General features: G+C 40.0%; 1 protein-coding gene across 1 annotated transcript; it reads left to right on the top strand.

Annotated features, from left to right (window-relative positions):
• The first annotated feature begins 17,355 nt into the window (after positions 1 to 17,355).
• On the top strand, positions 17,356 to 40,455 carry Has2 (hyaluronan synthase 2). Its single transcript, XM_090338727.1, has 4 exons — positions 17,356 to 17,586; positions 28,093 to 28,719; positions 37,999 to 38,100; positions 39,526 to 40,455. The coding sequence occupies exons 2-4, from the start codon at positions 28,093 to 28,095 to the stop codon at positions 40,453 to 40,455; spliced, it is 1,659 nt and encodes a 552-aa protein (XP_090194853.1). The 5' UTR covers positions 17,356 to 17,586.
• The last annotated feature ends 31,634 nt before the right edge of the window (positions 40,456 to 72,089 follow it).

Genomic DNA, 72,089 nt, shown 5'->3' with positions numbered 1-72,089 from the left:
TTTGTTCTTTATAGTTGTTTCTTTTTTGATGGTACTAGATTTGAGCTCAGGAGCTCACGTTGGGTAATCTGGTACTCTACTATTTGAGCCAAATCACCTACCCTTTTTGCTCTAATTCTTTTTATGGGTAGGGTCTTATTTTTGCCCAGGTCAGCCTGGGATGTGACCCTCCTATTTATATTTCCCACATAGCCATGAATGGAGTCATGTGATTGGTTACTATAGCATGTGGTGAACTTTTTGCCTTAAATTAGTCTTCAACCATGATTCTCTAATCACAGCCTCCTAAGTAGCTAGGATTGTAGGCATATGCCATCAAACTGGCCTTAGTTTAACAACAATATATCTTGAGGTGCTTGTATCTTGTGGTGTTTGTTGCCTATTTGGTTCTTGAAAGCATCCTGAATTTGGATGGACATAGCTTTCTCAAGACTGGAGAAGTTTTCAGCTATTATTTTATTGAATATGTTTGTTATATTATACTGTTAATATTATGTTTATTGAATATGAAAGTTGTAGGGCTGATGTCGCCATGATCTTGGATTTTCTGTTTCTGTTTTCTGAAGTATTTTTATTGTGTTTTTTGTTGCTGTTTTCATTGCCACTCTTGTTTGTCTCCATCTGACTGATCTAATACCTATACTTTTTCTTCAGTCCCTGATACGTAATTTTCAAATTGTTTCCTACTGTTAGTAAGCTTTTCAACTAAGGTTTCAGTTAAGTTACTGAGCTTTTCCATTCCAAGGCTTCAATTTGAAACCTTGTATTGTCTTCCTTATTTCATTCAACTATTCCTGTAAATTCTCTGAGTTCATGTAGCTCTTACCTTTTGTACTACTGGAATTTTTTAAGTGTTTATACATGTTCACTTCAACTGTGATTATTCTTATCATTGTTCTTTTGAGTACCTAGGAATTTGTTCTGCTTCCTTATTTACCAATCCTTTGTTGTGGAACGACTGACTGTGAGGATTCATGCCTGGTATTTTCATATTACTTGAGTTTCTTTGCCTTGGATTTAACCATTTGACGCAAGCCATTAGTTATAACCCTTAATTGCCTTTCAGTGGATCTTGTCTCCAGGTTGGGGCTGTTTCTCACCACTAAACTGTGGTCTGATTTAGAAATGTTGCTTTTACCCAAAGTACTGACACCCAGCCGTGAGGCAAGTGCTAGAGTATTAATGTAGCGAAAGCCTTAATGCCATTTCTTCTTTAGCCTCAGGTTATGGAATTCCCTCCAGATCAAAGAAGGTCAGGCTGCTGATGGCCACCCTGATGATCGGGACAGCTAGTTGAGTTTCCAATGCCTTGAACTTCTCCACAGGACCATGTCATGTCCTACCTTCTCCCTCTCCTGGTGACCATTTCTTACCTGCCCTCAACTCAGCACAGAATGAGTGCTCTACAGAACCTCAGTGTCAAAACAATAGATGTCTCAAGACATATCCTGCCATCTTGCTACTGCCCTTCACCTTTTGTGAAGAGAGAGTAATACTAGAATATCTTTTCCCCCCCAAAGTAAGCCTTCTACAGTTACTTTCTCATAAACACCAGCATTGGGCTCAATGCTTACTTCTAGATCTTACACCAAAAATTGACAATCTTTTGTTTTCTTGTGTTTTGCCTTCAGATTTCCTTTTTTCTTTTTTGCCAGTCCTATCTTGAGCTCAGGGCTTGAGCACTGTCCGTGGGCTTCCTTAAGATTAGAGCTCTACCACTTGAGCCACAGCACCATTTCTGGCTTTTTATATGTATGTGGTACTGAGGAATGGAACCCTGGTCTTTGTGCATGCTAGGCAAGCACCTACCACTAGGCCAAACTCTGGGCTGCATTTTCAGCTTTCTCTTCCCTACTTGTGATGCTGGTATGAAACTGACTGGTTATTTTCTCTGACTCTTTCACTCTTCTGTGCTTTTCTGCCATGCTACTGCCTCTCTTGTGGTTCCAGGACTCATCTTCTTTTTGTTTTTTTTTCAGAGTACATTCTCTTCTGTGTGATCTTAGTCTTGTCATTCATGGAGTCAAAAGTGGAGTTGGTTATTTTCTGTACTTTCTTTTTCTACTTGAGTTTCTAAATTATGCTTGATAAAGGAAGCAAGTTCTCATATGCAATCTGGTTCTAAATATATGGAGAAAGAAATTATATGGCTGTTGTAAAAAGTTAAAGTGAAAGGAAACTGCATTTACTTCAAGCAATAGATTGTCTCAGCATCAGTTTTGCTATGCTATAAATTAGGTACTTACAATATGAGAATGTATGATCAACTGGAAAGACATCAATGAAACAGAACGGAATTTTACAATCTTTTTGACAACTCAGAGGAAGGAAGGTGCTACGGGTTGAATGCTTCCTTTAAAAATCATGTTGAAATTTCAGTGAAGAGTTTTAGTCCTTTTTCCTCTCTTATACAATCTCTTGCCATGTATTCCCTTCACCATGTTTTGATACTGCCACAGGTTCTCACTGATGCGGCCCTGTGAGACTAAATTTCTGGTCCTCTAAAATTCATTTTTAAAATTTTTTGTATTTATAGTGAGAGAGATTTCATCTCTGGCCATATTTGTATATAGAAAAAGTTACCAAATTTGTGTTCTTCTGGGAAAGTACTACAAAAAAGATTAAGCAATTGACAAAATAGGGAGGAGGAAAGTTGGGGAGAATGGGAGAAAATGAAGGAAGGGGTAATGTTATCCAAGAAGAAATATACTCATTCCCGTACTTATGTAACTGAAACCTCTTCCATCACTTTTCCAATAAAATTTCAAAATAAATAAATAAATATAAATTAAACAAAGAAATTAAAAGAGGGGCCGGGAGTTTGGCCTAGTGGTAGAGTGCTTGCCTAGCATGCATGAAGACCTGGGTTCGATTCCTCAGTACCACATACATAGAAAAAAAAGCTGGAAGTGGTGCTGAGGTTTAAGTGGTAGAGCTCTAGCCTTGAGAAAGTCCAAGGACAGTGCTCAGGCCCTGAGCTCAAGCCCAGGACTAGCAAAAAAAAAAAGAAAAAGAAAAAGAAATTAAAAGAGAAAGTGAAAAATATTGAAGTGAAAATCCAGGGGCCGGGAGTTTGGCCTAGTGGTAGAGGTAGAGTGCTTGATTAGCATACACCAAGACCTGGGTTTGTTTCCTTGGTACTACATACATAGAAAAAAGCCAGAAGTGGTGCTGTGGCTCAAGTAGTAGAGCGCTAACCTTGAGAAAACCCAATGACAGTGTTCAGGCCCTGAGCTCAAGGCCCAGGACTGGCAATAAATAAATAAATAAATAAAATTAAAAAAATAAAAAGAAGTGAAAATCCAAGAGATTATGCATAAAATGAAATCTAAAATGTAGTACTGATGCATTACACAATAATGATATTAAAATGTAAATGATCAAAACATATCAGCTGAAAGACAGGTATTTTACACAGGTAAATTAGTTTCTTCCAGAAACTGATTGGATTAAATGAGAACAATGTTGAAAGCACAAAGTTGTAGAAAGAATTTTCATGGAAACATGAAAAGAATGAAAGAGTGATTTTGTTATCAACCTATATACATAATGACTCTTACCAATCCTTGAGAGGTAGAACACATAATAATTAGGTATCAGTGTATGGAGAAAATAATCATAAATGCATAGGTAGCAAACCACAGAACTATGAACTCTATGAAGGCAGGCTTATAAAACTGAAAGGAGAAAGGCAAATTCACACTGATGCTTGGAATTTTAACATTTTTTCCTCAACTAATTGAGAGAACAACTAGACAAAATATTAGTGAAATAGGAGAATTTAGCCACACAATTTCACAGTAATAGCTACAAATATGTATAGAACCTTGCATTCCATTCATAAGAACATAATAGGTCATACAGACAATATCATAAAAGGCCATAAAGCAAATCACAAAAAAGAAAAATCTTACAGGGTATGTTTTATGACAGTAGAATCAACCTAGAAATTGATAACAGAGAAGAAAGACTGTCACACATCTGGAAACTGAACAACACACTCTTAAATAACTCACAGTTAAGAGAAAATTTTAAAGGAAAATCAAAATACACATTGAACAGACTTGAAAACAAATTGAACAAATTTGAAAACAAGCATATGTACACAGCATGTCAAGATAGCTAGTATATGGCTCAAGCAGTGCTGAGAAAGAAATGAATAAGACAACGTGCTTCTATTAAAAGAGCGAGATGCTCAAAAGAAACTAAGACATTTATTAAAAAATAACCAGATATTAATTTAGATGTATCTAAAACACACACAATCTTACTATAAGAAGGACAAAAAGAAGTTTTGGGGGGGCAGGGAGTTTGGTCTAGTGGTAGAGTGCTTGCTTAGCATGCACAAAGACTCAGGTTCAATTCCTCGGTATCACATACAGAAAAAGCCAGAAATGGTGCTGTGGCTCAAGTGGCAGAGTGCTAGTCTTGAGGAAAAATCCCAAGTACAGTGTCCAGGCCCTGAGTTCAAGCCCCAGGACTGGCAAGCAAGAAAAAAAAAGATCAGGGGGCGGGGGAGAAGATTTTGGGCCTCACTTGGGCCTGCTGGTGTCTCCCTACCTTTAACTTTGTGTCAGATTCCTGATCAACTACATGCAAAAACATGATACATCATTGAATCTCTGTACAGTCAGGTCAGATGGGTTCTAAATTTCCTAACTTCCCGTGTTCCCCAAAGGCTGAAAATACCAAGATAAGATCACCTCCAGTATTTTTATTTATTTATTTATTTATTTATTTATTTATTTATTTATTTATTTATTTATTTATTTATTGCCAGTCCTGGGCTTGAGCTCAGGGCTTGAGCACTGTCCTTGGGTTTTCTCAAGGCCTGAGCTCTACCACTTGAGCCCTAGCACCACTTCTGGCTTTTTTCTATGTATGTGTACCGAGGAATTGAACCGGGACCTTCATGCATGCTAGGCAAGCAATCTACCACTAGGCCAAACTCCTGGACCCTACTTCCAGTATTTTTAAGGTTGCAGAAGCAGTGTGTGCTGTGGGGAGATCACTTCACAATGGGAACCAAGGCTGCTGCCCAAGGGAGAACATTCAGCTCAGCCTGCTGATGGCCTGGACAGAATTATTGCATGGCAAGCATCAAATTGCCCCTCAAGCCAGGATGTGTCAGAAGAGCCTTGTAGAAACAGATGCATGATAAAGACCGGTCAGACCACAGTTGCATCAGGATCAATTTGACAACATCCTTATTGTGATTTTTTTCCCTTACATAATCCTGAAGGACTCAGCTGCCACAGGAGATAGGGCTCAGGACATTGTTCACCATTTTTCTTCCTTGTGTAGCCATTGTGAATAAATCAACTACCAGTACTCAGATTTCTGACTGGACAGACAAGGCAGTAAATACAGGCAGTCATGTCAGCTGGGTCCCAATGTAGAGATGCTGGCCTAGAACTCTGCTAATACTATCTAGTTATTCTATTTGAGAGACATTTAAAAACTGTCTGTTGCTGCTTTATCTTACAACCACTGATTTGCATATTTAAATGACCATGAAACAAAAGGATATTGCTAACTGACAAACAAGTCCAAGGATTAAACCAACATGAAAGCATCCACAATGCATCAGCCGTAGAATAACAATGACTGTAGGTTACGCTACCGAATTTTATTGAGGATACGCTTCTCATCATTTTCAAATTCCATTGGCATTTTTTTCTCAACATGTATTTTTGTGGTTTAGCTCTTTACTTCCTGAAAAAAAATTGAAGATTGATTTAATCTTAATCAGGTTAGTTATTGTGAAGGTTTTGAGATTACTAAAATTTCCATCAGTCACATTGAAATAAACCAGTTATGGTGGCTCTCACCTCTGATTCCAACTATTTGGGGGGGGGGGGAAGGTAAGAAAGATCATGGTTTGAAGTCAACCTGAGCAAACATATTAAGTAAGACCATCTCAACAATGACAGTGACAAAAAACCCTGGGGTTGGTAAAGCAAGTCTGTCATCCCAATTACAGGGAAGGAGCAGGCTGGGAATTTGGCCTAGTGGTAGAATGCTTGCCTAGCATACATCAAGACCCAGATTTGATTCCTCGGTCCCACATACATAGAAAAAGCCAGAAGTGTTGTGGTGGCTCAAGTGGTAGAGCTCTAGCCTTGAGAAAGCCCAAGGACAGTTCTCTGGCCCTGAGTTCAAGCCCCAGGATTGGCAAAAAGAAAAAAAAATAATAAAATAAAATAAAGCAAAAAGTTGGGCATGAGCCTAGGAAATGTAAGGCCTAAATTTAAATTGTTGTACTGTAAACATGAAGTAAATAATCCAAAAAAATCAAAATTAAGCAATGACAGATTGATAAAAGATCTGTATATAAAGATATGCTAAGAAGCCAATACCTGCATCTTGATTCTAATTTTCAGTGAAAAAGGGAAAACCATTATTTAGTTAAAGTGCTTCCTATGGTTTAGGTTGACTTTGTGGAGATGAATATAGCAAACTCCTTGTGTATTACAAACTTACTGCTGGTGTTTCCTCACATACCCACTGTGTCTTTCAGCTAAGCAAATTCTTAAAAATGAGGATTTCTTTTCCTATTGTGAAAGGGGCAATAAGTGGAGGAATGTCCAACACAGGCCATATAAATCTAGAGCCTCCAGATAATTAACTCATTGATTAATCCATTCATCATTGGGTTAATGTATCAGGGACTAACCCATTGATTACATGAATCCCATAATTTCAGAGTGGAACATAAAGTCATTACAGAAATGCTTTAGAATTTATGGTGGCATTTTGCAAACAAACATGCAAGTGTTATTACTCTTTTTTTTTTTTTTTTTTTTGCCAGCCCTGGGGCTTGAACTCAGGGTCTGGGCATTGTCCTCGATCTTTCTCAAGGCTAGCACTCTATCAATCACTTGAGCAATAGTACCACTCCCAACTTTTTCTGTATATGTGGTACCAGGGATTCGAACCCAGGGCATCGTGCTTGCTAGGCAAACTATCTACCACTAGGTCACAATCCCAGCCCCAGCATTATAACTATTTAGATGTTCCGGTAGTGACCAGTACAGAACTACGATTATATAGAGCTGTATGTGAAAAAAAAAAATCACAGGAAACTTCTATATCACTTGGAAAGACTAAGAGGGCTTTAGAACCACCCAGGGATGCTTCCCAAATAAAGGACCCACCACCATAAATTCTGAAGAATTAGACCTGGGTTTAAACACATCTGTATTTTCCAAAGCAGGCAGGGAGGCCACCCTTTCACCACCATGATTTCTTTTCACCTTTGATTCTACAAAGCCACCTGGCTTTTCAGAACAATGATGCTACTTCCTAAATTGCTTAATTAGAAGTCTGACAGATTTACTGTGGACAAACAACAGGTGCGCTTTCAGAAGATGGGTCAGAAACAAATCCAAATAGGTCTCAGTGTTTCCTTTCAGGATATGATGACCAGGCTGGGTTTTTTTTTTTTAATTGTCACATTGATCTGGTTTGATTTTAAAACACTGGGGGGAAAAAAAAAGATTTCTTTGACACAGTGACCACTTCTATAATGCGGGAAAATATAATTCCTTTGAGAAGCATCCCAGTGACTTGCTTTCATCTTCTAGCTTAGGTTAACATACTAATCAGGAAATGACTAATGCCTGCAGTCCCACTTCTTAATGGTGTTTGCTGAAGGGATAGAGGCATTGCTAGCCCTCTGATCCGTATGAATGGTAATTCCACTAATTGGATCTTGATCTAACACCTCTCTAGAAGAAAGGTTAGGAAGTTCCCTTTCACAGAATTGATGCGAGGTTTTCTTCCCAAGAATCTCCACCCCCAGCATTTGAAGGTAGGTTTCTTAACCTGAAAACTTGTAATAGAATCTGGATTTACTTGTTCTTCTAAAGATACAAAATCAAGTAGGTTAATATATGGGTCAAGGGAAAAGTAATGGATTCTTGGGAAATTTTACATTCCTAGTTTCTTCTAAAATCACTGAGATTCCTTTCATTTGATATTCCTGATGGGTACTTGATGGTTTTTTTGGGAGGGAGGGGGAGGGGGTGTGGTTTGCATATTGCTACTCTAAGAAAAATGAGCATAAATCATGACAGAAAGATTTGCTTATATTTTCCTCTCGTACCTACTTTTTAGACATTTAAACAGATACTGTGGTTTCTAACTGGTTAGGAAAATTCACCAATTGTGTTCTTCTGAAAAGGTGTGTTGGAGGCAATTTTTAATCTTTTCATGAGCAGACTGAGACAAGTACCCCAGGCCTATGAAAGCACAAGGAACATGTTTTGAGTAATTGCTGTGGGGATACAGTCTCATGTTTCCCATGTTATCAAAAGGAAAGTTTAATAACTATATCCTTTAACAAGAAATATTAGATATTGAAGATGTCTTTTTAGGGCTCTAAAGAGAGGGAAAATTCATTAAACTTTTTATCAGGAAGATGATTATCATGTTAGTTTAAGTGAAGGTTCATGCTTCTTTTCTTTTTTTCTTTTTCTGCTTGTCCTGGGGCTTGAACTCAGGGCCTAGGTACTGTCCTTGAGCTTTCTGAAAGCTAGTGCTCTATCACTTGAGCCACAGCACCACTTCTGACTTTTTCCCTGTATGTGGTACCAGGGCTTTGTGCTTGCTAGGAGAACACTTTACCACTAGGCCAAACTCCCAGCCCCCGTGTTTCCTTTTAGTTTATAATTTTTATCACATACTGACAATCATTTAAACATTTGTATCTGTGGTCAAAACAAACAAACACTTAAAATCCCATCTTCTAGTAAAATGTGTGGCATGAAACTGTAACTTCTATCAATAAAATTTATTTAAAGTACTTATCTCATTTCAACAATCAAGATTATTTTATCTTTTTTTTTTTTTTGCTGCGAGACTGTGTGCTGACACTTTGCTTAAGGCTGTTTTGGGTGATGAATTGAAAAAAAGCATTTCATGGATTTTTCAGGCGGGCTTTGAACTTTGATCTTTAGATCTCAGCCTCTTGAGTAGCTAGGATTACAGACATAAGCCATCAGCACTAAGCTAAGATTATTCTTAATTAAATCTAGAAAAAATTTCAAAATCTTCTTTCCAATCATTACATTTAAGTCCATAAAAATGTCCAGTGATTTTTTTTTTGATTGCATGGCTTCCCCTTTTCCCACCACAGATTAATACTTTTAACTTTTTTTTTTTTGTCTTGGGGCTTGAACTCTGGGCCTGGACATTGTCCCTGAGCTCTTCAACTCAAGGCTACCACTTTACCCTTTGAGCCACAGTGCCACTTCCATTTTTCTGATGATTAGTTGGAGATAAGTGTTTCATAGACTTTAGTGCCTTGGCTGGCTTTGACCTGGGATCCTCAAATCTCAGCCTCCTTAGTAGCTAGGATTTCAGGTAAGAGCCACCACACCCGGCTACTTTTGACTTTTGATGACTTGTCTTGTAAAGTACAAACTCTGTGACAGAAGTTGTTGGCATTTAAACTGCAGGTAGAAAGTTGATCCTGTTATCTGAGTCTGAGGATTATTCATGATAAAAGATATCTTTGAGGATAGGTAAAATAACTTCTGAAATGGGCATGAATCTGGAGAAAATTCTGAAACTTTAGTCAATAATATGAGAGAAAAGTTCTCATGGAATTAACTGTCAAAGGGAAAGCTCCAAAATACCTGGCTTCTCTTTGTTTGAAAATGAACGGCTGTTCATAGAACAAATGATGTCACCTGATGTGAACCACGCTCACAAACTCAGAGAGTGAACATTTTTCTCTCCTATGCAGTGAGACCAGAGGAGGATATTCTTAGAGAGGAACACAAAGGCCAAATGCCTATGCACATGTGATCATGTAAAGTAATATTGATCAAAATGAATTCCAGGAAATGGAAACAAGGTTTGTTTTTTCTTTTTCTGGTTTTGTGGCTGTTTTGTTTTGTTTTCTTTTTGTCTTGCTTACTTATCTGTCTTTGGGAATAAGGGTGGAACAGAAACGGAGGGACAAAGGGTAAACAAATGCAGCAGTGACACTCGATAGACCATGCTGAAAATGAACTGCACAACTTGTGAGTAGGGACAGGAGAGAAAAACTGGGAGAAAGTGAGGGAAAGGGTGACCTTGTTCAAAAAGAAAGGTACTCATTACCTGACTTGTGTAACTGTAACCCATCATCTTCATAATAACAATAATAGATTGTAGAAAATGGTGGTGCATGATGAGGCACATCCATTATCCCAACACTTGAAAGGCTGAGATGGGATGGCAAGTTCAAGACCGGATTGAGATACTTTCTGTAGTTCAAGAGATACTTTCTGAGGGCAGGGTGGCAATCCTAGTTACTGCCTGTAATCCTAGCTATTCAGGAGGCTGCGATTTCAGTTCAAAGCCAGCCTGGGCACAAAAGACCAAGAGACTCTTATCTCCAATTAGCCATTAGAAAACCGGAAGTGGTGTTGTGGTTCAAGGGGTAGGGCGGTAGCCTCAAGATAAAGAGCTCAAGGGCAGTGCCCAGGCCCAAAGGTCAAGCCCCATTACCCCCTTCCCCCCCCACACACAAAAGATACTTTCTGAATTATTTCTAGAGCCATCAGAGGTCAGCCTTTACATTAACATGAGAAGTTTAGTAATCTAGTTTTATATGTGATGCTGAAAATCTTGCTTTCTTTTTCTTTCTTCCTCCCTCCCTCCCTCCCTCCCTCCCTCCCCCCCCCCCTCTCTCTCTCTCTTTCTTTCTTTCCAGTCCTGAGGCTTGAACTCAGGGCCTGAGCATTGTCCTTGGGCTTTCTCAAGGCTTGAGCCACAGCATCACTTCTGCCTTTTTCTATATATGTGGTACTGAAGGAATTGAATCCTGGTCTTTGTGCATGCTAGGCAAGCACTCTGCCACTAGGCCAAACTCCCAGTTTCCTTTCAACATTCATACCACCCCTCCCAAACCACTCCTTCCCTAATGTCATTTTTGTCATTTCACAAAGCAGTTTATGTATACAGTGTACCTTGATACACATCATCTCTTCAACAGTCTCACTTTTCCTCAACTCACTATCCCTTCCGTTATTTCTCTTAAATTGTGGTCTATACAATGAATTCCTGACTGCATTCGACCTCTTCCCCCACTTCATTCTTCTACCTCTCTCCCTTTGCGCCCCTCCGCCCCACTTCCTTCTTGCAAGTACTCATTTCCTGGTATTTATGGCACTTTAACTTAGTGTTTCTACAAAATATAATATGTGAGATCTCCATGGAGCCTATTATACTTCAGTTAATTCCTCTGTAACTGTTTGCATACCACCCGGTGTGTTTACTTACAGATTTAGGCACATGCTAGCTACCACAAATGAAGGAATCCATGCATTGTTTTGATCCCCATTTAGTCTATAGCATCTGAATCACAGAGGATGTGTTAATTCTCACATCCATATCCAAAACAAAATAGTGACCCAAGATCTGTCATGCTCTCTGACTGTTACTGTCATTCAAAGTAATAAGCAGCAGTTTGACATGGGTGATGGGAAACATGAAAAGAATCTAAAATGGAGGATAAGATCACAAGGTCTATTGCACTCAATCTTCCCAACCTCCCAGTGTGGTTCACCAACAACACAGACTCTCTAAAGACAGATTTTGAGTAATCACTCCACCCACCCGAAGGATTAACAGTAGGCTTCAGGGGAGTTTACAATGAGTTAACAAATAGTTCCTAAAACAATAGATCTTTAACTTATCTACCCAGGCTGGGATACCAGGCCCAAGACTTTAAATGAACTCAGTAAACCTCTTTAAATCAAGCCCTCCTAGTTAAATTTACATAACTCAGAACCCCTCCCATCCCCACCCACCCCCACTGCCTAGAATAATGATTCTGCATGTGGGCAGACCCTGAGACTGATTTCATTATCCCAGGTCTTACATTTCAATAAAACGTTTGTGTGGAGGATAATCATTGCCAGTCTCACCCTGAGCATGAGTGCTTTGGGCTTATTGAAAGTACATTGGTTTACTAATAAACTTCCCTATCACTTTCACTTTGATATGTGCCAGGCCTGAATCCTTTTCTAGTTCCACCCAAAGACAGCAGTAGATAGATAGCTTTGCTGACTTTCTTGTAACACAAAGAATGACTGTTACCAGAAGTCCAATCTAGTCAACTCCCATTTTTAGAGTGTAAGGGACTTGGAGCAGTTTTGACAAGATCTTTCACCAAGGGTAGGGTATGCACTGGATTCTGTGGGGAAGTTAAAGATAGATGGTTTTAGAAACTCTACATTGACTGACATGGCATCTTCGAGATATGGTTCCAGCTAACCATTTTTAGCCTCAAATATCAGTACTATTATTCAGACTTGAGTATTTGGAAGACTTTCCTTATTTTTTATTTAATTGAAAGAAGTAAAAATGTTCCTTCAATGGAAGCAACTGTAGAAATATTTGCTGCTAATTAGCATACTGAGCATTCAAGAAAGAAATTTAAGAGTTTTGGAAGAGTATTTGTCACCATGGATGTGACCACTTTTAATGTTTGAAGACACACTGGATGAGATTGGTGGTAATAGTAGTGATTATTAGATTTTCAGATCTTAAAAATAACATATAAGGGGCCTGGAGTTTGGCCTAGTAGTAGAGTGCTTGCTTAGCATGCATGAAGACTCTGGTTCGATTCCTCAATACCACATACATACAAAGAAAAAAGCTGGAAGTGTTCCTGTGGCTCAAGTGGTAGAGCATTAGCATTGAGGAAAGCTCAAAGATAGTGCTGAGGCCCTGAGTTCAAGCCCCAGAACTAGCCAAAAAGAAATTATATAACATTTAGAAAATCCCTGTAACTCGGTATACTGATGTTTTGCAAATGACAGCACAATCACCTACCTCCATCCTTGCATCTGATGAGAGAAGAATTCAGACAAGAAGCAAAACATAGTGAAAGTAATCATAATGTCAGTCAGGGAAGAAATGTACTTTCAGCAGACGAAAGCATGTCATCTCTGTGGTGAGAGTGGCAATGATTTTATCCCAGGCACAAGTGTTTACTGATGTCTCCAGATCATGGGTCACTGCCTACAGGAACCATGATTTAGGAGCCATTCATTGACCACTATAGGATGCAATGAAGCCTTCATTAATTCTTAGGCAGGTGAGATCCTCAAAAAACACTCTGATTGGGAAATTTAATTACAAATCAACCTGCAATCTCATCCTACATTTTCAGGTTTCCTTTGCATCCCTCCATCACTTATAATTATTACCTATCAGCTAACCTATGATATTACAAATTCACAAATGATTGTTTGAAAGACTTGGCTTATTATTAGAGACAAGTCTAGTTCAGTTGTCCAAGATAGTCTCCAGAAAACATGATTATGTTGCCGCCTTAGAATACCTAGCTTGGCCTAGTGGTAGAGTGCTTCCCTAGCATGCATGAAGACATGGGCTCGATTCCTTGGTACCACATACATAGAAAAAGCCAGAAATAGTGCTGTGCCTCAAATGGTAGAGCTCTAGCCTTGAGAAAGTCCAAGGACAGTGCTTAGGCCCGAGTTCAAGCCCCAGGACTGGCAAAAGAAAAGAAAAAACCTAGGAATGTAGACATAGAGCAACTCACCCAGCAAAAGATGCACTCAAAATGTCAGATCAACGTTTTTACTATTAGCACACACTAGCTACACAAGGGAAGATTACTTTATGACAGTTCTGTGCTTGCATACCTTGTATTCCTATCAAATATCCCCTTATCTCAGCTCCTTTCTTGACACAAATTCAAAATATTTCATTGTCCCAGCTTCATAACTGTCAGCTTTTTTTTTTTTTTTGTGGGTCATGGGGCTTAAACTTGGCCTGGGTACTGTCCCTGAGCTCTTCAACTCAAGGCTACCACTCTACTCTTGAGCTAAGCCCCACTTCCCTTTTTCTAGAGGTTAAGTGGAGATAGAGTCTCAGGTCCTTTTGTGCCTGGGCTGGCTTTAAATCTTGACCCTCAGATCTCAGCCTCCTGAGTAGCTAGGATTACAGGCGTGAGCCACCACGCCCAAGGGCCAACAATCTGTTTTGACAATATCAACTCTCTTCCACCTTTCTTAGTGCAACTTCCTCTCCCCATTTTGATAGTAGTACCTACTCCCCAACAATACTCCTCTCTCCTCTCTCTCTCTTTCCCTTCCTCCAACCTTCTCTGAGGGTCTTTATGTTATTTTCACAGTTGCAGTGTACCTCTAAATTTTTATCTTTCTTTTCCTCTTTCACTTCTAGGGAGTCTTTTGTTTAGACTCATGCTCTATGTTTATAAAATTATGTGTGTGAGTGTGTTCATATTCACGAATAGACATTTTAGTAGACCAACCCATTTTTATGCAATAGGCTGCTCAAAGATCATTCACATTGTTTCAGATTCAACACTGCCTCTTGCCAACTTTTTAAAGGCCAATGCTGAGGCCCTGAGTTCAAGCCCCAGCCCTGGAGAAAGAAAGAAAGAAAGAAAGAAAGAAAGAGAGAGAGAGAGAGAGAGAGAGAGAGAGAGAGAGAGAGAGAGAGAGAGAGAAGGAAGGAAGGAGGGAAGGCAGGCAGGCAGGCAGGCAGGCAGGCTAAAAGGCCAACATTTTTTTCCACCAAAGCAACAATTGAATGACAAGTGAATACAACTCTTTTCCATATAACTAGACAGCCAAACTTCGTTTGATTCACACACACACAAAAAGAAAAGCAGCTTTACTTTCCTGAAAATGTTTTCCCTTCACTCTCCACTAGAAAAATGAAGGCTCAAAAACAAACAAACAAGAAAAAATGTCTTAAAAAAAGGAAGAAAGTAAATGAAGGCCCAAAGCAATGATCTATGCTCCTAGGATTCCAAACTATAAACATCCAAGATGGGATTTCAATTGAAATTCTCCCTTATTTCAGAGCCCTATATCCTGAAGAAGCTGCATCCTTCAGCTATAAATTGTGCTAGCCACATCGCTTGCCAGAAGAGGGAAAAGCAGAGGGATCTGGCTATATAATAAACTTTTATATACTCCCATAGCCAGAGGACATGTTACTTTTGCTTTGTAGGTTATGAATTACAAGGAGAGAAGAAACCAATGTGTTTTTCTTTAATAAAGACACCCGGTTTCCCTAAATGTTCACAATTGCTTGAATTACCAGCAATAGATGGAGTCTACCGCTGCTCTGCCACAGCCTTACTATGTTCATATGGAAGTTTAGTGTTGGCACCTTAAGTGTCCCGCTGGGATCAAGTTCACGTGCACGGTGTGTGCCAGGATGGAAGTCAGACCACATATTAAAAAAAAAAATCACAGTTGATCACTTGACAGCTACCAAAACCTTGGACAATCAGGAAGCTCAAGTCTGCTGAAGTAAGATGAAATTGTACTGGGAGATGGAAGCCAGTCTCTTCACAGTTGAACCACCCCAGGCAGAGTTCAAACAAAAGCTGAGGGCAAGCAGGTTTGTTGGGGGAAATGAGTCAGGGTCTGCCCTGAGCGATGTGAAATCATCTGGTCAAGGTAATGCTTCCCCGAGGTGAAAGTGCTGTGTGTGTGTGTTTGGGGGGGGGGGGGGAAGGTTGGAGTGGAGGAAAGGTTGATCAGAGAGCAAAAGGCCCAGCGGGGATGGGGTGCTGAGGCTCCCGGATCCCTGACGCTTGTCTCCCTGGGCAACACCACACCGGGTCTGCTGCCTAGAATGCCAGTGGATGTCACTTTTCTCTTTCTGTTTCTGTCTGACTCCTTTATCATTGCCTCTAGTAAGTTCCGATAGGGACCTTAGCCCAGTTATCAAGAGCTGGTTGAATTCTGAAGAGCACACCCCCGAGGGCCCCAGGGAGTGAAAGAAAAAAAAAGGAGATAGGAACGGAAAAGGAAAGTGATATTTTATCTACCAATGCATTAGATAAAATAATAGCAGATTCTCGGAAGAGCAAGTTAATTGGTAAACTCACTTTCATTTTTTCCTAAACAGTGCCACCTACTGTCCATGTTAGGTCATTCGCATTTTTTTTTTTCTTTTTCTTTTTCAAGAACAGAGAAAGAGCAGTGAGGGGAGCAAAAGAAACGGACCCCAGCAAACAAACCTAGGGAGCATGGAAAGAAATATGGGGAAGGGGGACAAGCAAGGCTTGCCAGCAGCGTGAGGCACTGGAGACATCTCTGCAGAGATAGCCGTTTTGTTTGTTTTTAAACATACTATTTCAACTCCGGCGGTTATTTTTTTTTAATTGTATTGCATTTCCTTTTTTTAATGCATGCTGCCTGCGTGTTTCAGGCTTGGGAAGCATGCAGAGCAATATACATTCTCCTTTTCGCGCCCACCCACAGCGAAAACTTCCGCGCCACGGAGGCTTCCGACGCTGGCTGGTCCTCTTGGACCACTTCGGAGGTGGCTGAGGGAAAGGGTTAAAAAGTGGCACCCCTAAGTCACAGTCTTCCTAAAGCGTCCGTGAGGACTCGGAGAGGGGGGTCCCCACCCCATCCGCGCGCACCCCACATCCTCTTCCTCCATAACCCAACCAGCGGTCCTGCCTGGCTGCCAGGACTTAGCCAAAGGGCACCGTTTGGCTTTAAAACAAATGACTGAAACGGCCGCGGGGGAAGTTGGTGGCCGGGGGGGGGGGGGGGCGATCCTCCAAACCGGACCTGGGATTTGGGGACCGTCTAGGAGGCCGGGGTGGCGGGGGTGAGGTCCCTGCGCCCTCCGCCGCGGGAGGAGAGGAAATCAGGTGGTGGCTAGAGCGTCTTTGCGCACACGTTAACAATCAAGTTAATTGAATTCATTGGCGTTCAGAATGGGCCTCCACCTCCGAGAGAGAGCTTTGAATGGCCCATTTCTCCCCCCCACCCCATCCTCCTCCTCTTCCTCCCCCTCCTCCCTGCCTCTCGCCCTCCCACACTCTCGGTTCCCTCCCCTCCGGGTTCCCCAGTCCACACCTCCCTCCTCCACTCCCCTCACCCCCCACTCCCTCCTCCGCCCTATTAAAACACCCACCAGCTCACTTGTTAAGACCCCCTTAAGTTGGAGGAGGCAGCCAGGCAACAGCAGCGAGGAAGAAGTCTGGACGTCTGGAAAGAATTACCCGGTGCTGGCTTCAAGCAGCCCATTGAACCAGGGACTTGAACCAGCCCTAGCCAAAGACTTTTCTCTCCATCCTGTGCTCCCTGGGTTCTGCTGAGGTTTTTCACCGGCGCCTTTTTTTTTTTTTAAATTTTCTTGACATAAAAAAAAATTGAGAGAGAGAGAGAGAGACTTTTCCTATTGAGGGGAAGGAAACTAGAACAACCCCAAAAAAGTTAATTTATTTTTAAAGCACAGCTAGTTTGGTTTTTTTTTTAAACAAGGAATTGCAAGACTGAAGTTGAACGGAAATAATTAAGGGAATATTAGTGGGTTTTTTTTCCCCCTCTCTCTCAAAAAGTGGGAGAGCACTAACTCTTGAAGACTCCCCCATCTCTTCACCCCATCTTTTAGTTGTTTTTTTTTTAAATGTTGTTTTTAAATTTCTTGTTTTTCTTGGCCGGTCGTCTCAAATTCATCTGATCTCTTATTACCTCAATTTTGGAAACTGCCTTCTAGCGACCCTCCTCCGGGACCACACAGCCAGCCTGCGGACGACTTTATGACCGAGAGCCGGGCAAGGTAGGGGAAGAGGGCGTGTGGGTGAAGGAAGACATAATCCGCATCTGTTATTCCCCCCCCCCCCTTTCCTTTTTTAATGATCCGTTTCTGTAGAAAAGTTTTGAGGTCTGAAATTTTCCAACAGGCTGAAAAAAAAAAAACCCCAAAATCAGAGATGATGGTGATGGTTCCCCATCCTAACGGCGCCGGCCGGGACGGGGACCCTCTGTCCGGCTGGGGCCCGCTTTCCCCCTCCAGGGATGTACTTTTCCATTCTACCCTTTCCGGAGCGCCCGACGAGGCTGCGGAGTTGGGGGGCCGGGGCTGGTCTGGGCAGGGTCCGCGCGCTCGCTCGTTCCCCCCACACCCCCTCTCACGCCCGCCCCCCTCGTCTCACCCGCTCCGTGCGGGGTGAACGCGTCCGGGGAGAGCCTGGGCCGTCCGACGGTGGAGAGAGCTGTTGGCTTCGGGCTGGGGCCGAAAGGGTTAAGCGGGCTCCGTCTGGCGGCGCGGGTGGACCGGGCGGAGGAGGGTCCCGCGCCACCTCCCCTGCGCCGCCTGCCTCTCCCGGCCACTCCCTCCTGTCCTCCCCCACACCCCGGCCCGGGCGTCAGGGTCCGCCCGGGGTTCCGCTCCGCCGGGGATACCCCGAGGCGGCGCGCAGCCCTCGGCGCGCGTGGGGACCGCGCGGCGGCGGCGCGTCCCCGGCCCGTTCCGACGTGGCACCGGGCACGCGGGCGCTCCCATCCCCAGCTGTGGCTGGGGACGCCTCGGGGTGGGGGTGGCGGGGGCTGGGGAGGGAGGGGGGGCGTCGGGGGAGGACGGCGCGCGCCGGGCGGGGTCCCGCGGGGCGCGGAGCGGCGGTGGGGAAGCCTGGGTCGGGAACGGGAGAGGGTGAAGCGGCCGTGCCGAAAGGATCGTCCAGGCGGAAAGAGGCAGCGGGGAGCCCGGAGGCCGCGTCGGGGGTTGGTGGGGGTGACCGGGAGACTGGGTCCGGTTACGCGGGGAGGGGAGTCCCCCTCTCCACCCGCCGGAGCCCGCGCGGAGTACGCGGGTTTAGGGGTGCCGAGCATCTCTGGGGGAGCCAGCGGTGGCATCCTCCTCCCCCGCCCTCCGAACCCCGTCCCGGCCCCTCCCCGCCCGCCATCCAGCTCCCCGCCCTTCGGGGACGCAGCTGCCAAAAGGGACTCTGCAGCCAGGCTCGAGAGGCGACTCGGCTCCGCCCCACGTGGCCGGGCTGGGATTGCCTCTGACGTCACGGCCAGGGGTGGGGGGGGCGTGACGCAAGCGAGCGGGAAGCCCCGATTGGCCCGGGAGGGCATCCCCGGGGAGGGCGCGGGAGTCCGGAGACGCGCGGCGGTGTGCGGAGGGGCGGTGGAGGCGGTGGAGGCGGAGGCGGTGGAGGCGGAGGCGGTGGAGGCGGAGGCGGTGGAGGCGGAGCGCATCCCCGCCCGCCTGCTACAGGTTTCCACTGTCCTCCCCGCAGGCTGGCTTGCCTTAATTCAGTGTTGGGGGATGATTGAATCAGAGGATGTGTTCTGAAACGATTGTAAGGTTACGGATCTCTCATGGTCAATGCATTCAAACTCAGAATAGAAAGTTTGACACTGAGAAACTCAGTTTGTGCTTACACACCCCTCAACGGATGTGTGGACATTCTAAAGTTTGTAAGAAAATTTAAATTCTAGATTTGATTTCGGTTTTGTTTTGTTTTGTTTTATTTATTTATTTATTTATTTTGCGTTGTGGGTCCTGGGGGCTTGAACTCTGGGCCTGGGCCCTGTCCCTGAGCAATTCAGCTCAAGGCTACCGCCCTACCCCTTGAGCCACAACCCCACTTCCGGTTTTCTAGTGATTAATTGGAGATAAGAGTCTCCAATTAGTAGTACTGGGGCTGGCTTTGAACCTTGATCCTCAGATCTCAACCTCCTGAGTAGCTAGCATTACAGGCGTGAGCCAATATGCCCCGCTGTGTCCATTTTTTTTTGTTAAAGCCATGTAGAATATTATTCTTATTATTTTCATTTTCTTTATATGAGTTGGATAGAAAAACTTGGTAGATACATTGACAGATACATGCTTTTTTTGTACTTAAAAATAAAGCCATATATTACCAAAGAGAATTATGCAGCACATAAAATCTCAGTAATTTAATCAATCATCAGCTAGCATCAATTTTGAATATCACTCTCAACAAACCAAACATGATATTCTGTCAGCTACCGTCTTGGCCAACAAGAATTGTGCCACAAATGAACAATAAACTGACTAGAAAGTAAGGGAGCTTGTGAGTCTATGGGCTATAACTCCACAGTATTGAATTTCATAAATACTTTTCCATATGTGGTTTCTGTTTTCACTAAAATTCTTTTAAAACATTTTTTTTTAATTTTAAGCATATGTCCTTTTCTTGTTCATTTTCTATTCTTGTCACTAGGTATGAAGGCTGTTAGCCTAGGGTGCAAGGTGGAGATTCCTGTCAGCAAAATTATAGTACACAACTTCATTTTAAATCAAGTCGTTTGTTAGGATATCAGCTTCGTGCATTTTACATAAAGTACAATCCATAAATTAATGTAATGGGAGAATAGAGGATAAGCCCCATTAAAAAATTCTTTTCTATCCATGTCTAGCCAGGTTGTATTTCCTCTAACAGACTACAGGCACAAAGCTGGCACCTGCTGCTGCAGCAGCCAGTGGAGTCAGCTAAGGGTATAGAAAACTCATTTCTTCCAACACGACTTGGCTTTAATCCTTCTTGACAGTTGTCATCCTCTCATGTCTAGTTTTGAATAATTTAAGAATAAGATTTTACAGACTGGACACTTATGCTACATTTTGCTACCTATGGTTACATAGGAAGCTTTATGAGAATCCAGATAGGTCATATGGCATTGTAAGACTTGCCTTCAGTGTGAATTAACTTTAGGATGATGTAGCTCAGGAAGCCAGGGAGCACTTGGAAGGGTTAACTTGCTAGGAATGATTGATTAAAATTGATAATGCAAAGAAAGAGGAATCTGAAACTCCAAATTCTGGATCCAACCTTTGAAAAGTTTGAATACTAACCTTGTCAGTTTGGTTCCAGGATTTCTGCTGGGACTGGGGAGTAAAGTGCAGACTTCAAAGACAGGGGAAAAGGAGATAAACTAGGAAGGAGAGAGAGTGGAGAGGAAGGGGGTAAAAGGAGGGAGGAAGAGACAGACAAGAGATAGAGAGAGGGCTGGAGGGAGGGAGGAGGAGGAGAATGTTGCAGGTGGGGAGCTATTCACACAGCATGTGCTGAAGGGGTAACAGTCTGTAATGCAGAGAGAAAGTTTATCTAGAGAGGTTTACCTCAGACTTCCAGTTCAGAACTTTAGCAGAGGGAATATACTGAATGGAGGTACACAAATGCAAATGAGAGCATAAAGTCATTTGATTTTAATCCAGTGTCATACATTATAATTATCCAGAGGAGAGTTTATACTTGTGATGATCTGGTTACAGCTCATGAATGGGCTCAGAATGCTGAAACTACACATCAATAACATTTATGAGTCCTCTGGTAATTCATATAATCCACAAAATTTGGGAATCATTATTAGCCATTTCTTCACTAAACCTTCCTAATCCACGGACCAAGAACTACCATGTAGTAAATACAGCATATAGAAGGCTCAGGACTTGAAGCACGGTATGTATTCAATTACTGGGTATTGTTTTTATTGCTATTATTGTGGTAAGCCAAGATTTTAATCCAAATGAAGACTAATTTAAGGTAAAGAGTGCACTTGATCTTCCCTTCCTGAGCCTTCCATGTGCTCTATTTACTACTTACAGCAATCCAGCCTGTTACCTGCTATTTTTATGGCACAGGTAAGAAGCTGAGACTTAAAGAATAGATGACAGTAACAGTTTTCTTTCTATTCTTATGTGATTGACAAAGGCCCAGAAGTAGGGTTCTTTTTTTTTTTTGCCACTCCTGGGACTTGAACTCAGGGCCTGGGTGGGCACTCTCTTTGTGTTCAAGGCTAGTGTTCTGTCACTCGAGCCACAGCTCTACTTCCATCTGTTTTGGTGATTAACTACAGATAAGAGTCTCTTGGATGCTTCTCTCCAGGCTGGACTTGAACTACATTCCTCAGATCTCAGTCTTCTGAGTAGGTAGGATTATAGGAGTGAGCCACCAGTGTCTGGTTGGAGCTGTTCTTCTTCTTCTTCTTCCTCCTCCTCTTCCTCCTCCTCCTCCTCCTGCTCCTCCTCCTCCAGCTCCTCCTCCTCCAGCTCCTCCTCTTCTTCTTCTTCTTCTTCTTCCTCCTCCTCCTCCTCCTCCTCCTCCTCCTCTTCCTCCTCCTCCTCCTCCTCCTCCTCCTCCTCCTCCTCCTCCTCCTCCTCCTCCTCCTCCTCCTCCTCCTCCTCCTCCTCCTCCTCCTCCTCCTCTTCTTCTTCTTCTTCTTCTTCTTCTTCTTCTTCTTCTTCTTCTTCTTCTTCTTCTTCTTCTTCTTCTCCTTTGTGGGTCATGGGGCTTGAAACCTGGGCCTGGGTGCTGTCCCTGAGCTCTTCAGCTCAAGGCTACCCTCCACCTCCTTGGCCTGGGTGTTGTCCTTGAGCTCTTCAGCTCAAGGCTACCATCCTACCCCCGGAGCCACAAACCCACTTCCCATTTTCTAAGAGTCTCGGGTTCTTTAGTGGGGTTCTTTAGTGCTCGGGCTGGTTTTGAACAGTGATCCTCAGATCTCAGCCTCCTGAGTAGCTAGGATTACAGGCATGATCCACTGTTCCCAGCTTGGAGCTGTTCTTTTAAGAAGCTTTTAAAATGATATCTGTTCACTACCCCTGATGTGAAAGTAGACTTTCTCTGCATTGGCTCCTAGAGTCATAGCCTAGTCATTTATTCCCAATATATTTTATCAACTAACTGCCAAGTGTCAGGCTCTGCTTTCAGTCTAGGGACAAACCCACCATTGAGACAAAAGAGGGCCTATGGCCCTGTGGTATAAGCAAGTACTACTTAGAAAATCAAGCAGAGTCAGGAGAATGCATGTACCCATGGGCGCAGGAAGGGTAGAACAGAGGAAGAGGTGGTATCTGAGCCATTTTTCGAGATGCTGAATCAACAAATCAGAATGCACTTCAGCTCCTTGCAGATCAAAAGTAAGAAGACTACTGTATGAAATCTATGGGGACTGGGTTCTCACCACTGCCCAAGCCAGTGGTAGCAGCTAAGATTCTCCCTGCCATGGTGCTTCCTCTCTGGTTAATGTAAAGAGAAAGATCAAGAGAGAAGGGAAGGCTCTGGTCCCCTGTCTGTCCCATTTGGAAAAGATAAGGTGAGGGCAAGCCTGGCTATCTGTTCCACAGGGTTTTGGCTGCTGGCTTTAGGAGCAGAATTGTGGTTACATAGACAGGGCCAGCAGTGTCTTTTGGAGCAGCACCATTCCATGTATCTTTAGGTTGGGCTCACTAGGAAGAAATTCCACCTGGAAATCTCTGAGCTTTGGCTGGCCTTGCCCCTCTGTACATGAGTATATGCTCATTCCACACTTTACATATCACTAGGGGCATACTCCAGATTTTCTCTTAGCAACATCGGACACACTTTCTCTCTCTCTCTCTCTCTCTCTCTCTCTCTCTCTCTCTCTCTCTCTCTCTCTCTCTCTCTCTCTCCCCCTCCCTCCCTCCCTCCTCTGTTTTTTTTTTTGTGTTTTTTTTTTTTGCCATATAGCCTGTTTCATTATGTGGATTTAAATCTACTCAGTAGGTTTATTGACAATGCTTTAATCATTAAATCTCAGGCTACTACAGGGTTTGTTTGTAACTTCGGGTTCTTTCTTTGTCTCACGCATACCTTATAAGACATGATTAATATCTTTGGCACCTAAATCTATTAAGATTAAATGATATTCTGTTGTTAAATGAGAGAAAAACTTTCCTCACTGTCAGCAGTGCAGTAATCCTGACTTTGTAATCCTAGCTACTCTGGAGGCTGAGATCTGAGGATCAAGGTTCAAAGTTCAAAGCCAGTCCGGCACAAAAGGACCTGAGACTCTTATCTCAAATTAACCTCTAGAAAATGGGAAGTGGGGTTTGGCTCAAGGGTAGGGCGTAGCCTTAAGCTGAAGAGCTCAGGGACAGTACCCAGGCCAAGTTCAAGGCCCATGACCCACTAAAAAACCAAGACAACAACAAAAAAAACGCACAAAATTTTTCCCACTGTTTGAAATATAATGAAGAATGAATAAATATTAGCTGCTATTATGGCAATGAGGATGAAAATAATAAAATTTTATTAATTCAGCAGATATTTATTGAATTTCTAGGAAAATCAGGCAATGGCTTATGTCATTGGAGCACATTAGAAAAAACAGACTATACACACACAAATACATATTGACATGTAGAGTTTGCATTATAGTGTGTTGATCTATTCCATACATTTTATTTTAGCCAGGAATTCGGTGGAGAAAATGACTTGATATCATGTTCAGTAGCAGTTTGAAAATCAATTAAAGTCTGATACTGGTCACAAACATTTAGATGTTATATTGTGAATTTTTATAGACTATAGATTTCTAAAAGCATATTCTATCTAACAGGATTTAAGATTGAACTTACCTTGTTTTTCCGATTTAACAGAAAAAAAGAAAGCCAACTACTCAGATGTGGTCCTGTTTTAGTGTACTTGTGAGACAGAGCATTTGAATTAGGGATTGTTTCAGAAAGCCTTACACATATGGTGCCCATATCTGTGAAATCGCCTTGGGGAATTAAAAAAAAAAAAAAGGAACCACATGTCCTGTTTGTCACTCTTTGAGATCAATGTATCCCCTCAGCAAAGCTGTGTCTAAAATGTGCCTTTTGCCCTTTGGCCTGCACTGAGAGTTACTCTTGTGTCACTCCCTGCAATGCTGAGGTATCTAGCAGAATATAAAGGTTCGTGTTGTTGCAGCTAGCTAGCAACTTTTCCCAGGCTTCAAAAGGACATTCTGTGGACTCCTATGATGTAAGAGGGTGTTCCCACTTCAGCTGTGGCCAGCAGATGTGATGTGACCATTTTATGTCCACGTGTGCCGATAAAAGCAAGGAAAATGTGAATAATGGAAAACAATGGCAGACAGGGTGGGTTGGGGTGGTTTTTATTTTTATTTTTTTTCTTTTTTCCTTGCTGGCAAGGGTGATTTCTAAATGTAAGCGAAACACACACTTAAGCTTCTCCCTGGCAAAGTGCTTTAGTCCCCTTGAAATTTTTCACTCTTGTGAGAATGACTCATGTCTTGGAAATGACAAGTTCCAAGTCTGGTGCTTGCAGCACCTTTAAGCAATGGTTAGTGGAGCCCTTGAGTGTTCAGTGTCTTGCCAGCTGGGGTAATTAACAAGGCATGCTGATCTTGCTTGCCTGTCACTAGAAACGAAACATTTCTCTGTTTTTCCAGAAGCCTTAACTTGCCATTCCTGTGATGGTTGCTTTTCCCAGGCTCCTGTATCTCCCGCTATGCATTCCCAGACGACTGCTAACAGTGGAACAGTTTGTGTTCTGTTTTTATTTTTTTCCAGCTTCCTATGTTAATAACCCTTTACACTGCATATATTCTGATTTCTAAAACCATTTCCATGAACTTGATTGCACTTAACTCTTCAGCAAAGCCCTGTGAAAAATCTTTGACAAATACACCATTTAAAAAAAAGTGAGATAGCTGCAAGTTAAAATCTGGTCTATAGACTGCTTTGCATTTTCTGGGGTAAACTGGGGTGAACTGTTTAGAGTAAACTGGACTCTGGAATGCATAATGACAAGCAGAGGAACAAGCAAAAATCCATAATTTATTTCTCTGTGTGTGTGTGTTCCATGCATGCACATGTATGTATGCATGTGCTTGTGTGCATGTGTGGGTGCCTGTGCAGACTTGGGGCTTGAATTCAAGGCCTATGCTCTTGTTGAGCTTTTTTTTATTTGCTCACAGATCTCATTTTTACCATTTTCAAGTTTTTTGTTGGGTAAGTAGAGATTAGAGTCTCATGGTCTTTTCTGCCTGGGCTGTCTTTTAGCCATGATCCTCAGCTCTCAACTTCCTAAATAGCTATGATTTCAGGCATGAAATCACCAGTGCCCAACCAGAATTCAGTTCTTTCTAAAGGAGGAGTCTGATCCAGATGGCCTCATTTGTGAGTGGGTCCCTGTCCTCACCACACTTTGAAGGCCACACTTCTTCCCTCTTGGGCCCCTGAAGTCCCCTAAGACTTTGTTAATATACAAGTCTGCAGTCTCTTGCAAGCAAAGACAAGAACTGTCAGAGGGGACACAACCTCGCTCTTCAAAGATGCTGCTGGATTTGGCCCATCTCAGATTTCCAAAGCACACCATAGAGACTGCTTACCATGGAGCACCATACTAAAATCTCCCAGAATTGTAATAGGCACACACTGAGGACTGCCTCTGTGTACGTGTGAGCAGAACATTTCTATGGCTGAGCAAGGTGATAGATCTATGCAAGTATTACAGTCCAGAACATCTGTGTTCTACACGGACACTCAAATAAATGTAAGACTTGGTGTGTACTGGAAAGCTAGGATGGCATCTGTAGGAGGAGCTTTTTACAGAATTACTTGTTTAACCTAAGTAGTCATTTAACACACATACATATTCAACTTTCAAAACTCAGCTGAAAGTACTAATTGTATGACAAGTCCTCCAAGATGCCATGAAAGACTAAAGACGGGACAATTACATTTACACCAGAGTATCCCTTAGAAGATAGTTATTAGTTCTATTGTTAAAAGAAAGGAAACATTCAAAACTCAAGAGAAAAAAATAAGCCTGTAATCCTAGCTAATTAGGATGCTGAGAACTGGGGTTGGAGGATTGAGGATGCAAGCTTGATTGGCAAAATCCATGAGACTCCTATTACTAATTAACCAGCAAAAAGGACAAGTGGAGGCATGGTTCAAGTGGTAGAATACTAGCTTTGAGTAAAAATGCCAAATGAACATCTGAGGCTCTGTGTTCAAGCTCTAGTACTGGCACAAAAGGAAAGAAAGAAAGAAAGAAAGAAAGAAAGAAAGAAAGAAAGAAGAAACGAGAGGAAACATATAGAGAAAAGAGGAAGAAAAGAGGAAACATATAGAGAAATGTCTTACCTATTGGTTCTTGAGTTGTTCAAAAATCTTATTGAGGCAGTAGCCTTGAGCTTAAGAGCTCAGGGACAGCACCCAGCCCCAAAGTTCAAGTCCCAGGAACAACAAAAACAAAACAAACAGAAAACTGGGCTCACTGGCTCATGCCTATAATCCTAGCTACTCAGAAGCTGAAATCTGAGGATCAAGGTTCAAAGCCAGCCTGGGCACTAAAGACCTTGAGATGCTCCAATTAAGCAATAGGAAAAAGGAAGTGGGGCTGTGACTCAAGGGGTAGAGCGGTAGCCTTGAGCTGAAAAGCTCAGGGACAGCTCCCAGGCCCAAAGTTCAAGCCCCACAATTGACAAAAGAAAAAAAATTATTGAGGAAAAATGCAAAAACCAAGGTAAGAACAAAATTATTAAGATCTGAGGTAGTTTTCATATAGGGCTTTCATTTATGGCATTTATTTATTGAGTTATCAGTCACAGGGCTTGAACTAAGGGCCTCAGCTCTGTGCATGACATTTTTCACTCAAGGCTATCACTTTACCCCTTTGAGCCTCAGTCCCATTTCCAGGTTTCTGGTAGTTTGATATGAGAGATTTGAGATAAGAGTCTCAAGCACTTTGCTGCTGGAGCTGTCTTTGAATTCTTACCTGCACATCTCCGCCTCTTGAGTAGCTAGGATACAGGCATGAGCCATCAATGCCTGGCTTGTCCTAGAGCTTTTGACATTCATCTGCTGGCATTAAACATGCTATTATTTCTCTTTTAAAAAATATTAAAAAATATTCATTGTGTGCTTACAAGGTTCCTGACTCCCTAGTATCTAGCCATATTTTAAGAGAAAATATGGAAGTAACCAAGTGTAAAAATGCACATTTAGAAGATGAAAGCAAAAGAAAACCCCGAGGGCCTGAGAGGTCAGGGTGACACACAATGTCACGATGCTGGTTGATCACCAAGTACGGGCATCCAACTATTCTAAGGTCCAATCTCAGCTGGCTGTATGGAAAGTTTGTTAATTAAGGGATTTCACTATAAATGAGATGAAATCACACATGAGAAATTTAGCAACATTTTGTGTGGATTTTTAACTTCTCAAGAACCTAACACAGAGCAAGAACAAAGATCTCTCGGGACTTTAAGACACTTTCTTTCCATCTCTAGCTGTGATAACTTACAGAAAGAGCAGGATGAAAAGCCAAACTGATGCATCCAGATATTTTGCATACAGGTTATGATATTCGGTGGCATCATCACTTCTTGGAAAAAGGCATCCTTAACCTACGCTTTTCTTGCAGATGGGCGAGGTGGGATCACACATACATAATGCAAAAAATTGAGTGTTATGGCTCTTGGACCCTGTCTTGTCTATAACAAACGTGAGTCAAGAATGCTTAACCAAGAGTGTCATTTGATTGCATTGCAGATGCATTGTGAGAGGTTTCTATGCATCCTGAGAATAATTGGAACCACGCTTTTTGGAGTCTCCCTTCTCCTTGGAATCACAGCTGCCTATATTGTTGGCTACCAGTTTATCCAAACCGATAATTATTATTTTTCTTTTGGACTGTACGGGGCCTTTTTGGCATCCCATCTCATCATCCAAAGTCTGTTTGCCTTTTTGGAACACCGGAAAATGAAAAAATCCCTGGAAACCCCCATTAAGTTGAACAAAACGGTTGCTCTCTGCATCGCTGCCTATCAAGAAGACCCAGACTATTTAAGGAAATGTTTGCAGTCTGTGAAGAGGCTCACCTACCCCGGGATTAAGGTAGTCATGGTGATCGATGGGAACTCTGAAGATGACCTTTACATGATGGACATTTTCAGTGAAGTTATGGGCAGGGACAAATCAGCCACTTACATCTGGAAGAACAACTTCCATGAAAAGGGTCCCGGTGAGACGGATGAGTCCCACAAAGAGAGCTCGCAGCACGTAACTCAACTGGTGTTGTCCAACAAAAGTATTTGCATCATGCAAAAATGGGGAGGAAAAAGAGAAGTCATGTACACAGCCTTCAGAGCGCTGGGCCGAAGTGTGGATTATGTACAGGTAGGTCTCCAAAATTTCTGCCAGGGCAAACATACGTTTAAATAAAGCAGCTTTTGTATCTCTTCAGTCATATGCTATAGCCCACCCTTGCTCCTTCCCAGCACAGTACTTCTTTTAGTTCATTTGAAAACAGAACTACTTTTGAAAGCCAGGAGAAAAAAAAATAATCTCATAAAACTGTTAAGGCTATCTATGAAAATGCTTACTCTTGCCCTGCTATTGATTGGGAGTCAAGATTAGTTTTGACAGGAGACCCTTCCTTCCCGTCTCTTTCCCACCCGCTTGACTTCTTGGTCCCTTTAGGTTTGCCAAGTTAGACCCAACGTCATTTCCCCTATTCTCGAGAAAAAGAAATTTTCAAAGAAATCCTTCAGTTCTGTAAGAAAATAGTGTCTGCCTGAGCAGAAAGTTTTTGAGGCTGAAAGAAAAGGCTACAAAATGATTTGCACAGAGACTAGACGTTAGGGAAGAAGTGAGAACTTTGATTTAAAAGAGCACAGAATTTAAAACTGAGAGTGAGAAAGAAGGGACATGAAAACAAACAAGAATAGTAGAGCAAAACCAGAATAATGTTTATTTCTCTCCTCCTCACACAATATTACCTCACTCATTGCAGCCTGACCTTTGAAAGCATTTGGGATGGTGTTTGCTGGTAGGCAGGCTGTGCCTCTCATTAATTCTCTGACAGCTCAGAGCAGAGTTTCTTCTGTCCTGGTTTCCATCGATGCTTTCTTTTTTTTCTTTTTGCAGTAGGTATTACCAGCTACATACTTAGAATGCTAACCGTCCACCATTCTTAGTCCTAGTTCACTGAACAGAATAAACCATTGCCACCAATGAATTGAGACCGTCATGTCAAACAGTATATTTCAGGTCCTTAGCAAAAGTGGTTTCTGTTGTTGATTTAAGCTTTTTTTCTGTTACTATTACTATGCTATCATCTGGTCTCTAGTTTAAAAAGTTATAGCCTCTATGTAGGCTAATAAAAAGTACAGCAGCATCTACCATTTGTTACCAGCTGAGTTTGAGATATTTTACTGATGATACAGTTTTAGCATACCTACTGGCTGAGCTGGCAGATATTCTTTCTCAAGTTCCCTACATATTTCTCAATGTTAAACCTTCACAATGAAGGTACATTTTTGTTAACTCAGGACAATCACATTTATATACTCAATTCAGGTCTAGCTGAAAGGATACGATATTTCCCCAAAAAGCCACGTTATAGAACCTTAGAGGGCACAAAGACTGAAGCTCTGTGCCTAAAATGTAGGAACATCTGGTTGGATATTTCATCTTTAATTCTACTTAAAACAACTGCTGCAATTGTTAGTCTCAGTTAAGACATCATTGTGTGAGTTCCTTCTTTCTTTCTTTGAGCCTACTCCTCCCCAACGCTCCTTTCTCTCATCATTCTTGTTTTGAATTGTGTTTGTATCCTTGACAACTCTACACTGTGCTTGTCCAGGAAAAAAAAATAGGAAAGGTTAGACTACAAGTTTCTGCTCAGACTCTAATCATATTGGAGACCTTTCTCTTCTCCAAGCAGATGCCTGCAGAAGATGGAGTCCAGCAGCTGCTGTAAACTTGGCCCTGAGCAGCTCTGAGACACTCAGTCACTTGTAAACACTCAAAAGAAGGGTAGAAATCTGTTAGCATTCTACAGCTGATAATTCCATTCTGCTGCCCCTCATCAAACCCCAGCTATTTAGCTATGCTTGACCTATAAAGATGGTAATAACCCAAGGTTAAACACTCTCATCTCCTATTCTGACTCACTCAGGCTTGAGGAAGAGAAGAGCAGAAGCCATAGGAAGGTAAAAGCAATAGGGTACGAGGCCGTTAGCTACTCTGCTCGTTGGTGGACATGGTGGAGCAGTAACTGAGGGAAAGCAAGAAACAATGTTCAGTTCTTATGCAGCACACAAGACAAACTAGAAGCTCAGGGAAGAAACTGATGACCTGCTTACATGTTTGCTGGAGAGTGATGCAGAACTGTAGCTAGAGATGGCCCAAGACATTGGTTCTCAGCCAACAGCTGGGTCCCCGCTGCTCATCAGTGCTCTTCACTGATTCTGAATGTCTTGGTTATTACTCTCATGACCTATTATTTCATTCAGTCACCCTGTCCAAACTCCGCCCTGCTTAACTACTAACAGATGACCTTGTTTCTTCTTACAGAGGAAATGAACAGGACTGCTTCTGAATGTGCTTAAGCTTATCTCCTCTGCTTATCTGACTTCAGCAGCATCCAACCTGACTTCCGGTCTCAAGGTTATCCGAGATTCCTGGGACCCTCTAGATTTACTTACTTTGGTCTACTCAGGAGCAATTCTCTACCTATTGTTGCCTGTCCATCCTGCTTATTTTCACCTATATCTATCTCTACCGACTGCTGTCCAATCTGTAACCAGATTCTGTGTCCAGAAGAAAGCCAGTATAGCTTTCTGTGATGCTATGTTTTCAGAGATAGATAGAGGAGGTAGAAAACCAAAGAAGAAAAATAACAAAATGTGAAAATAAGGTAATATAATTTTTTCTTTACAAAAAGAGGAGAAAAGACTTTTAAATGCAGAATTGATGTGCCTGGATAGGGCTTTAAGGTAACTCTCTAAAATAATTCTTATCATGAAAGTAGCATATGTTTATAATAGCATATTTGAAGAAGATAAAAACCAAGAACACTATTAAAATTGCCTGAAAGAAACAACTAAATGAGTCAATGCTTTCCAGTGCATCCTTTCTTTTTTCCCTATTCTTAAGATACTTTGGGTTTTAATATCTAGATTACCTAGTTGTTTAATATCTTTATAATTTTCTAATGTTTTAATTCAAAATCAAAAGCATTAAGTTAAAGATATTTAGTTTGGAGCCACCATTCTGTCAGATAAAAGAAAAAAGTACCTCGATGATATATTAGAGATTTCTCAGGTATGAAGCACACAATATGAATGTGTTCTGGTTTAAAAATTATTACATCCATCATTCTCTGACAGGAATTTTTTTCTCAAAAGTGTGACGAGGAATAATTGTTTTCTTGTTATAGCACCCTACAAATCTGAAATTCTTACAGAAAAGAAATAAGATTACATAACTCATAGTTAGTACTACAACTGACCCTTAGTATTTATGGATTCTGTACTTGCAAATTTACCTGTGCATTAAATTTTCAAGTAATTCCCAAATCAATAGTCACAGTAATATGATGGCCACTTGAATATATCTGCAAGAGCCTAAACTTTGAGTCAACCAATATACATGTTCCAGCCTACGTCAAATAATGGGATACTTCATTTTCTCCTCTCAGAATTTTTGTTTTGTTTTTGGTGGGTCATGAGGCTTGAACTCAAGACTGGGGCACTGTCCCTAGGATTTTTCTCGCAAGTCTAGCATCACATCACTTTGAGCTACAATGCCACTTCTGGTTTCTGATAGTTATTTGGAGATAAGAGTCTCATAGTCTTTCCTGCCTTGACTGGTTTTGGCCTGTGATCTTCAGAGCTGAGCCTCCTGGATTGCTAGCATTATAGGCATGAATCACCAGCACCCACTCAGACTTTTATATTGTGAGAATTGCTCTTCTTAGTCTTACTTTGTGTCCTGTGTAGGTGCTTTTGTTGATATCGCTGTTTAAACTGCTTCCCATATGTGGTACTGATATGTTGTCCTGTGTTTGAAGTACTTGAAGGCTATGGCATGATTTAATGGAATTGACTTTCCCTTCAGGTATGAGTTGTTGCTGTGCTGGGCATGAGTTCAGTAGTATAGCTTCATTTCCTTATATTTGAGTAGAAACCCCAAGAAACTAAGGCTATATGTTGATCTACTTTTAAATTACCTTTAAAAGTAGAAGTTCAGAGGATCTTAGCTAGGTGTTTCAATACTGGTGTCTCAAATATTTCCATTATTTATGCTCCTTCACAGAACAGGGCCTGGGCAAGTGTTCTCTATGAAGTTATAATGGACACTGAAATAGAGAATAGTTAAAAAAAAAACCCAAAATGACTCATTTGCTTTAATTCATTGCATGAGGCACTGGCCCTCTCTCAGGGAGTCATAGCTTACTTGTAATTATAAATTATAATTGATAATATGTTTTAATTATAACAGGTACTCTTACTCTCTTTGAAGCCTCATGAGTTCAAACCTTTGATTTAATTTCTTATTAGTACATATGACTTCCATTTAATGTTAGCCATCATTAAATTATATTATTCCATATACTGCAACTATCACAACAAATGTATGAGGTTGATATCATTTAACTGTTTTTTCTTCTGCGAAATGGAGTCTTTAATGATTAAAAGATGTAGGGTGAGGAGGCCAAGTTAGTGAGGCTAGTTCAAGTTCATCTAACTGGTTAAATGTGGTTTGGAAGCCAGGTCAATTTGAATTTCAAAGTTTTATATAATGCTCTTTAAATTTTTTCCAATAATATGTTTACTCTGGGATTTAGGGAGAACAATATCAATTTACATTTACTGAAAAGTAACGATATAGTTGAGGATTTTGTCATTCACTTCCTTTTGTTAGCTACATTGGTTGAGATAGGGTGAGTTTTGTGATCAAGCTATGACAGATTCAAGGGCAAATTCTCTGCACTCTGGAATCTTAACCTTCATTGGGTGAAGGTTAAGATGAGGTCAAGGTTAAGAAGAGAGATTAAAGTTAAGGGAAAGGGTCAAGGTAAGGAAAGACTTGAGCCTCAGAAACAGGAAAAGGATTGAGTTAGTAGGAACAGAGAGGATCTGATTTATGTTCAGCCTTTTTCCTCACTGGAGACAGTCAGTAATTAAGATTTCTTCTTGCTGTGCAGTTTATAACGCCCCTTTTGAAGTGGAGTAAAGTAGTAAGGGAGATCCATCAGTTAAGCTGAAAGAAAAGACAGTTTTAAAAAATGAATCTAGGGGCCGGGAGTTTGGCCTAGTGGTAGAGTGCTTGCCTAGCATGCACAAAGACCCGGGTTCGATTCTTCAGTACCACATACCACATAGCAAAAAGCCAGAAGTCGTGCTGTGGCTCAAGTGGTAGAGCCCTTGCCTTGAGAAAATCCAGGGACAGTGCTCAGGCCCTGAGCCCAAGCCCAGGACTGGAAAAAAAAAATGAATCTAAAAAAATGGGAAGATTTGTCAGTTTGGGTTGGGTTAGATAGAATTGGTAAGGCATTGGGAAAAACAGTATTTCTACAGTTTTTGTTTAGATTTTTGGACAAGTTCAACAACTTGTAAGATTAATTAGGGAGATCATTTGGAAAAAACAGGAATGCTCTAGAAACAGATCCAAATAAATTTCAATTTTCAGTTTCTTCATATAATCAGGGCCCTCTCCTCTCCATTCTTCTCTTCCTCCTTCTCCTCCTCTTCCTGCTTCTCTTGTGCCAGTAGTGGAGCTTGAACTCGAAGTCTCGCATACTCGTTTAGCTTGTTTTTCACTCAAGGCTGGCACTGTTGCACTTGAGCCATTCCCTCTCTTCTGGCCTTTTGCTGGTTAATGGGTGATAAAAGTTTCTCAGATTTGTCTGTCCAAGCTTGGTTTCCAACAGAGATCTTCACATTTTAGCCTAGGATTGCAGATGTGAGCAACTGATATCAGGATGAGACTTTTCCATATGGAATTGACCTTTATTCTTTGTGTTTTCTCTGTACCAAGATATCTATAGGTGGTAATGACTGCTATGATCATTTAGGTTTGGGCACATTTAAGAAGTATAAAAACTCAAGGGTTAATGTGGACTAAGAGCCTACTTCTCTGTAAGTCCTTTGTAACTCAAAAAGAACTTTTATATGCAGTGCTTTACTAATGTCCCATGGCTGTAGCAAATGACTTGTTGACAGTCACATACATAGTAAGTTACAGGACTTTAGACTTCAGTCATCTTTTTCCTGTAGGCACTTGTTCTTAAAATTGGCAAGGATTTCACTGGAGGAAATCTATGCTAGTTTTAATATTCTGTGTTTTATGTAGTTTCTCTGTAAGACTGCAGGGAGAGGGAGGCAACTTTAAAAGATCTATTAGGTTTAAACCAATTGATCTTACTGTTTGTTACTTTTATGGAAACAGAACGAACCTTTCTCCTGTGACTAAATATTTTGAACTGAGCGTTGGCAAACTTTGCTTGTGAAGGCCAGAGAATAAATACTGGGTTCTGCCATGGCTCCTTGGTAGTGTTGAAGAATGAAAGCAGCCATAGAGAATATGTAAACAAATGAACATGGCTGGATGCCAATAAAACTTTATTTATGAGTAGTAAAAATTGAATTTCATAGAATTTACATGCATCACAAAAATCTTCTTTCGATTTTTTTTTTTTGATCAGTTACTTAAAGATACAAAACCATGCTTATCAGCTAGGCTCTATCAAAATAAGCCAAATTTTGCCCACAGACTTTAGTTTGCCAGTGACTGCTTGAGATTGGGGTGAAAAGAAAGTGTGTTAACTCTTGGCTGAACTAGGGAAGCAGGAAGAAGGGAAGTTTTAAAGTCTTTGATTGCTTTGGGGTTAAAATTGAGGTGGCTCATTTTTTCCCAATGATGTCTTATTGTATTCACTCACTGTACTAAAAATTGTGAGTTGGTTTCATGTTCCTGTTGCCTTCTGAGAAATCCTATAACTAGTGATTACATGATCAATTATATGATTTCAATGAGTCATAGTGATAACCTCAGACTGTTTGTACTTTCTCCTGTTTGCAAGACATGTTATATAGCTTTTCCATTGGTGAGAATCAATTTTTCATTAACCCAGATGTCTCTCTGAGATTATAGCTCAGGGCTGAAAAACCACCATTCATAAAACTGCATACTTAATATTTGCGAGGAAGTAACAAGAAATCCTATCAGACCATAATGGAGTATAATGAAAAGAAAATGACAATATGTCCTTGAATTTACCTGTTTTTTCAGACTGGCATAGACTGGCTTTCTAATTGGCATTTGACTGGCCAAATCAGCATCCCAGAATAGAGACAAACTAAAGCCGTAAAATCCCTTGATAACAATCCTCCAGAGATGACTGAGAGCTTGTCTTCTGATACCACCAGGCTCAAGGAGGCAAACCAACTCTCACAGAACTTCCTGCAGTTCCCACCTTAGGAAAATGGGAAGGGCAGAGACCAATTTAAATATGTGGAACCTCAGAAATTTGGTTCAACTTTAAACATTTCAAAGTGGCCATTCTCAGGCTAGCTTGTACTCAGAAGCAGGAGGAATTATTTGGACATTCAGTCTGAATTGCTCCCTTCCTGTTGTTTTTAAGCTTATTTTAGCTTTCTGGTTTTTACCTTCCCCGTGTAAGTCAGTAGAGGTAGGTGTGGCCCTTAGGTTTGCTGGGTTCTCTAACAGGAGGGGATTTCTGCCTTTACCTTTCTCTCCCCCTTATTACAAGGCCTATTGCCCAGCTGGTACCTGTAATACAAATTTGTGATAGGTAAGGTAAAGGAGAGGCAAAATACCACTTAGAGATGACTTTGTGGAGATTCCTGAGGCTTGAGATGTTTGGATTTAAAACCCAGTCTTAGTAATGTCCTACTTTGTAGTGTGGAAAACATAGGCTTACTTGCTTATGCCTATTTTTCCACCTTAAAATTAACAAGACTTTGCTGAACCTAAGTGCGGTGCCAAAAAGTAACAGACTGGTTTTTGTTTTGAAAAATTGAGTGCTTCTAAATAAGCAACATAAAAATTTAAAATCTACAAGTTAACCCTTAAATGGCTGTAACTAGTTAAATCTAGAGGGCAATAAATTTCTCTCTTATAACTGGATATCGCTTGTATTCCTTAATTTCTTACATTCCAATAGTGTTGTTTATATAGGTGATTTTGCCAGCATTTTTCTTTAACAAGTTTTTTTTTTCAGAGTAGGAAAGCTATTAATAGAGTTGACATGGGTTCTGTAAAAATATTATTGTTATTATTATTATACTAGTACAGAGCTTGAATTTCAACTTAGTAGTTCAGCTGGAGCCACATCTCCAGTCCAACTTTTTGCTGGTTCTTTTGGAGATTGAATCTTGAACATTTCAGCTCAGGCTGGTTTTGAAACAAAATCCTCAGATCCCAGCCTCTGACGAGCTAGGCAGTATTTATTACAGGTGTGAGCCATTTATAGCAAAGCTATAAATGTTACTCTTTTTTTTTTTTAATTTTCAGTTTTGTTTTTGTTGTTGATCATGGGTCTCAAACTCGGGTCCTGGGCACTGGTCCTGAGCCTTTTTGTTCAAGCCTAGTACCGTACCACATTGAGCCACAGCTGTACTTCCTAAAGGTTCCTCTTAATTCAATCCAACAAGAATGGCCAGACTCCATGGGAGAATATGAGTCTGAGTACCACTGACATATTTGTTTACCCTAGATATGTTCTTAAGGGGTGTATAAATACATGATTTCCAATAATTTTTTTTTTTGACCGTCCCGGGCCTGAACTATGTCATTGGGCTTTCCTCAAGGCTAGCACTCTACCACTTGAGTCACAGCACCACTTCTGGCATTTTTTCCGTGTATGTGGTACTGAGGAATTGAACCCAGAATAGCTAGGCTATTCTCCCAGCCTCTCCAAAAATATTCTTAAGATTGGTTTGGTTACAGGATTGCTTGCTTGACCATTTTAAAGCATAAAAATAGATAATTACACAATAGGTTCAGGTGATTTACATCTGCTTTTAAACCCTAGAAGAAAAGTTAATACTGTAGAATAAAGAGATATTCTGAAGTTCATGCCAGATCCTTTCCTCATGCAATGTCATTTACTAAACCCAGGTTCAAAGGACATCCTTCCTAGAACTATACAGTTATAGCTACTTTTATTCACCATATCCTTCCTAGATATATCTTCTCCTTGATACTTAACAAATTTTAAAATTATAATTCAGACCCAAGGGACAAGTTGTTTAAAGTCACCACATAAGGAAAATGACAACAAAAAGATCTCTGGTGTGACTAACCACTTTATATAAGACTGAAGTGCTATCTGGACACATGATTTTTATTGCCAAAAGTTGGAACATTTCTGACCAACTGGGAAAAGATGGCTAGCACGTTCTTCTAATTATTCTATTTTGCAGTCATATTAGCTTAAATATTGAGCCTGCTATAAAATAAATGATATCTATTTACCATCATGTACTATGCCCACTGCCATGTCCCTAGCACTTCCTAACTGAGGTCTTGTGCCAGTGAGGCTGAGGAAATAGCAGTGTGTCTGCCCAAATATGACTACATGGTATTTACTGTGAGCTCTTCTTTTATCTTTTTTTAACTCCTGTTGTACTTTCTTCTTTGTAGGTATGTGACTCTGATACCATGCTTGATCCTGCCTCATCTGTGGAGATGGTAAAAGTTTTAGAAGAAGACCCCATGGTCGGGGGAGTTGGAGGAGATGTCCAGGTATGTGTGATTGTTTTATTTATTTATTTACTTGCATACTTTTAATAACACACTTAGTTATCGGTTCCCTGAATATATATTTATTGTGTACTAACTCTGTGCCAGGAATTGTTTTTCTTCATAGAGATGTTCAATTTTATTGCTTGTTTTCCTTTCTAAATTGAAATCATAAGCATTTATCTGAAGACCTGGTCCTAGTGACTCATTAAATTGAATGAAACATAATTTATGTAATGATTTCAAGTATGTATCCATGGGTCACAATTTAATATTAAATGTTTTGCTAGAGTCCCATACTAGATGAAGCTTATTTGGTTACAAGCATAAAGAAATGGAATTATGGTAAAGAATGGATCATATACCTTATGTCTGTATATTTTAAAGCCAGCTAATATATGCTTGCATGCAAATATAAGTGGGAAGAGGGAGATGGGAAAAAAGAGAAACTAACTCAAATTATGCTAGTTAGAAAAGCAATCAAAATGAATACAAAAGAGAGTTTTTTTCCATAGATCTATTAATGAAGAAACAATTGGTAAAGCAAATATTTATTAAGGTAATTTGAAGGTTACAGGATGGAAAAATTTACATGTGAGAAAAGATAAAAATTAAAACAGGCTTCTTTCGAAAACATGAGTTTTCATTTTAGCAAAAGATGGGAAATATGGAAAATTTACCTTGAAATTTATCTGAAAAGCCTATTTTATATATGCAAAGAAATCAGGAAAAACAAAAATACAGCAACTGACAAAAAGGGTGCAGACAGAAGAAATGTAGTAATATTTCCAATAAGAAAAAACTTATAATTTCCAATAGCCTTTATCTAAAAACAAAAAACAAAAAAAATGCCAAATCCCACTATTTCAAGACTCAAATTCTAAGACTCAGAGCTCAAGCCCCATGACCAACCAAAGGAAAAAAAATATTCAAATTCTGTGGGGAGGCCAAAGAAAACTCATTTGATCACTGACATTACAAATTGTATTTGGAGAATTGAGAATGAAAGTAGCAGGCAGGAATTGGGTAGCTTGGAACAGGGAAAGCTAGGACTTCCACGCCTTCTAATCATAAATAGTAGGAAAAGGTTTTCAGAGAGAAAAATTTAGGGTCTGAGAACTGAAACCTAGCTTCAAACTCTAGCATCAGAGCAAGAAGCATTAAAAAATACAGAGCAATAAAGACGACAGTAATGAAGTAGAAACAATTAATCATCAAAGAATCACCACATATCCCCAACTAACCAAATTAATGAAGCAGCATAAAATTAAAAAAAAACAAGACACAAGTATACCAGAGAGAAAAGAAAACTAAACTCGGAGTGTAAAGTAACTGATTTCGTACAAGGTAGTGATTTCAGAGCAGTTGGCTTTTTCTTGGTATTCTTTAGCTAAGGCTTCCTTTGTCTATTTTCTTTTCTTCTTGCAGATCTTAAACAAGTATGATTCTTGGATCTCCTTCCTCAGCAGTGTGAGATACTGGATGGCTTTCAATATAGAAAGAGCCTGCCAGTCTTATTTTGGGTGTGTCCAGTGCATTAGTGGACCTCTGGGAATGTACAGAAACTCCTTGCTGCATGAGTTTGTAGAAGACTGGTACAATCAAGAATTTATGGGCAACCAATGTAGCTTCGGTGATGACAGGCATCTCACAAACCGGGTGCTGAGTCTGGGGTATGCAACAAAATACACAGCTCGGTCCAAGTGCCTTACCGAAACACCCATAGAATATCTCAGATGGCTAAACCAGCAGACCCGCTGGAGCAAGTCCTACTTCCGAGAGTGGCTATACAATGCAATGTGGTTTCACAAACATCACTTGTGGATGACCTATGAAGCGGTGATCACTGGATTCTTTCCTTTCTTTCTCATTGCCACAGTAATTCAGCTTTTCTACCGGGGTAAAATCTGGAACATCCTTCTCTTCTTATTAACCGTCCAGCTAGTAGGCCTCATCAAATCATCTTTTGCCAGCTGCCTTCGAGGAAACATCGTCATGGTGTTCATGTCTCTCTACTCAGTGTTATACATGTCAAGTTTACTTCCTGCCAAGATGTTTGCGATTGCAACCATAAACAAAGCTGGCTGGGGTACCTCTGGAAGGAAGACCATTGTTGTTAACTTCATAGGACTCATTCCAGTCTCCGTGTGGTTTACCATCCTCCTGGGGGGCGTGATTTTCACCATTTACAAGGAATCCAAGAAGCCATTCTCAGAATCCAAGCAGACCGTTTTAATTGTGGGAACCTTGCTCTATGCGTTCTACTGGGTCATGCTTTTGACGCTCTATGTGGTTCTCATCAACAAGTGTGGCAGGAGGAAGAAGGGACAACAATATGATATGGTGCTTGATGTATGATCTTACATTGGTTGTTTCTGATCACACACACACACACACACACACACACACACACACAACACCACACTGCCTTAGGGACGTGTACACCTAGGGACTGTACAGCATTGTGGCGTCAGATCATGCCACCAAAGGAAACATATCACTGCTGCTGGGACTTGAACAAAGACGTTTTATTGAGGTCTGTGTTAATTCTGCCAAAGTAACAATGATGCATCAATAAGAAGAAACTCAGATGTAACCTGTCATTTCTATGAAAATGAGATACCTTCTTCGTTTAATGCACTTTTTTCCCCTTACTGTGCATCTATCTGCCTGACAGTGTTTGCCCTAAATACCTCACTAGCTTTACATGGGTCATCAAGGAAGAAAAGGAGTTTGGAAACTCAAGGAAAAAGTTCTTTCAGCCTATACAACCTAACTTATAGACTGTTTTTAGCTACTTGTTTTTAGGAAGGATTTTCTGTTTAACTCTACCAAATGGAATGCCAAAGGAAATCTTCAAGGCCGTTGGCTGTGTTGTATTTTGATATAATTGTACTGTGTTTTAAAAATTTCATATGCCAATTTTTAAGACAAATTTTACATACTCTATATTTTACTTCTCTGCCAAAATACACTTGCGTTTTCTCTTCTTTTTTATACTAAATAGATTCTGAAAAAATTCATACTTAAAAAAAAAATCCTGCCCAAAATGTGAAGCTTCATTAACTGATGTTCATGATAGAAAGAATAAAATGTATCTCTCTTTTGTTTTACAACTGAATAGTTTATTTCTGTGAAAACGTATTTAAACTTACAGTATTTTAACCTTCTGTTTTCATTTCTCTTAGAAAAGGTCAATGAACCTGTCATATTTCGGAAGCCAAACATACATGTTTATGTATGCACAAAAAGAAATTGTGAAAAAATCAAGGCCAAAGGGGTAGAAAAGTGCAATTTTCCCCCATAAATTAGAAAAGAAAAGGGAATGCTACTCCTTCAAAGGCATCCAGCACAGATCAAACATGAGTGTTAAAGATGAATGACCTTACAAATACTGGAAATCTTTTTGTCTAGGTCAAGTACTGAAAAAATGCAAAATTATGTATTTGATTGGGATAAATTTAATGCAGTTCATCAAAGGTTTTGTTCTGTGGCCTGAATCCACTGGATCCATGTATATATGTGTGTGTGTGTGTGTGACAAGTTTCACTTAATCTAGTTTTTTAATCTTGCCAGTTCACATTGCATGTTAGTTGATGTTTACATGGGTAAAGTGAATAAATTATAATAAACATAAAATAATATTGATTCCAAACTTGGAAAAATTTAAGCTTTGACTGTCCTGTTTTACTTTGTAGGAAGGATACTTTTCTGAAGTAGTATACAGGTCATATTTTCCTCTCTTGCTTCTGGTTCTCATAAAGTATGCCTACACAATAGAAGTAGTATCATGAACTGGTACAAATAGTAAAAAGGAATGAACTAGATACTCTGAACTCGCTTAGTTTAGTTACCACCGGGCCTCCGTGATTCAATGAGACTTTTTACATGATTGGCCTTACCTTGTAGCTGGTGCTACGTAGACCTGTGTTAAATACACCATTGAAACATAAGAATCTTTGAATTACAGATTGATATTTTTAAGCTTCTGTGGTAGAGCAGAGACACGCAAAGTGTCAAACAATGTGTTTTCTGCCTGTCTGCTTCCTTTTGATGTAAACAGCCATGTTCCATCTATCCTACAAAAGAAGCTGCACATTCTACCTTCTGAGTACAAAAGATATGGTACATTCAATTCTGAATCTCAGGCTCTCCCTGAGTGAGAAGTTCCTGGGAATCAAACACCATGCCAATAAGTGAGACTAAAACTTGACTTTGCCTTTTTTTTTTTAACTATTTATGTTCTAAGTTAAAGCTTTGATAGCATTCAAATGTTAAATCCTCTCATTCTTATAAAAAGTTGAATTAATTGCCTGTATTTATTTTAGCAATTATTCAATGTATTTCCAGTATAGGATGTATAGTATAATTGATTTTTTTTGTAAATAAAATATTTTTGATAAGAGTATTGCCTTTTTGTCTATGGGAGTGGGGAACGTTTGTTTTCCTGATTTTAGTGGTATTAATATAACAATAGGGGTATTTAGAAAAACAGATCATGGTTGATCAAAGATACAATGCAATTTACTGGTGCTTACAGTCAATAAAAATCCTCCAAATCGTTAATTTTATTATCATTGATGGGTGGTAGCAGATGTCTAGTATAATTGTTTGAGTGTTACTTATGGGAAAATGTAGAATGACAGACTGAGACAGACTTCCAACTAGCATTGCTTTTGTCTCAGACTTTTTTGCTTTCTGATCATCTCAAAAGCTGCCCAAGTTTTTCCAGGAATTTATTACAGTAAATTTATGGTAGCTGAGAAATTCAGAAACATGAAGAAATTTAAGCGTGCTTATATGGTTATATGCTTATATGCTTACAAGGCCTTAAAATAACCTAAACTTGAGTCATAAGAGCCATGATCGAATGGATGCTGATATATCTAAACACTAGAGGATTGTTATACATTAAACAAGGGTTTGTGGAGATGCTGTCAAAGGGTAGGTAACCATTTTGTGCAGTAACATCAATTTTGTAAAGACAACAATGTTTAAATGTCGTGATTACTAGTTCAGGGAATCTGTATACGTTTTTGTATTCTCCAAATCCCATAAACATGTACTGCTTTTATAATCAGAAAGAAAGCTAATAAATATTGCTTCATAAAATAGGTCGAGAAATCTACTAGCATTCCATGGTGTGAAAAGCTTTGGTACTTATTCCATCTTAACATTTATCCCTCAAATTCATCTAATTTCTTATTTCTTTTCCTTATTTGGGTCTTCGGATTCCTTCATTGCTTTGGTACTGCTAGGGGTAAGCTGTAGCCAATAATTGTTATTGCCCTGGAGAACAATAGAAATATTTATGGTTCTAGTCCCAATGTCATTATTAATGGTTACTCAGATATTCACTGATAAATTTACTTAGTGTGATGTAAGGCACCATTCCAATGTAAAGAGACAGCATATGTTGCAGGCTCTTCTGGCCATATGATCTGCCTTAAGTCTGCTGCCTCCAAGGGCAAAAGCATTCATAGGCAATACATAAATGCACAAATACGATTTTTGTCCATTAGTACTGTTTATGAGCACTGACTTTTTAAATTATTACATGATACAAATTATTATTTTGCCAGTCCTGGGACTTGAACTTAGAGCCTGACTGGTCTGAGTAGGCTTACGAGGAGCTGGTATCCTCTCATTTGCTTGACTACTTTTAGCATGCTCCTTTCCATCATACCCTGTACTTACATCTTCAGTTAACCAGTGGAATACGGTAGGTTATTCCCATCCTCTCTACTGTCATATAAACCTGTTAGTGCCATTATCATGTGTATCATGTCTCCCAAAAACCTCACTTTGTTTTTTTGTTATTGTTTTTGTTTTTGTACTGAGGCTTGGACCTAGGCCTTAAGCACGCTAGGCAAGTGCTTCACCATTTAAAATCATACCCCTCAGTCCTGATTCTTGTATCTTGTTTCTGAGGTAGTGCCTCATTAACTTGCCTAGGCCAGCACTGAACTCACAGTCCTCCAGTTTCTAACTTTTTTGAGTAGCTGGCATTGTTTTCTGTAAGCATGCATCATTATGCCTGGCTTCATCTCACATACTTATTGAGAAGTTATTTGTCTCTTAAGTCAATCCACTCCTCATTTCCTCATTACTGCTTTATTCAAGACAAACTCCTGAAACATCTAAGAATTCACATAAGGCTGACAGCTCTTCCACTTTTCTTGCAGTCCTCCTGTTCTTTCCCACAGTTACCTCAACTGGTATTTTGTAACTTCTAGCCCACACTTTTCCCTTCACCTTTGTCTTTGCTTGCCTTTTGCTGTCAACATGAAACAGATAAGAATTCAACATAAATCTGTGGACTGAATAAATGAGGGAGGAGAAGGAAATTCTTACTATAAGTTGGGAAATAGCAAAAGAGTTTTGAAAGTAAAATCCCTAGCTTTTTACTTGTAAGGGATTTTTACCCAGAGGAAGATATAATTTATGAACAGAAGATAATGTTGATGATTTTATTTTATTTTTTTCCAGTCAGGATTTGAACTCAGGGTTTGGGTCCTGTTCCTAGGGTATTTTGCTCAAAACTAGACCTCTACCACTTAGAAGCTCCACTTCCTGCTTTTTGATACTTAATTGGAGATAAGAATCTCTAATGTCCAATTTCTAAAGAATCTCCAATTTTCTGCCTGGGCTGGCTTTAAACCACAATCTTCAGATCTCAGTATCCAAGTGTGAACCACTGGTCCCTGGCTTGATGATAGTTTATAACCTTCATATAGGGCAAGGAAAAACAAAAGGTAGGAGGTGATCCTTGAGTTTTGAGGAAGTTGAGTTGTGGGGAATGACTAGGGAATCTATAACAACGATATACAGACCCTTCATGAACGCTAATTGTTTAAAGAAATATTTTTAAATCACTAACTTCCTTATTAAATACTACCCTTCTTAGGTTGGTTCCTGGTTTATATTCTTTTTTAATATTAAGTGGAAATCTGTTTTTAACCCATGCTCCTGTGTTACCAGTTTTCCTGGAATATAAAACAAGCCTCTTCATCAAAGCATTTCTCACGTAACGTATTGGCTTCAAAAGATAAAATACCTCTGTGTGTCTACATATGCTTCATCATCGTGATGTCATGTATCCGAACCCTTCGCTGTACACATGCATTATATGTGTCTGTAGATCCATCTCCTGTGGAGTTCATTCTAGCTTGTCACTTTGCACTTGCCTCAAGTGTCACCATTTTCCACAAATCTTCCTTGTTTCTCCTGGTCTCCATCATGCTTTTAGCACCTTACTTGGCTGCCTTTTGGCTACCTCTCTCCAATATGTGTGACATCATGTCTCTTTGACATACAACATGGTGTTACCATCATCGTGTGCTAGATTCTAAGCTTGTCAACACCTAAGGGCCTCCCAAAGAGCAGGGACTTCATAAAAGTAAGTAGAATAAAGGTGTTGTTCCTGTGGGGGAAAATCTTGTAGGACAAATGTCCACATACATAGCTCATCATGTTGTATAATGCTGTTCCTTTCTGCTCTTGACTTTCAGCAAATGTTTGTATAGGTGTCTACTATTATAGCTTTGTGATTTAAAAACAGAAAACCCACATGGATTCAGTGAGTGCTTGTTGTCTACCTTAGTGGTCCAATATGGCAAAAGAAAAATTCATAAAATGAAAGTTGTTTTCCCAAGAAGGTTTAAGAAACACTGAATAATTGACATCTGAACTATGGAAATTCTCAGAAACTTTTATCATATGGATGACTTTCTTTCTTTTTTTTAGGTCTTTTTGATTGTAATTAATAGAAGGGTTACATTATATTCACCAGATAGAAAGTGTATTGCTTCACAAACACTGATACCCTTTCTCATGACATGGTCCCCATTTCCCTTCCACCCTCCTGTTCATCTTGATTTCCCCTCTTCCCTATCCAATTTCAAATAACCAATTAAACACATATAAAATATATCAGATAACAAGGTGAAATATTGTAACAATATGAGATAACCAAGGGATAGCAAAAGAGATGAGAGATAACATAGTACATTAAGGACAACAATCACTCATTATATGGCTTTTGTTTCCTTATCCTGGAGGTCCTTACATTTAGTGTCATACTATTTGGCCTTATGTCTGTAGATTTTGTTCTATTGTAAATCTCTGCTAGAAGAGCCCAATGTTTCTACTGATTTTGACAAATGAGAGACTCTTTAGGCCTATGTTCCTTTGAGTCTGGCTTACTTCACTTAGTATGATTTTTTTCTAAATCTTTCCATTTCCTAACAAATGGAGCGATGTCTTTCTTTCTGACAGCAGCATAGAATTCCATTGTGTATAAATAGCACATCTTGCTGACCCATTCATCAACTGAGGGGCATCTGGGTTGGTTCCATATCTTTGCTATGGTAAATAGTGCTGCAATGAACATCGCTGTGCTAGTGGATTTAGTCTGTCCTTGTTTCTGGATGATTGGGTAAATGCCAAGTGCCGGGGCCAACCGGCAGCAAACCAGGGTTCGCAGATTGGGGTTCCTGAAATAGGGGACAAGGACTAGGAAGAAAAAGAAGAGAGACAGACACACCGGGTCCGGGATGTCCGCAGTCCAGGCAAAGACTGCCGAGACTGCTGCGTTTATTTTCCACTCCCCTTTCTTCCCTCCTCCTCTCCCCGGGAACCTCCAGGTGTTACATTCATATGTTAATTCTCAGGTCATTTACATAGAATAGGGCCAGAAAGCAATAAGACAATATAGCCATCATCTGATGCAAGTCAAGGTACAGTTTGATTCCACTCTGGCTCCCAACATGTCCCCCGTTTTTTATTTTAAAAGAAACACAAGTGCAATTTTTACTCTTTTCTATACCCCTAATTTATCCTGTCACATTTTCCAAAAATGACTTTGGTCCCTTGGTCCAATGGGGATTTGATGGGCGGAGATTCAACTTCCGTGACTTCTTCAAGCTGACTCAGGGGCGCCGTCTCCACGCTTGACCAGGGACCTTAAGAAGCCCAGCCTGTTTTATCAAGGGGTTGCAAGGATTAGACACCAGGAACAACAATCTACTCCAAACTAGAAATCATACTTGACATTCAACAACTGCACAAACCATCCTTGGCCACAACAGCGCAGCCTACCTAGCACCATTTGCAAAGGCTTTTTCTTGATTGTCTGGGGAACTAAATTTCTGCAACCTTAACAATGCTTCAGTTGTCAGATCTAAACAGATTAATAGAGACACAAGCCTCAGATCCACAAACTTTTCCTGAATTTGTGGCTGGTGTCAAAAATAAAAAATAAAAATTTTACTCAATTAGGACTTTAAACTACCCGCTATCACAGAAGATTGACAAGTTCCTGCCCAGTTATGAAAGGCACGGGCATTAGTAAGGCATGCTTACAAACTATTCTATGACCTCCCAGCTCTGATTAATTTGAATGGCCAAGCACAAGTGACTCTAAGATCTGACACCATCTCTGCCATCCAAGCAGAGGCTTTCCTGTCCCAGTAGTGTCTCTCCACACAGGGATAAACATCCCATTGGCATTTCACTTTGTTGATTGCTGGATTTGAACTCAGGGTCTGGGCGCTGTCTCTCAGCTCTCCAGCTCAAGGCTAGCACCCTGCCACTGTGAGTCCTGAGCTTGGTGCTTGAGTGCTTCCCCCCAGCTTTTCAGCTCAGAGCTAGCACTCTGCCACTTCGAGCTCCAAAGCAACTCTGTCCCAGCATCCTGCTGGCAGATTAGACACCACAGTCTCACAGGGACTTTGCTTTGCCCGGGCAGGCTCAAAACTGTGGCTTTCAGATCAATGAGTCCTACAAAAGGCCACTTTACTCCAATTAGAAGCAACAAGGTGGTCAATACAGAAATAGTCTCTAAGCATGAGCTTACCTAGAACCTGGTAAAAGCCAAAGTTACATCTGAATAAGGATTGCTGTCCTTCTCCATGGGCTAGCTGGAAGTTGCTATAAGGTAACTTACAAGAGCAAGCTGAAATAGCAATTAAGCAATTACTTTGGTAATCCTAATTTTCCTTTTCTCTCTTTCTTTAAACATTTAAGACAACTTCACTTTCAAATATTGTTTAGAAACCCATTTCCAATGTTCTTAATAACTTTTACTGATACTGGCTTAAACAATTAACACCTTAGCCTTTATTTGCAATTGAAAAACCTTTAAGGGCACAAAGAACTCCTTCTGCCTTCAGGCCCCCTAAGGCTCAAGGCACTCCTCTTGCCTTTTAGAAAAAAGGGCTCTTTTGCAGTTTAGATTACTGTCTAGAACTCCAACAACAGTTTAAACTCAAATAACAGTTTTTCCCTAATTCAAGAACTATAGACATCAGTGCACCAAAAGTCTAAGTCTGGACTTAGTTTCCTCTCCTTTTTTAAAATACACCCAATAGCATGGAGATAAACCTTTAAACATTCCTTTAAAATACTAATCACATTATCCACATTTTACCATCAGATTTCTAGTGTCAGTTTGCAAAAAAGGACAGGCAAAGTTTCTGACGTTAATGAACAATTTTACATTTAAATTTCTAATACATGTTTCCAAACTTTAACTTAAAGTAATAAATCCCAAATTCCCTAACACCTCTGTGCTGAACAGGATACAATGTTTACAATGTAAACAGCTGTATGTATTGCAATACCAGATTTTTTAAAATGCAGATTTCAGGATCTTTAGAAAAATACTTTTTACCAGTTTTTCTTTAAAACAATGCAATAATACTTTTAAGACATAGGAAACATTCAAGCATAATAATTTTCTTGAAGTTTAGACTTAGATTTACCCAATTGCCTTTGTTTCAAATGAGTTCAACCATTGTTTTATACAGCATGCTGACAATTTAACCTTGAACATGTTCACTCACTCATTCACACACATTCATACTCAAAGATCATAAAGTGCGCAAAATTAATATTGGCCGTTCGTTTTCCGGAAGTTTGTGTCAAGAGAGTTTTGCCAATTTTACTCTTATAGATGAGAACCAGGTTCAAAACAAAACTTTTTGCAAGGCAACTTAGCTGGAATTTATTATTCCAGGGCTTGTCACAACTGCAGACATGGGGGAGCGGCCATGCTAGGCCCAGAAATGTTCAAATAAATAATAAGGATGTGTGCTTGAGTATGCACAGAAAAACCATAAGGATCCATACTTAGAAATGGTACCAATTTTAAAGACAAAACTGGACAAGAAAAAATATGTAACACGAACAAGACAGAGAAACGGAGACTTTTAAATAATCAGACATTGACATATAACAAGAAAATTGGACTCAATCAGATACACTTAACACAAAAAACATGAGCTCAAATGAATGTTTTCACCAAACAGTTATTTTTAGATTTAGACATGTCTTGCTGGTGGGACTCTCAGGTATGCCTTGTTATCGACAAGAAACTCAGAAGGGGAGGGGGGGTCAAGGCATCCCTTGACCACCCAGGCCTCTGTTTTAGGCCCACAGTGCACCTTTTCAAACAAACAAACAAAAATAAAATACAATAAAATGAAATGAAATAAAACGCAGACATACAAGGGGGTTGGCCGACTTCTGCTTACCTCTGGAGGCCTTTGCTTTTCACCTGGGCATCTTTTACAAAAAAGGTTATTAAGAAGAGGGCTGGTAAAGACAAAATAATGTCACATATTAAATTGTGTAGAGTCAATAAATATGTTAAAAGGTCCCTACATAATAGTAAAAGGAGGAGAAACACAGCTCATATGAATGTGTGGAACAAGTGGATCAGTAGCAGTCCCGATTGACATGCACAAATAACTCAGGTCCTTCCCACGTCGCAGGATGCACCACTGGAGGGTTGGGGGTGTAGGCCCAGTGAGTCGCTGCTTGGATGGCCACTGTCACTCTCCACGATCCGAACGCAGCGTTCAGGCAGCCAGCGGGCGTCATTTTCTCCTTGTGAAAAAACACATACATGCCCTCGACCCCAGGTTAGAACAGGATCGGGTCCATGCCAAGCACCAGTTAGGGGATCCTTCCATTTTACTAAGGCAAAAGGACGCTGCGCTCTTTTTTCCCAGAATCGCTGAGCAGCAGATAAATTATTTGAATCCAAATTCAAAAAATTTAAAACAAATAAAGCATGATTAAGTATATTCACAGGGGTAGCGGGATATGACTCTCCTTTCTGTATTTTAGCAATTTGATGTTTTAATAATCCATTAGCTCTCTCCACAATGCCTTGACCTTGAGGATTGTAAGGGATGCCTGTAATATGAGTGATATTATAGGAATGGCAGAAGGATTGAAATGCTCGGCTTGCATAGCCAGGGCCATTATCTGTTTTTATTTGCGAGGGAATCCCCATCTCAGCAAAGCATCGAATGCAGTGAGAGATACAATGTTTAGTGGCTTCCCCAGCAAGGGGGGTGGCCAAGATAAAATTAGAATAAGTATCTACAGTAACATGAACATATTTTAATCGGCCAAATGATGGAACATGTGTGACATCCATCTGCCAAATGTGATTAGAAAGCAGTCCTCGTGGATTTATGCCTAAATGGGGGGCTGGTGAAAAAGGGACACAGTTGGAGCAAGTCTTAACTATTTGACGTGCCGCTTCTCTAGATAATTTGAACTGTCAGCGCAAGGCTCGACTGTTTTGATGGTGGATGACATGTGACTGCTTAGCAAGTTCAACCTGAGTTAAGTAAACTCTGGTGGCGGAGTCAGTAACTGCATTGCCCTCACTTAAAGGGCCAGGAAGATTAGTGTGAGCTCGAACAAAGCCAAAAAAACAGGGGTGGTTGCGAGAACAAAGCAAAGTTTGTACTTGGCGAAATTGGGTCTGAATATTGGAGTTAGTAGTTCCAATAAAGGGAACAGTTTCTATGACTTGAAGAGCACGAATTACATATTGACTGTCTGAGTATAAGTTAAAGGGCTCGTCTTGTAACAGGACGAGTGCTTGTAAAACAGCCTCTAATTCCACCTCTTGGGCGGAGGAAAAACCCGTAACCCAAGATTGAGTTTTCCCATTAATGGTCAAAGCAGCCTTTCCATTAGAGGATCCATCTGTAAATACCAAAGCAGCAGAAGATAAAGGCGAGGCCTGTACTATGGAAGGAAATAGAAACGTATGACACGCAGCAAATTGGAGAAGTTTGTTAGACGGGTAGTGATGCAAAATTTTCCCCGTATAATTGGCCCAAGCAATGGCCCAAGAATCGCAATGGGCGAATAGCCAATCTTGTTGTTGTAGATTATATGGGACACAGATAAAATGAGGTTCCTGACCTAAATATTTACGGGAATCCACTCGGCACATATGTATCAGATTAGCTACCAATTCGTAGTAGGGGGTCAGCACTTTGCCGGGTGTTGATGGTAGATAAAGCCATAAAAGTGGGCCATCCTGCCACAATACAGCAGTTGGGGAGTGAGAAGTAGCTAAAATATAAACTCCCCATGGTTTAGAATAGTCACAATAGGTCACTTGTTGCTGGGAAATTGCCTTTTCTACAATTTGGATGGCCCTCCTGGCGTCAGGATTTAATTCACGCAAGGATGTAGGGTTGGTATCTCCTTTTAAGAGATCAAAAAGGGGTTTTAACTCTCCTGTGGAGAGCTTTAGATAAGGCCGAAGCCAATTTATATCTCCTAAGAATTGCTGAAAATCATGAAGAGTTCTTAAGTGGGAAGTTTTTAATTGTATTTTTTGGCTTTTAAAATAGTGTGGGCCTAATATATGGCCTAGATATGTAAAAGGGGGGTGTTCCTGAACCTTTTCAGCTGCTATTATAAGGCCAAAGAGGCTCAGATCTTGCTTTAGTTGTCCAAAGGCTTGTCGTACGACGATAGGGTCAGAACAAGCCAACAAGATGTCATCCATATAATGAACAATATAAACAGAAGAAAATTTTTCACGAGTGGAAGAAATGGCTCTAGCTACAAAACTTTGACATAAAGTTGGGCTATTTGCCATGCCCTGTGGGAGCACAAGCCAGTGATATCGCTTCATGGGTTCTTTAAAATTAACAGAGGGGACGCTGAAGGCAAAGCGCTTACAGTCTTGAGGCGCCAGGGGTATAGTATAGAAACAATCCTTCAAATCTATAATAATCTTATAAGTATCCTTTGGGATTGCCATGGGTGAAGGCAAGCCAGGCTGTAGGGCCCCCATCAGTTCCATTGTCGCGTTAACCTTTCTCAAATCCTGTAACAGCCTCCATTTACCTGACTTTTTCTTTATAACAAAAATTGGAGAATTCCATGGAGAGTTAGAAGGGGCCACATGTCCCAAGTCCAGCTGTTCCTGTACCAGCTGCTGAGCTGCAATGATCTTTTCTAGAGAAAGAGGCCACTGTTCAACCCATACCTGTTGTTCAGAGAGCCAATTTATGGGATCAGCATGAGGGGGAGGGCAAACGACAGCTCCCGTCAAGGGATACCCCAATCCTTGTCTCGTAGGGTGAGACTGGGGTTGGAGTGGCTCTAGCTCCCCCTGTGCTGCTCGTCCTAGTCCCCTAAAGGGGAGGAGGCCTTGATCAAGTAACTGCTTAGTGACCGCAGCACTAGGACTAAACATATACACTCCCATTTTTTCCATGATATCACGACCCCATAAATTAATTGGCAGATGATCCAAGACAAATGGCTGAAAATGACCAGAGTGCCCTTCCTCATCTCTCCAAACAAGGATCGCACTGCTCTGCTGTGGGTCAGTTGCTTGCCCAACCCCCTGTAGGGAAGTCATAGAGGTTGTCAGGGGCCATTGGGCTGGCCAATGTTTTTTAGATATCACAGACACATCTGCTCCAGTGTCTAATATTCCTTTAAAGGGCTTTTCTTGTATAAATATAGTCATCTCAGGCCTCTCTTGTTTTATGCTTTATACCCAATAGATATCAGAAGATCTAAATCCTCTCTGTCCACATGGGGAATTAGCAGTCTCCTCGGGAGGTAAAGGCACAAGTATTAATTGTGCTAATTTTTGACCGGCTGGGATCGATACCACGTGTTTCGGGGCAGAGGCCATAACTTTGATTTCTCCAGTAAAATCCTGGTCAATTTTGCCAGGTGTAATCTGTATCCCTTTAAGGGCTGAGCTACTTCGCCCTAACAGCAATCCAGCCACTCCCGGGGGAAGGGGGCCGAAGACCCCCGTGGGGAGAGCTTGTGTCCCCATCTCTGGGGTCAATACTGAGCAGGTGGAGGAACAGAGGTCCAATCCTGCACTTCCTGGGGTGGCACGGAGGAGGCCGGAGACTGATCTTGGGGGGTTGTTAGAAGATGCACTTGTGGCCGAGAAGAGGGAGGGACTGCCCCATGGTTTTGCGGGGCCAGGGGCTGGCCCCTTCTCCAGTTTCCCAAATACGGGCGGCCATTGCGATTTGTTGCTGACTTGCAATCTTTAGCCCAGTGCTTCCCTTTACCACAGCGTGGACATGTGCCAGGTGATTTTTCTCTCTTTTGCCTGGCCTGGCGTGGGCATTGCGTCATCCAATGTCCTATTTGTCCACAAGAAAAGCAACGCCCTGGGGGTCTAGCATCCCGAGAATGCCGCTGACCTCTATATTTTAGAGACTCACTAACAGTCTTTCCTTGAGGAGCGGCGGCTAAAGTAAGGCCTTGTACATGGGAGGGTCCAATATCAGCACACAGTGAAATAAAGTCCGTGATTCCTCCCTTATTCCTATGGGGTCTGATAGCCGCCTGACAGGCGGCGTTGGCATTTTCATAGGCTATGTGTCTAACTATACTCTCCCTTGCATTCTCATCTTGTACTAGGCAGTCTGCAGTCTCCATTAATCGAGACAAAAATTCTAGATAAGGTTCATTCGGTCCCTGTTCGGGCGCCAGATGCCGGGGCCAACCGGCAGCAAACCAGGGTTCGCAGATTGGGGTTCCTGAAATAGGGGACAAGGACTAGGAAGAAAAAGAAGAGAGACAGACACACCGGGTCCGGGATGTCCGCAGTCCAGGCAAAGACTGCCGAGACTGCTGCGTTTATTTTCCACTCCCCCTTCTTCCCTCCTCCTCTCCCAGGGAACCTCCAGGTGTTACATTCATATGGTAATTCTCAGGTCATTTACATAGAATAGGGCCAGAAAGCAATAAGACAATATAGCCATCATCTGATGCAAGTCAAGGTACAGTTTGATTCTACTCTGGCTCCCAACAGCCAAGTAGTAGAATTGCTGGGTCATAGGGGAGTTCTATGCTTTGTCTTTTGAGGAACTGTCATACTGCTTTCCATATGGATGACTTTCTATCAATATGAAAAGTCTTGTAATTAAATAACTATGGTATTTATTTTTCCCACAAAGGTGTTCATTAACACATGAAGATTTTTCTTGAAAACTTAGTTCAGGCCATTTAGGTATATAACTCCTGACAAATCCACTCCTGTGGATTGTTTTCATTTTACATCTAGAAATACAACTCAGAGCTTATCTTCCATGCTGCTTGAGTAACCAGCTCCAGGTTTGGAGATCGTGGGAGTAAAAGGGAGAAGACTTCCTCTTTGTATAACTTAGCCTCTGAGTTACAGAATCAAGCTCTTCATGAGAGTTCAGCTTGTCTGAGTTCTGTCAGAAGGTTCTCCCCTTGGACACTAAGTGACTGGGTTTAGTTCTGCCATTCAAGGCAACATTATCATAATGTTCGAAGATAATGGACAATCAGGGGATTAAAGACAGACATGATTTTGGCTTTCATGAGAGCACTGGTGGAAAATAAAAGTATAATTGCCTTCTAAACAAAGGGAAATGTTTTGTTTTATTCTCTATTTTGGATTGGATTGAATGTTGAGTTGCAAAATCAAATGTCGTCATTCTTCATCAGGTCAACATAGAATCATAAGGCACATGTTTCCTTGCAGAATGGACAGAGACTGTGTACTATGTTGTAGAATTAAATGTTTCACTCCTCCATACACAATTTGTCTCTCTTCAGTTAAAAATATTGATGAAAGTTTGAAGGAAACAAAAACTCAGGGGAAAGATCTCTGTTTCATTATGCTATTAGAAGGGAGAAAAAATTAAATTATTTATTGGAACCTTATGGAAATGAGAAGATAGAGAATGGAGAAAATAATCCTTTCTCAAGTAATTCAATAGAAATTAAACTGATTTTTAGCTTTGCTCAAGCTATCCAAATTCTGGGATGAACATTTGGGACTATATTTTTTTACCTAGATAAGTGTTCGGGGGAATTTACAGGCAGTCTTTCCTAAATATGACATATTAAGGCTATTTCCCTTGGAGTTATAAATTATAGTCTTTCAAGTTTATGAGACTGTCATATTTATGACTGTCATATTATGTAGTTAACCAAAGGCCTGAAATTTTCAGCTCTATTAGGTATCCTAATGCATTAAAACTAGGTTCTAAAATTCTTTGTCCCATTTTGGAAATGTGTAAGGCAGACAAGTTTGCACTTCTGACTCATTGTGCATTTGAGCTTTGGTTATAGACTGACTTGTATTCAGAGTTTTGCTCTTCTAATAATCAGTTGTATAAACTTTAGAAAATGACATCATTTGTCTGAGCTTTATGTTCTCATCTGAATAGTGAAGGGAATGACACTCATCTGTCAGAGTTATTGTATAATCAAAATAGATGAAAAGGCCTAGGAAAAAGCAAATAAGTATTTAATAAGTATATTCTTTCTCTGCCCCATCTTGCAAATAATGAACTTCATTAGCATTCCTCCCTTCTTACAATTTCTTTACTTGGCAAATCATTCACTAAGGCTGGGACATGTAACTCAGATATCAGGGAATTTTACTTCTCTAAACTTCATTTTCATTCATCCTTTTGATGGGTTCTACCTAATCTTAAGATCTCTGTTTTAGAAAATATTACCCCATTAATAAGTGGGCTAAAGAATAAAAAGAGACTTCTCTAGAGAAGAAATAAGAATAACCAATAGACATATGAAGAAATGTTCAACAACTCTGGCCATAAAAGAAATAAAAATCAAAAACACATTGAGATTCTCCCTCACCCCAGTTAGAATAGCCATTATCAAGAAAACAAATAATAGATGCTGGCAGGGATGTGACCAAAAGGGATGGCTGCTACACTGTTGGTAGGAATGTAAACTGGTTCAACCACTCTGGAAAACAGTATGGAGGTTCTTCAAAAGACTAAACATAGAGCTCCCCTATGATCCAACAATCCCATTGCAGGAAATCTACCCAAACAAACACAAACAAGGCCCAGGTAAAGCCACCAGCACAATTATGTTCACTGCAACATTATTTACCATAGCTAATATATGGAACCAACTCAGATGCCCCTCAGTAGATGAATGGATCAAGAAAGTGTGGTATGTGTACACAATGGAATTCTATGCTTCCATCAGAAAGAATCACATCGTCCCATTTCCTTAAAATGAAAAGACTTGGAAAAATATATTAAGCAAAGTAAGCTAGAACCATAGAAACACAGGCTCCATGATTTCCTAGACACAGTTCTAGCCGAGGACCACAATAGCTCAAAAGCTATGTACATATTCCCAAATAAAATGATGCTAATTGAAATTAACCCCAAGATATGGAAACATGAGGGTTTTTTTTGTTGATGTTGTTTTTGAAAGTTCTTTCTTTTTTTTTTTCATTCATTTTCTTTCCTTTGGTTTATCCCTTGTTGTCACTGTTGTTTTAATATCTGTATACTTTGTCTTGTATATGTTTATCTGATTTGAGGAAGTGAAAGGGAACAAGGAAAAAGTGAGATAAAGAACACATGGTGAATTAATGCAATGGCTACTTACAAGACACTGTGTTGGAAATGAACTTTACAACTTAGGGGGAAGGCAGTTGGGGGAGGAAAAGTGGTATAAAATGAGGGATTAGGTAACAATGTTCAACAAGAAATGTACTCATTATCTCTCTTTACCTTACATATGTAACTGTAACCCCTCTGTGCATCACCTTTAAAATAAAATAAGAATGAAAATGTAGGCAACTCTTCTTCAGACATGGAGGTGACAAGTTACTTTTTATTCTTAATGTAATGCAAAAGTTTCAATTAAGATACGATCATTATACCTATAATGAATCTATTGAGCGTGATATTTTACCACAAAATCTGTAGTTGATCAAGTCACAGTAATGAATGTTTCCATCATTTATTTATTTATTTCCTTCTTTCTTTCTTTTTTGCAGTCCTTGGGCTTGAACTCAGGACCTGAGCACTGTCCTTGGGCTTTCTCAAGACCAGCGCTCTACCACTTGAATCACGGCGCCACTTCTGGCTTTTTCTAGGTATGTAGTATTGAGGAATGGAATCAGGTTTTTGTGCATGCTAGGCAAGCACTGTACTACTAGGCCAAAACCCCAGCCCATCATTTTGTTTTTGATTTTGGAATCTTTGAACTTGTGTCTTCTAAATCTTCATAAAATATACGTACTATGTGTGTATCTAGCGTGTGCTGATGTTTAGAACACTCAACTAATATAATTTTTTAAAATTTTTTATTAAATAATTTATTAATATTGATTTTTACATCATATTTCAAATGACATGTTTAACAAACAAGTATTCAAGTGTTATGGGGTCAAGAGGAGGGGAATTCCACATCCCTCCAGGTGGGGATTCCAGTTCCACCAGAGTCCACCACACACAGACAGTCTCATGTAAAAAGGTGAATTTACTGGGAAAGCAGATGGTGAACTGACCGGCCAGGGGAAATAGATGGTGATCTGACCGGCCAGGGACACAGTGCAGACTCGGGAGTTGACACTGTGACCCCGAGCAGCTCTCATGTTGGGTTTTTAAAGGTAAAACCCATGCGGTGGAACCTGGCCACACAGGTGGCCAATGGGATAGTTACATACACAGAGGGACCATTGTCAGCTCCAGCCACGCGCAGGTAGCCAATAGGGTTACAGCCCACTGTTTGAATTTACCTATCACCTTAGTTGGAGTTGGTAGGCAAATTGGGAAGGTCTCCACACACAGCAGGCCCACCCCCACCCAAGCGGATATCCCTCCTCATGGGGGGTGGGGAGAAGGTCAAGGTTGCCCCTCCCTAGAAGGGCAAAGGTGGCTGGGCTGTACCACATATCCCTCCTCATGGGAGGGATAAGGAGGTCAAGGTGGCTGGGCTGTACCATTGTCGACCTTCCACAATGGGGCGGGGAACTCTTAGGCATTCCGGATGGTGCCAGTCCCTGCTCCCCTTAACACTCCCTGCTCCCCTTAACACAAGAAGGGAATCTCTCTATACAATCATTGGCACTTAGATTTTAGAACATAATTAAAATTAAGCTGAGGGTTTGTATGTCATAGATGCACATTAATGATGATGATGATGATGATGATGATGATGTTGATGATGATTATTATTATTGAAGGGAAAGGCAGTTAGAAATTCAGGGTGGGGGGAAACTCTTCCAATGTGAATTCCTCTTATTATTTAAGTAGTAGAAGTACATATTCAATCTTCCACTAAAGAGCTCAGATGAAGGCCCTGAGTTCTCTGGTAGTAGGGATGCTTATTCTGTCTGTAATCCTAGGCAAAGGTACCAGGATCTTGTGCTTATTGTCAGATAGCTGTCAAAGACAACGATCCTTTGTTTCCTTCATTCTTTCTGCCCCCTATTCCTCTGAGGATAAACCCAGCATGTCACCTACTTATTTAGAAGTCTTTAAATATCTTATCTCAGGATACCCTATTCCCTGAGGCTCAGCATGCCTCTGGTTAATGTCTCTGTTTAACTTCTTTCTTTCTTCGGCAATACACTACAAACTGGCATTTTGTTTTCCTGTTCCTCAGCCAAGACAAGCTTGTTCTCCTTTCAGGGCCATTAAGAGTTGCTATTTATCGTGCCTAAAGCACTTTTCTCCAAGAAGTTAGCACGGTTGCTTTCTTCTTGTCAGTTTGAGCACTTTCCTGGAGTCCTTTCCTGACCATGCTATCTAAAAATGATATTGATCCCGTTAGCACTTGAGACCACATTGTCCATTACTTTTCTCCAAGAATTTATCATGATTGGAAATTAGAGTATTTATCTATTTATGTGATTGTTGACTCTCTCAGTTACACAAAATAAAGAATTCAGAGAAAAGAAGTATACTCTACATCCTAAAGTCTAGGACAGAGCTTGGGTTGGAGAATGGTGAGTACTGCGGTTAAATATGTGTACATATATAACAATGGTGCTAGAAACTCCAAACTTGGACATAGATGACCAAGATTAAAGCCTAAAACATGACACAAAAATACCAAGGCTTAAAGACTTATTCTTCTGTTATTTTAATAAGAGAAAAAAAAACATTTTCATTCTCTCTGATACTCATTCTTGTGAATCAAGAATTTATCTCTGATAGGTAGGTTCCAAGCAAATACTTTAAAATGTATGACTTGGTGGAATATCGACCATGGAACTAGAGCTGGGATCCTTTTAGTCAATTTATCATGAATGTATATTTAAACTCCCAAGCTAGAATTTTGAAACTATTAACACTATGTTATCTCGTAACAATCTTGTTTGTTTGTTTGTTTGTTTTTGCCAATCTAGGGGCTTGAACTCAGGGCCTGAGCACTGTCCTTGGGCTTTTTCAAGGCTACCACTCTACCGCTTGAGCCACAGCACCACTTCTGGCTTATTTTTTTCTATGTATGTGGTACCAAGGAATCAAACCGGGTCTTCGTGCATTCCAGGCAAGCACTCTACCACTAGGCCAAACTCCAGGTCCAACAATCTTGTTTTAACCTTTAACTGTATGGTTACATTCATGGAAGAAAGGGAAGTATATTACGAATTCTTTGACTGCAGTTATTCCTTGCCTAACTTTGAGCCTCTCTGGGGATAAGTCCCAATTCATAGAGTCAAGAATCTAAGCACTGGGTGGTGATTTGTGACCATCAGTAATGGTTTCTAAGTAAATTACTGGCAGGAGAGGCCTACTGATTAGAGAGTACAAAGAGTGCTGAGAGCTTCCAATGGCCTTTGGGGTGGTAACAGAGATTGTTTGTTTTACTGTGAACCCATAAGATGGTCACTTTCCAAATTGTACCCAATAATGCCTCTGGGCATATCGAGCTAATAGCTCATTGTGTGGATGGAAGCACAGCCTGGGAAGGGTCTGATTAAGAAAGTGTATGTATGGGAATGCCATTATCTGACAAAGGACTAATCCAATGATGCCATAAGAGTTTCACATCTTCCCTCCTCATGGTTAAGTCATTTCCTTCATAGACAAGATAAGGAGCTTGAGTGGGTGAGAATTCATGCATAAAGGCTGAATTGTTCTTCAGAGTTCCTCTTACCCAGCTGAACTTGAGTCAGACAACTGTGTGCCTACACAACCAAAGCATTATTTTTCCTTCCCTTCTATCACTACGAATGAAAACACAGTGGGCCATCATTTTAATCCACTGATAAAAAATAAATTAGTTATTTTATCTTTTTAAACTGACTTTGTAGAGTGAACGGAGGTTAAGGCATGCAGTACCCATTAATTAGCAGTTGATCTCTCTAATTCAACCAGGTCCTGTTCCTGGAATACTGGCTAATTAATTTTTTCAAGGCTTCATTGAACTTGTTCCATTATCTTACAAAGTGCCAGTGAAATATTAGCTTCTCTGTAATGCTTCTCTGAATGTCAATGACTCCATCCTTTATTTCCAAGTCTCATTTCTGTATTCTAGAAATAATGAATTTAATGTGTTATATTTAATTATTTAAGAGATTCTTTTTTCTCTTCAGTGAGACAGAATATATTTAGTTCTTCTTTATAAACATATCTTATCAACAAAAAATGCTTTTTGACCAAAGGAGCATTATACTTGTTGAAGTGACAAAGGGATCTTGTCATTTGTGACTTAGCACAAAATACAAAACCCTTCTTTAAGTCAATAACAATTTAATACTTTAAAAACCTGAAAAAGAAAATTAAAGCAGAACCAAGGAAGTGGAAAAACCTCCCATGCTCCTGGATTGGAAGAATTAAAATCATGAAAATGGCAATCCTGCCAAGGGCTATCTACAAATTCAATGCAATACTCATCAATATTCCAATGTCACTCTTTAAGGAAGTAGAAGAAGAAATCCAAAAATTCATATGGAATAATAAAAAAAAACTCTGTATAGCAAAAACAATCCATAGCAGAAAGAACAGCCCTGGAGGAATATCAATACCAAACTTTAGACTCTATTACAGAGCTATAGTAATCAAAACAGCTTGGTACTGACACAAGAACAGGCCTGAGTACCAATGGAATAGAACTGAAGACCCAGAAATCAACCCACAAACCTATGGCCACTTAATCTTTGATAAGGGAGCCAAAAAAATAGGATGGAAAAAAGACAGCCTCTTTAACAAATGATGCTGGCAGAACTGGTTAAGCATCTGTAGAAAACTAAAATTGGGTCCTTCTATGTCATGTTGCACCAGAATTAATTCCAAATGGATCAAAGGCCTTGAGGTAAAAGCAGATATTCTGAAAACTTTACAAGAAAGAATAGGAGATACACTAAGTCTCCTTGGTGCAGGTTGTAAGTTTCTTAGTAAAGACACAGAAACACAACAAATTAAAAGTTTGGACAAATGGGACTGCATTAAACTGCAATGCTTCTGTACGGTAAGGGACATAGCTAGCAAGTTAAATAGAAAGCCCACAGAGTGGGAGATCTTCATTAACCATACAACAGACAAAGGCCTCATATGTAAAATATACCTATAGCTAAAACAATTGAATCTCTTCAAAACAAATCCTCAAAGCCATCCCATTAAAAGGTGGGCTAAAGACTTCTCTGAAGAGGAAATAAGAAACGCCTATAGACACACAGGCCATAAAAGAAATGCAAATCAAAACAACTTTGAGATTCTACCTCACTCCAGTTAGAATGGCCATTATCAAGAAATCTAATAACAACAGATGCTGGAGGGGATGTGGACAGAAGAGATCACTACTACACTGTTGGTGGAAGTGGAAACATGTTCAACCACTATGGAAAGCAGTATGGCAGTTCCTCAAAAGACTAAACATAGAGTTCCACTATGAACCAGTAATCCCACTTTTGGGGATTTACCCAAATGTCCAGAAACAAGGACATACTAAAGCCACTAGCACAGTGATGTTCATTGCAGCACTATTTTCCATAGGTAAGATATGGAACCAACCCAGATGCCCCTCAGTAAATGAATTGATCAAGAAGATGTGGTACGTATACACAATGGAATTCAATGTTGCAATCAGAAAGAATGACATTGCCCCATTTGCAAAGAAATGGAAAGACTTGGAAAAAAATAATATTAAGTGAAGTAAGCCAGACCAAAAGGAACATAATTTCTCTTGTTTGTAATAATTGGTACATATCTAGGACTCTCCTAGCAGAGGATTACAATAGCTCAAAACCTAGGTACATAAGGTCATATAGGATGAGGCTAAATGAAAAGAACTCTAGGATATGGAAACAAGAGGTTTATCTTGTGTGATTGTTGTTCTTAATGTACTATCTTATTTCTCTTCTCTTTTTTACCCTTATGGTTAATCTCATGCTGTTACAATATCTGACTTTATTATCTGGCATATTGTGTATAATTTTATTTGTGTATTTGAAATAGGACAGGGAAGGGGGAAAAGCAAGATGACTGGGAGGGGATGAGGGAAGGGAAAGGGGGACAAAAACATGAGAAGGGGTATCAGTGTGTGAGAAGTAAGGCACCAGCTACCTGACAAATGTGACTGTAACCCCTCTATATATTATCCCAACAATAAAATGTAAAAAATAACAAGTTAACATTTACTGATTGCTTACCAAATGGCAGTATATACTTACTTCAAATGAGTGTCAAGAGTAAGGCTTGGTAATCTACATTGATAGAGGAGTAAACTAGCATTTAGGAAAACAAGATTTTCCCCAAATTCATAAACACATAAAAGAATGAAAAACACATTTATTGTCTTCAATTCTGACATTTATTCCAATATCCTATAAACATGTTTACAAATATTTTCTTTCTTTTATTGTAGGTCTGAAACTGGAACTTACACTTGGTACCTAATGCTTTTACTCATTAGCTAGAGCTCTACCAACTTAGCCTCACCTGCAACCCCTACAAATATTTCCTTCTGTAAATGGCATTAAAAGTGGCATAAATAGGGGCCAGGAGTTTGACCTCAGTAGAGTGCTTGCCTAGCATGCACAAAGACCCAGGTTCTATTCCTGGATACCATGTACACAGAAAAAGCTGGAAGTGGTGCTGTGGCTCATGTGGTAGAGCTCTAGCCTTAAGGAAAGCCCAAGGACAGTGCTTAAGCCCTGAGTTCAAGCCCTAGGACTGGCAAAAAAGTGGCATAAATATAATTATATTGTAGGAGACCCATTTTGCTGGGTTTCTCTTTTCCTTTTTAGATACATCTTTTTTTTTTTATCAGCATGCCCTGTTTGTACAAGGGTAAGTTTTACTGTGATGTGTATCAATGCAACCCAACCAGTCTCATCTCTGTTTCCTCTACCTGTGCTCCTACTGTTTCTTATTGTTAATCTTGTTTTGTGCTATTGAGATTGATGTTTAATTCAAGAACTGAATCTTTGTATTTTTGTAGTTTTAAAGTAATTGAGTCCATGGTCACTTTTTAGTTATCATACTACATAGAAATCTATGTGTCTATTTTTTTTATTGTCAGAGTAATGTATAGAGGGGTTACAGTTACATTTGCCAAATAGTAGGTGCATTACTTCTCACACACTGATACCCCTTCTCATGTTTTTGTCCCCATTTCCCTCCACCCCTCCCAATTATCTTATTTTCCCCTTCCCTTTCCTATTTCAAATAAACAAATAAACATATATACAATATACCAGGTAACAAAGTCAGATACAGTAACAATATGAGATTAACCAAAGGGCAAAAAAAGAGAAATAGTATATTAAGAATAACAATCACACAAGATAAAGCTCTTGTTTCCATATTCTAGAGATCCATTCATTTAGTCTCATCCTATATGACCTTATGTATCTAGGTTTTGAGCTATTAATCCTCTGCTAGGAGAGTCCTAGATGTGTACTAATTATGACAAATGCGGGAAACCATTGAGCCTTTGGGTCTGGCTTACTTCACTCAATATGATTTTTTCCAAGTTTTTCCATTTCCTTACAAATGGGGTGATGTCATTCTTTCTGATGGCAGCAAAGAATTGTGTATAAGTATTACATCTTTTTGATCCATTCATCTACTGAGGGGCATCTGGGTTGGTTCCATATCTTCACTATATATTAAAATGTAGGTTCTAAAAGACGGATCCATATGAGATTAGAGTTCTTACAATCATAATCTTTGGTCTAAGGATGTAAATTAGAGTTCCAACTCTTCCATTTATATGACATGAGATCCCAGATAGATCATACAGACTCAGCGAAATTTGCTTTATCCTATATAAATAGCCATATATATGTATAAATGTATACATACCTATATATAGGTATATATATACCTATATATATGTATATATATGCCTATGCACACAAGTGCATATTATACATACACAGCAAAATAAGACTAGCTAACTAAATCAAGGCATCTATTGAATGTACTTAGGAGGAAAAGGCAGAGAACCAGGAAAGGAGTATGATACAGTGCTTGTGGGTAGATAAAAAGAATCCTTGTCCTTTTTTCTAATCTTTCCCAGACCTATTTTTACAAGGAATGGAACTCAAACATGTTTCTGTCTTGTTCTGGTTGTGCCCTCTATATTCAAATTCTAACAAATAAGATTTTGATTTGTTCAACTGAAGTCAATTGTAGTCAGCTCTGTGCAGAGTAAAGAGGAAATAACTATCCAAAAAGGAACAGGAGATCTACTTATCAAGAAAATCTTTCAAAAGCAACCAACGTCTATGGAATTCCCTCATAGCACTAAGTATATTTTAAACAGGGCTGGGATTGTTGAAACTATTCAACAAGGTCATATTCCTTTTTTTATAGCATATGGAGTCATCATTGTCTTCAGAATTGTGATTCCCAACAGAAGACAAGCTGTTGGAGCTATATTTCATCGCCCAACGTTTTCTTCACTTAAGGCACTTTAGGTCTGTTCAAACACTTGAACAATGATTAGATCAAGCCTCAAGGTTTTCTTTTGCAAAAACCCACAAAAATACTTGGAGTCTGAAAAGACTTAAGAGCAAGTGGTTACAATCATTCACTTGGATAGTGGGAAAACCTTGGTGAGGAGACTCACTGAAGGTCGCAAATGCATTCTAATGATGGTAAATCTGTACAGTGTATTCTCCCTTACATGAGCTTGGGCTGGGATTATTTAGTATTGTCTGGTTTGCCTTAGTCTTCTCAACATGACTATTTTCTTCATCGGGTATCTAGGTTATTAGTTTTTGACTAAGTATCCGTGTTTGTGTCTAGTTGTCATTTTTAATCTCCTTGGAGATTAAAAGAGTACTCCAGGAATGTTGTGTTCTTTCTGCATATGGAACCCTGTATATTGTGACATTTGCTTTGGGAGAAGAAACAGAAGTAATTTACAAGGAGCAAAGTTTATCTTAATGAACCCGAGGAAGCCAATAATTGATCCACATCAGCTTAATATTGATTGCTTCTATCCCAGTAGATGCAGCTGGGAACCAGGATCTTCCACTTGCTCATGGTGAGCACGGAGAGAAGATTCTAGGAGAGATGAAGAGAAAATACTTGCATGTATATCAACCACCAGTATTGATCTAGACTCTGATACCCAGGTCAGTAAGAAGAAATCTCTTTGTGGAGCAATGTGTGTAACTGTTGAAAGTCAGCTCCCTCCGTCTTCTACTAACTCTCATCCTTAGAGCATGCCTAGCGTCTGAAGTTGCTGCCCAAATCCTTTCCTTTCATTTATCTCTTGGCAGGACATTCATGTGTGTGGGATACCTCTGTTTGCAGAGCATACATCCTTGCAGTATCTCTGACGCAGTGTGCTGGTCTTGCTAGGCCACTGTCTGAATACTGTCACCAATTTCATTTTTTTCTATGTTTTTATTGTAATTAATAGAGGGGTTACATTATATTCATGTTACCATTTTCTTTGCTTCCTGTACCCATCCTCCCACTGTCACTTGCTTAGTCATCTCACTTCTTGTAGTGCCTGAGCTTGTGGTACACCCTGCTCATTCCCCAAGCATAGAGATGACAATTTATGATGCCTCCAAGTGCCTTATGCAACAGAACCCAGGACTGAGGGCTTCTGTTGTTGATTCTTCCCGATGCCCGGAGACCACGAGGAACAATGCCTCTTAATAGCTGTAGTATGGTTTACACTCAACTCCTCAGGAAACACACTTAGAGATAGATTGTTTTCACATGGACTAATGTAAAAATGCTTTGAGGAAAAATACCTACGTATTAACAAGGGAAATAATCAATAGACAGAGAAAAGGGCTGAGAAAAGTTGGAATTGTAGCTAAAAGCCTCAGTCTACTGAGCACATAAAGATTTTAGAGACATAAAGATTCTCCAGAGTGGGTTAGAACTTAGACATAAGGGGATTCGGACTTAAGATATGATGGGGCTAGAACTTTTACGTCACCTCCTCAGTTCAATCAGAAATTGAATGATGGCCATCACAGGGTTGCAACTGGAAAAAATGAACTATGGGAAAGGTAATTCTCCCTATCCTAGGAAATTCTTGTGGAATAACTCAACTGTGATTCCACCTCAGTCAACTTTTGGCAGCTGGAGGGGTGAGTAACTGTAACTGAAAGCAGAGAAACAGGCATTGCATCTACTGCAGTGAGTTCACTAAAAGAGCAGACCTCTTAGCCTTTGAAGTTTCAACTCCTCATGAAATCCTGTGCATCACACAGTTTATATATTGGTAGGAACTTGGGTAAAAATTATTCAAATAATAATGACATTAACTCTTGTATGAAAGAATCTTTCTCCTAATTCTTTTCCTTTGTCTCCGTTCTTAGTCAGATTTTCCTCTTGTTCTTCAATAAATCACTTTATGAGATTTCTCAGGCTGTGTCTGGGAATAGTGGACTTTCCTCAACATGGGATAACTACAAGATCTATTTCATTGTTTCCTAAATTGCTTCTAAGCTAAAATTTTCCTTGCTTTTCATCTCTCAAGAGGTTATATTATGATACTAATTTCTAATTTCTCCCAAAGTCAACAAATCTGTCATTCTCTAACTTTCCATAAAATTTGACATTTCTGTACCCATGTTTTAGGAATAAGTCCCAAGCCCTCTGAGAAGTACTTCACTAAAATGCTTAGCTGTACTTTCATGGAAAATTTGGAAGGTGGTCTCAACACTTCTCTATAAAAGTGTGCTGTATGAGTCAAAACTAAAGTATGATGCCTCCTGCTGTTTTCTACAAAACCAAAGTATGCAGTTATCTGTGCCTACAGAGGTCTTTTGTGCCATGTAAGAAAGTCCAGAGTCATAGTCTTTTAAATGCAGGAGAGGCCAGAAAGATGGTCCAGCCATTGTAATTCTTTATCCCTACATCCTTTGTGAATCTCAGGAGACTATTGGATCACAAGAAATCGAATTTGAAAAGGAACACAAAGCAAGTTGGGGCTGTGAACTGTTCTTGAATTCCAGTTTCCACAATGTAAATCCAAGAATATTTGAACCATAATAGGCAAGGATACACGAGACAACTCAGCAGTGAAGCACATCAAAGCACAGGTAATACATCAGTTCTCATGTCTATGACTTCAGAAGAGAAATAAAGAAATTTATGTATTTTTTCCAGACGTGGTAGCCTATTTTTTTAAAGAGGAGTTAGTAACTACAGTCCATAGAAGCATGATGAGAATAACCCCTCATCCTTTTTTGGATTTAACACTTGAAAAATTAGACTTCATTTTAAGGTAATTGTAGGTTTATACAGAGCAATTCCGCATTAAGGTATATTTACCTTAAACTGACATGTCAAATTGAAAAATTCTTGTGTACAACTATTTGAACAAAACAATTCAGAAAGCGTTTTTGATTTAGAATTTTGAGCTCTTGATCTCTGTCTCAACTTAATTTTTTCAGTTCTTTAGTTAACTATCTTCTTATTTATATGTTCTCTACATTTCTTATGTATTTCTTGTTCTTGCAGAAGACAAACTTAATTTAAGGAAGAGTTTGTGTGTGTGTGTGTGTGTGTGTGTGTGTGTGTGTGTGTGTGTGTGTGTGAATATATATTACACATAGACTATCCCTATGGGATTGATTTTGGTTGACATTTTTAGATCTTTGTGTTGACTGTACATCTTGTTACCTATAATCCTCCTTCCATGAGGTTAATGAAGCTTCATTCTAGGTCAGAGGCACTACAATATCAATATGAAACCATAGTTTCAGGTACAAAAGAAATATTCACTTATCGAGTCTAACCCAGACTTGAGAATAAAAATGGAAGCTCAGACAATAAATAAAACAAACCACCAGATATTGGAGAATAACAGGTCAGTGAATGAAGTAACCCATAAAATCCTTTCTTGAGATGTGAGTTTTCTCATACCAGCTTTTCTTTAAAAAATAATTTGGCTGCTTCCTTAAGATTTAGGAAAGTTTTGTATCCCCTAAAAGATGAAGCTGTATGTCAGAAGTGAACCCAAGGAAACAGTGTACAAACACCAGCAGCAATCTAGGTATCTGATTGAAGAACTGGTTCCAGCCTAGGGGCTGTGGAATGAGAGTCTGTGAAAGTAAAAGCCACATGATCCAGGAAGAGCAAAATGCTGTCTGACAGCTCTGTAGGTCCGTTCTGTGTAGTGAGAATTCACTGCTTACGTGAAGACGTTTTCTTCTTTTCTTAAATTAGAAAGTCTTTTTTACATTAAATTTTTATTATCTGTGAATAGTCCTTTTTTCTTTTCTTTCTTTCTTTTTGTTGTTGTTGTTGTGGAGCTTGGACTCTGGGCTTGGGCATTGTCCAGCTCAAGGTTACCGCCCTACTCCTTGAGTCTCAGCCCCACTTCCCGTTTTCTAGTGGCTAATTGGAGATAAGAGTCTCACATTCTCTAGTGCCCAGGCTGGCTTTGAACCTCAGTCCTTAGATCTCAGCCTCCTGAGTAGCTAGGATTATAGGTGTGAGTCACCTCATCAGGCTTTCTTTGAGTAATTCTGTAAATGGATTGACACTCAATCTGTCAGTTTATGGGGCATCTTGGTCAATATCACCCCTTTACCATTCTCACCCATTCTTCCTAGCCCCACCTATCTTCTTAGTTTTCCTAGCTTCATAGGATAAGCATTGGATATCAAAGTTACTTCTCCTCCCTCCATTCTGAAGGTGATTTCTCTAAGATACTTACTTAGCTTAATTTTTGAAATAAAAGACACATGCAGAGAAGTCATGAGGCCACAGCAATGCACACAGCTTTCTGAATGTTTCACAGAGAGCACAACATTTTCTGATGCCTTTGTAAGTGCCTTGAAACCTGTATAACAAGGTCACTGGCAATCTTTCTCTATTGCAAAGCTTGATTTCAAGCATAAGGCTTCCCCAAGGCTTGCCATGATGGTTTTCATTTAATTCTGGCTAGGCCCCCCACATAGAAGGCTTGAAAATTGCTTCTGAATTAACTCTGTCATGCAATACTCATGGTGCCAGTTTTGAAGGAAAAAAAAAAGCAAAACAAGAAACACTCCTGAAGCCCAGAAAAGTTTGGCTTATACCTATGCACATCATAAAAAATAACAAAGAAGGAAAAAGCATGTGTGTTCTTACAAAATATGGAGTCCCAGCCTTTTGTTTGTCATGAAAACTTCACTGTCAAAACTCAGTGATAGCTGCTACTAAATGCATTTCAGAGATAGCTCCAAGGTGGTTTTATGTCATTTGTTGCTTGACAAAATTTTTCATTTCATCACCCAGCTAATTGCCAAGCAGGGCAACTTAACCCTTGACTATCTTCAGATGGAGAAATGAAATTCCACACTGACTCAGTCTCTGAGTATCCAACTTTTGCTTTCAGCCCACACTCAGAACAGGCTGTCCTCAGGTCCGTGCTACCCAAACCCAAGAGAAGGCAAACATGAATTGCTTTTTTTCCCCTTTCAAACTCCAACTGAACTCAGACTTTGATTAAAACAAATGGGAGACTCCCACATCCCTGCAATTCCTTCTCCAGGATTTGAAGGGTTTTAAATCAGTGTGTTTTCATGATATTTGGAGACTCCAACTAAATTGTATTTCATGGTCCCTACAGCCCACAGAGATAACCTGTGAGCCCCTGTCATGTGCATTACTCCCCTAGACCAGAGATTTAGATGACATTGTGCCAGCTCTTCAATGACAGGGGAGGGGGAAAGGGTTAGTGATTATAGTCTAGGTAGATGTGTGGTGTAGAATTCTTGAATGCAAGCTTTAAGAATTGGATTGACTCTGGAAATTTCAGCTCCACCATTTAATAATTATATAATTCCAATCCAGTCAGTTGCCTTCCCCATTTGTATTCTCAGTGAATAGACTGAGATAAAGGATAAAATACTTGTTACTCTATAAGATGCATTCAGAACACTGTATATTCTCAGCTCTAGTCTTTATAATATTCCTATGAAACAAGTAATTTTATCATAATCATTACCCTTATTCAGTTGGGAATAATAGGATTATTATTAACATCTCTAGAAAACATAGTACCTTCTAGAGTGGAGCAAGGCATTAAATCTACAAAATTTAGTTTAGTGATTTTTGAACACTGAACATTTTTGAACATGGGTGACAAGACAAGGTTGTTGCTTTCTAGGCATTAATTAATTTTCCAGGTGATACTTCAGCAATCTGAAAGACTGCACATAGATCAGTTCTTTTGGGGGATTATTTTACAAAGTGAGAGGTTAGAGAGGAAATGCGGTACAGGAGACTGATGTGAGGTCTCAGGGCACAGAGATAGGCAGGAATGCATGAGTGAGAGATCTGGGACCTCTCACCTCAGAGTCCCTTTCACAAATTCTGCAGAGAACGTGGTCACTTGGGGCTTACCTCTATAATCATAGCTATTTAGTGAGTTGAGATCTGAAGCTCATGATTGGAAACCAGTCTGAGCAGATAGAACCTAGCAACTCTTATCTACAACAAAATAGTAGAAAGTAGAAGAATGCTAAGGACCTAAATACAAGACCCCTTCCCCCAACACACACACAATCAGGCAATTAATTCTGTCTGCAAATGATGTAAGAATCCTGACCAGGAGAGGGAGAATGCAGTCATAAAATTCAGTGTGCATTCTACAAACTTAACAAAATTGAGGGGAGGGGTAGAATTTTTGGGGATGGAAAAAATGATGAAAAGAGTCATATTGACATCATTATATTCTTTTGGATGTATGACTGGATGGGCATTTTCTGTATAATAATTTTATATTTCTGTATTCTTCCTCTCTATAAAGTACAGCACAGCAAGTCACTGACATTTGAGGAACTAACCTGCTTATCATGAAAAAAAAATTGAGAAAGCCTGTTGTTTCTGAAGCACCTTTACAGTCATGATCTCACTTGATATTTCCTTCTTTTTTTAAAGTACTCTGAGTATGCATCAGGAGTTATTAGCCCAATTTTATCTTTACAAAGAAAGGGAAGAAGAATGAAAGCAAGAGAGGGAGAAAAAAAAAGAAAAGGAAGTTTTCTCTTAAAATTTGCTGTTCTCTATGTGTCCAGTAGTTTGTAAGCCTTGAATCCAGATATTCTGCGTGTCTAGTCCTGGTTCACTCATTTTCTCTTTAATCTGGGATGTCATTCTTACATCCCTGTATTATTTTCTCTGACTCTAATCATGCAGAGAGTATTGCATACAATTTATAAGTTGTTATAGTGATGACCTAAAATGGACTATATAAAATGGCCTAAACCTAAATAAATATAGCATATCCCCAGAAAATGTTAATTTCCCCTTAATTTGGGCAGATACATTTAGAGGACAAGGTGAACTTTCTCTCTGGAACAGTCCCTAGTACCTAGTGTTGAAGAATCTCCCAAGATTCTTAGCTTGCATCTTTACAGAGAAACCTGAATAGTGTCTGTGTGATTTTTTTCATTCAAGAAGAAAACAGAAGAAGAAGGTGATTTTAGATGTGAAAGGTTGGAGAAAATAGACACC

Source organism: Megascapheus bottae, chromosome 9, assembly GCF_031878675.1.
Source record: "Megascapheus bottae isolate mThoBot1 chromosome 9, mThoBot2.hap1, whole genome shotgun sequence".
Classification (NCBI taxonomy): domain Eukaryota; kingdom Metazoa; phylum Chordata; class Mammalia; order Rodentia; family Geomyidae; genus Megascapheus; species Megascapheus bottae.
This window is presented reverse-complemented; position numbering and strand designations above follow the sequence as displayed.

Bases quoted from the DNA above. Each gene is read 5' to 3' on its own strand.
- Has2 (XM_090338727.1), top strand. From the start codon at position 28,093: ATGCATTGTGAGAGGTTTCTATGCATCCTGAGAATAATTGGAACCACG. The intron at 28,720-37,998 runs GTAGGTCTCCAA...TCTTCTTTGTAG, and splicing joins GAAGTGTGGATTATGTACAG to GTATGTGACTCTGATACCAT. The intron at 38,101-39,525 runs GTATGTGTGATT...TTCTTCTTGCAG, and splicing joins GAGTTGGAGGAGATGTCCAG to ATCTTAAACAAGTATGATTC.